Source organism: Gordionus sp. m RMFG-2023, chromosome 2, assembly GCF_954871325.1.
Source record: "Gordionus sp. m RMFG-2023 chromosome 2, tfGorSpeb1-WG-v2, whole genome shotgun sequence".
NCBI classification, from domain to species: domain Eukaryota; kingdom Metazoa; phylum Nematomorpha; class Gordioida; order Chordodea; family Parachordodidae; genus Gordionus; species Gordionus sp. m RMFG-2023.
In genome coordinates this window covers 38195148-38267236 of record NC_088776.1, presented here as the reverse complement: position 1 = coordinate 38267236, position 72089 = coordinate 38195148, and the positions used below count along the sequence as shown (strand labels likewise).

Below are 72089 nucleotides of genomic sequence, written 5' to 3'. Positions count from 1 at the left end.
TCCCTCAATGTTGTGAGAAAATTCTATGCAATTAAAAGCGAATGTTTTTGAAAAAATACTAATATTGAAAATGGATAAAATTTCAAAAACACTCATCAGAATATTTTAAGAAATATAATAACATGTGGTTTTATCAATTATTTATTGTAATTGGATTAAATAGAGTCATTCCATGCCAAATCGATCAAAAAAACACGATTCCCTACCTCTTTCAACTTTGATGAAAATTCGTATATATAAACTAAGATTCTTATAATATATATTTAGACAAAATTTTAGATTCCTAGCTTTTATACTTTTTAAAATATTTACAGTCAAATAAAATTAAAAAATTATTTTTAAAAATTTATAGACCTCTTTTCCAAAATAAATTTAAGATCCTGATAACGAAAATTGGATAAAATCAATTCATTACTATTACCATTCTATATGAGTATAAAAAAAATTAGATTGAAGCCGATACAACTTATAGGCAATCTCGATAAAAACCAGTAAAAAAAATGAAACATATTTCTATACTATAGATGGCGTTTAATTTTTATAAGCATAATATTTTTAAGATTATTTTTATATAATAAATTCTCTACAACCTTCCTATTTAAAAGAAGAACTACTTTTATACTATGTGTACTATAATTTATTTTGAATTTATAAATTTTTATTATAATTATATTTTTTATATACATGAACATTTATGTTTTTTTATAATATAAATTAGAGGTCTAGGCGGGTTTTTGGACCAAAAGCCCGCCCACCCAATGTTTTAGAAAAATTTAACCCGCCCGCCCAACCCGCCCATAGTTTTCAAAAAAATATATACCCCCGCCCCGCCCATTTGTCTAAAATTCCTTACCCGCCCACCCGCTTTCCCGCCCATTAGTCTAAAAGATTTTACCCGCCAGCCCATTATTTATAAAAAATTTTAACCCAAGTCCACTTAGGCCATTCTTTCAATTTTTTAAGCATCGAATAAAAATATTTCAGTATTACACCTCTACAAAAAGTTTATAATTTAGAAAATTAGTTTAAGCATAAATAAATATTCAATTTAAATTATGAACAATTTATTTGATCAAATAGAATATTTATGAAATCAATATAAAATTGATATTATATGTAATTATAATGCAAAAATAATAATGAATCGACATTTTCTGGATTCAAACACATTCTTCTTTGTTCTAAAAATTTTCCAGCAATGCTTATTCGTTCAGAAGAAGCACTAGTTGCAGGAATTGCCAATATTTTTCTTGCTAATCTTGATAGCTTTGGCAAATTTCTTGTCGTTTCCACCAAAGTAGGATATCCGTCTGAAGTATATCCTCTTCCTCAAGTGAGATCCGGATGTCCCGTATGCAATATATGTAATACTCTTTTTTGAATTGAGTACGAAGATTAATCTGCCATTCCAAAATAAAATACCGTGCTATTTTCGTATAATCGTTTCATGCTATTCGGAATAGTAACAGAACAAAATACTATACAGTTTTATCAGACCTCGAGTTAATATTAGAAACAGATGCATCTAACCAAGGATTTGGAGCTGTAATCTCGCAAAAATATGACAATGGTAACGAATTTTCAATAGATTACAGCTCAAGAATTTTACAGGACGCTGAAAAGAATTATTCTACAATAGACAAAGAAGCAAAAGCAATAATAAACAGCGTAGAAAAATCTCATAACTATTTGTAAGGACGAAAATTTAACATTTGAACAGACCACAAACCTTTAATAAAGATATATGGTAATAACAGAGATTTAAGCTCATTAACAAACCAAAGATTATTACGTTGGGCTTATAAATTATCTGCATATGATTATAATATAATGTACAAGAATGGCGCTAATAATATAATTGCAGATGCTTTATCGCTAAACCCAATAGAGAAAAATGATGATAAAATAACAAGTGAAAATAAAACAGTGAAATATATAAAAAATCTTATTTATGACACATTAACTCTATCAAGAAAAGAAATGGTACAAATATACAAAATCAAGCACCAGAATTACAAGCTTTTAGAACAAGAATAGATGAAATAGAAAATGATGACGGTATTTTATTTTGGAATGTCAGATTAATCATTCCGTACTCACTTCAAAAAAGAGTTTTGCATATATTGCATACGGGACATCCGGGTATTACAACAATGAAATCCATTACGAGACATTATATATGGTGGGAAAAATTAGATAAAGATGTCGAAAAACTAGTAAAGTGTTCTTCACTTAAAAAAATGATTGGTACAATAAAAAAAAAGAAATATTGTTATTGATCATTTAATTAATTATGATTTTTCTTTAGTTTGTCTCTGAATTAAAATTTTAAATTTTTTTATCCCGCCCGCTCATTGTTTAAATTTCTTAACCCGCCCGCCTGCTTGCCCATTCTCAAAATTTTTTACCCGCCCATCCGGCGGGCGGAAACCCCGCCCAATGCAGACCTCTAATATAAATATGGGTGTTAATAATTAATATTCATTTCTTGTTTCATAATATAACACTTGTTACACTGTCATACGTCGTCCTAAAAAATTGAATTAAAATTGGAAAACAGATATATCTAAATAATCAAATAATGCTTACTTATATAATCGAATCTTTCGGTTGCATGCAAACTTTTCTGCTAAGATAGTATGTAATTACGTCCAGTCGGCGTTAGTGGGGAAACGGTGGTTAAAATTTGCGACTTATGTAGGTACAGAATGGCATGTATTTCTGGAAATGTAAAAAACTTATTTCAAAATCACTTCCTCCGTTTTTCATTCTTTTCTATGACCAAAGCCAACCACCAATTTGAGTTGTATATGCTTGTCACATAACATGATATATTTTCAAATGTATTACTTTCGCCTCCGTACCCCAAATATTTATTGTAGTTTCTATCGCACTCGAATAAAAACAGTCCAATCCCAAAGGAATCGATGCATGTATCTTTTGTTTCCTGGGATTGGTCTTGACTTCAAAAATCGTTTTCTAAGGATAATTTTCTCTGCATCATATTCACATTGTGTCATGAATTTAAACTCGATACCGTTTGTATTATGTTGCATATTCGTATAGCTCCTTTAGGGAGGTTATTTGATCAATATACGGCCTCTATAAAATGGTTTATGCACTTTTTCCATGTACATTGGCTAAAAAGTGCCATTCTGCAGGAATGCCAAGTATTTTGTAATAAAAATAAAAATTGGGCGTATCGCATCGAATTTATTATTAAATTTACAAGGCAAGTCTAAAGAAAGTGCAATGCAACTGTATTATGTTGTAAGTAATCCGTTATCATAACAAATGATAGTGATATCTTTATTATATATAACAAACGATAGTGTGATATTATTATATATAACAAACAAATGAGTTGTTGCCTATTGTTGGTTTAGTGATAACTTTGCGCTGCATCCTAAATAACAAAGCTATAATTTTCTGCAAAATCACATACAATTAAAATTCACCGTCCCTTAAATATTTAATAAAATTTTTATGACTATTGTTTCCAATGTTGTCCTATCGACAAATAACCATTGCTTATAAGTTATAAAATCTACATCTTGTATTTCTTTAAGTCGCTTTATAATGCATTCCGGCCCTGGACAGTTCTCGCTCTAAAAATAGCAGATATGGTTAGGTTGATTGCATAAAATTTGGGTAAAAAGTGTATGTACGCTTTGAGAGGATATTTATGGTCCTTTATTAAAAGTGGAAATTTTGCACTAATTATAATTAATATAAAATATACCACAGCCTCTCACTAATATACAATGTTTCGGCTTCAGACTGGCTAATTTAGAAAATCCTAATGAAATATTAAAATTTGTTTCTATGAACAGAATATTTTTACCAAGAATTAATCTTTTCTGTATTTTCGTTTTTTTGCGTCTTTTCTAATGAAAATGCATCTTTTATGCCAGGCATTTCTCTGCTAATAGCCATAATAGAAAATTAATATTTCTTCCGAATCTCGGCTAAGGGTTAATAAAATACTCTTCTATATTTTAGCTGTTCTCACCATATGATATAATACTTGAAATTACTTTTGAATCTTTCGAATAGAGCTATCTGGCATCGAGGTTACACCATTTATAAGAATATGATAGTTGTTTATTTTTATCTAAGATGAACTAACATATCATCTATATTTTCTTTTGAATTCATTACTGTCCCCTCAATATATAGCTTGTTGCAATGGCTTTTGCTATTTTATCAAATTTTTTGTGGGGATATTGTTTTTCCAATACCCTTATTTTGTTGGAGATTCTCCAAGTTCATTAATTATTGTTTTGATTGATTCAACCATCGACATCTATGCCAATTGTTTTAATCTTTGCCACATTTATTCAGCTGCGATTGAAAGCTTTTCATTCATATTGACTTTTTTTAGCGATGGTTAGGAATATTGAATAGATTACAGGATTTAGTTCATTTATAAATAGTATGCATAATATTTTGTTTTATTTTTTGTAGGAAAAAAATAATTTAATTAATATTATTTTGTTGATTTCTTAACACATATGCAAGAATAAAAAAAGGTTAAAAATTTAATCTATATTATAATATAAAAAATGACGTTGCTTACATAATTTATTTAATAAAAATATATTTTGCGCAAAATATGGAAACATAAATGAAATATGCTATTATATAAAAATATAATTATATAAAAAATAATTACATGTATCAGGCTCAACATTCCCTTTTCCCATATAAATGCAGCAAATGTCATACTGTTGATGACAATATGGCACTTCATCCTTTACATTGCAATCGTTATCCAGGCCGGCAAACTCGACATTTGAAATGCAATCATATTTTATCTCTTGCACTTAGGTCAGCTGGTTTTCCTACCTCAATGTAGCCTCCTGGCTTATTTTCCGATAGTAGGCGCCCTGATGGGTCACACGTATTCCATGGTCTCAAGGAAAGTTTTTAATATGGGATTTCTCTTGACTGGACACTAACTCTCCTTCTAATTTTAACAAGGACGCTCTGAACAGAGCTCAAAATTTTAAGATAGCAAATACAGCGCTGATTCCTCAAATTACATATTCATACCCATCATTTGCTCCACCTTAACTACATATGGTAATTTGGCTAAAAACGTTTTTAAAGACGTTGGCCACTTAATCAGAAAAAAATCTGGGGAGCCTCGCGAAGGTTTTTACTTAAGACAGAGGGTCGCAATAGCCATTTTTTAAGGCTAATTATGTTTCTTTTATTAATTCGATCTCTCCTGGTGATTAGATGAACAAGATTTTGAATAATTTCTGCTGCTTTCGCTTATGCCTCAATATTGTCCTTTTGTTAATATGATTTTTTTTTTCGTAATTGTTTACTAATTATATATTTTTCGATGATGATTCTTTTATTTTTATAGTGCATATAGTATAAAAGCGTCTGTTGAATAGGAATGTTGTAGAGAAGTTACTAGAGGTAATCGTAAAAATATACTATTAAGATTATTATTGGGCTTATAAAAATTAAACGCCATCTTATAACGATTTTACTTACCAAGTTGTATTGGCTTCGCTCTAATTTTCTTTTAAACTCATATAGAATGATAATAATAATGTTTATCTGTTATTTTATTCAATTTTAGTTATCAAGATTTTAAATTTTATTCTGGGAATAAGAGGTCTAGAAATTTTTAAAAATAAGTTTTTATTTTTTTTACTTATACTTTCTAAAGATAAAAAGTATCTTCTACTAAATTTATTATATATAATTGCATAATTTTAAATTAATCATTAAATTAATGAATATGGACACTCGCCAAAAAAAGCAATCTTTCAAGCTTTGAAGATCTCCAAAAGTATAAAGGTTAGGGGTTAAAATTTTGTCCACCCATAGATTACAAGAAACAAATTTTATCAAAATTGAAAGGGGTCGGCCAACCATTATCGGTATGGTATGGAATAGCCCTATCAATAAATTTAGATTGTTTATAAAAAAATATTTGTACAGTGAAGTGTTACTTATTAGGAATGTTAAAAATATGGATAGAATATAGGTATATACAAAGAGGGGAAATGAACGTTCCGAAAATGTTTATATTTATTATTTCATACAAATACTCATGATGACCCTTAGCGAAAAGACTATATTATATATTTATACGCCGGTGTATGTATAATTTTGAGCTTGAAAGGATGCTTTATTATGCGCTCACTTGACTATAAGAAGAGGCTAATAAAATAAAAAGAATATTGTGTAAATTTTTAATTTTTAGCGTGATAGACTAAGTACTTATTAGAATAGACAATGGGTAGCTACTAAAAATACATGTATTTGTTTCTTTATCAATTTGTTTACATGGTGCTACTTCTAGCAGCGATGTTTATATTAACACCTCTGATCATTGTCGCAACTAAAATAACGGAGGTGCCCGGGAGCTAGCAAAGAAAAAAATTATTTTGGGCACCCCAAAATTTTGATTTTGGCTACTTGGGCACTCACTGATCAAAAAATGTTGAAGTTTTATTGGATGTCTTTAAGGCAACTTACTGCAGGCCTTTGGCTATGTTACATTTTAAAATTATTATGGTTTTCCATTTTTTTTTAAATTAAAATGTTTTTTCTGAAAATTTTGAATTATAGACATAATTTTAAAAAATCTACTAACTTTTACTTTATTTCTCTTTTAAATTATTGTTCATAATGGTATATTGTATACACAATTTTTGATGAGAAAGAGGTGAGGGTAACTATTTTATTAGCTTAAAATGTTATTCAAGAAAATAGGTAAATTTGTGAAGGACACCTATGATTGAGTACTAATTGCTCTTTAAAAATCAATAGCAGACCTAGGTTTTGAAGTAGGACACAAAAATCACTAATTTTAGTTTAGTAATGAAATAGGAGTGATAAAAATTTCCAAAATTTATGACTAAGATCTTACATTTTCATCTCAATTTAAAATAATACCTAAATAATATACAACCTTTTTTGAAATTATGCAGATTATTTTTAGATTTAGCTGGCATTCATAATTTGGATATTAATTATAAAATTTACTAAGTTATTGATAATATGTTGTGGGAATTAGACAACGATTTTGTGAGAATTGTATTATGTACAAAGCATTAGATGGGTTTCTTTTGTCATCCATGCAACAATATTGTATTTCCTTTAATAGACCAACACAAATTGCATTTCCCTAATAATGAATTCTTAATGCCAAAAATTTTGTTTTATTCTATAAAGATTTAGAGAAAAACTCTTAAAAACAAGGTATCTATATTGGGTGTTCAAAAAAACGTTTAAATATTTACTAAGGCTTTGTTTTCGCCTTGAAAAAAAATGCAATTTTTTTAATGCGCGTAAAAAAATGGTCGAATATTTTCTAAGACACTCACGTCTGTTTATATTGTTTTCAAATTTTGCAAATATTATATGCGCGAATATGTTAATTTTTAATTGCCTGTGAAAACATAGCCTTAATATATCAAACTTGTTTCATAGTAATTTAGGATTTGATCTAGTAGAGCGATAACCAGTGGAAACTTATAACGGATTTTTTAGCCCGTTCCTTAATAATTTTTAACCAACCGACCCGTAATCGTTTTTTAATAAAGAAAACGACCTAAATCCGCTTAAGTATTAAACTTAAAAAACAATTTCAAAATTTCGGTTTAGGCCTTAAAAATTTTTTGAACAATTTGTCTGGCCCGACAGAAAAATTATTTTCCATGTCCACGGGCGAGTTGTTTCCAAAGAGTTGCGCCTAATTGGACTATAACCGGAAAACAAAATAGGACTACTTAGGGCAATATCTAAGCTCAAGATTATATTTTTAATTAGCAAATTTTCCCATTTTGTTTTTGGAAAATAAATTTTTTTCCCCAGTGAATAATTATCCCAGTACAGCGTCATCACTAGAGGAAATTACTTTGAGGCAATGGCAGCATACCTGGATTTACCCTCTACCCTCCAAAATACTTTTTATCCTCTACTTCTACCCATCTCCCTAATATACAGGTAGACACACTCTGAGTCTTAATATATTAATAAGCAAAAGCATTTTTATCTATCGGCGTTGTATTTTTTTTTGTTTAGGTACTCATAAGTCAGAACCATCATAACTTTTTTAAAAAAATTTAATATTATTTTATCTACATAATAAAATAATATTAATATTTTTTTGATAATTAAATTAATTTTTTTATTTCTGTAAATCTTAAATATATTTAAGAAACATGTGATTTATTTTATAAAATTTTATATACAAAACTATACTAAGAACCAGGATAAAAAAATATATCAATGATGCTATTCTTGATTTTCTAGCAAGGCCTTAGTATAGTGGTGACACAGAAAATGTAATAACATAGCTTCTATAATGCTCCTATAAGCTTGTATATCATTTAAAACACTATAGAATTTTCATTCCCAAGCTGGGACTGTAATTGAATAAAACTTTAATCTTCTAAAAGCAATCAGTTATAGTAAATATCCCCCTAGTTATTCTTACTAAATGAAACACCTGGAAAAACTTGTGAACATTAAATAACAAGGATTACCATTAGAAAAAGGCGATGGTATAAAGTTTGTCTTAGCCAGACAAAATATGTCACACGTATAATCCATTTCAAATGGTCTAAGAAATAATAAATATATAAATATTGTATATAATAAATGTAATATCTCAATCATTTTTAAATTTTATATCGTATTTTAATTTATATATAAATTATCTTATTTTTTTTACTCTTACTGGTCAAAGTTGAATATATGCAACGGTTTATATATAAATTATCTTATTTTTTTTACTCTTACTGGTCAAAGTTGAATATATGCAACGGTTTATATATCTTATTTCGGATGTTTTTTTCTAGGAAGCTTTTTAGACTTTTTAGACAATGATAAATAATATATAAAAAAATTAGTTTCTTCAGCTGATGATTAGGTATCATAATATTATAGTCTAAGTAGAAAATTATTTTTAAAAAATAATATTTATATATTTGTTTTTTTGTCGCTCTCGAGTAACTTTATGGGAACAAAAGGTAGTATCGGTTAAAAAATTTTCTATTAGCTTGTAGATTTGATATTGTGATAAGTTGAGTATTAGAGTCTAGAAATAAAATAGAAATAAAATTAAACCATAATATAAATTATAATTATAAATTATAAATTAACATAAAAGGAAAAAGTAACAAAAAACAAATAGAAAAGTAAAATAAATAAAGATTAAAAAGTAAGAAAATTGTATGCGAAAAAATAAAAAGTGAATAACTCCAATTATTAAACCCTTAAAGTATGAAAAATCTACAATTATCACGCTTTTTCATCTTGTTTGCATAGTCTAGGATAGGGTTGGGCAGTATCGCGGATATTTGCATCTAAGATACAAGATACTTTTGCATCTTGTATCTTTTTTTAAATTTTGGAAAGTATCTTGTATCCAGTATCTAAGATACATATTATTTAAAAGTATTTGTATCACCAACTTTGTATTCATACAGATGCTTTAAAAAAAATTTATATTAGTTAATTAAATAGTATTAAAATTTAAAATGATATTGTTTAAAATTTAAATGAAAAATTTAATCTGAATTTAGATATTTTAAGATAATGTATGATATATGATTTGTCGTCATATAGCAATTTGCTAACAGAACTACCATATTTTATTTGATCGTTTTATATCCGTCTATTTTAAAATAATGGAAGAAGAAAATAGAATAATATGTTTATCTTCGTCTTCAGATGATACTCCAACAAAAAATAACTATAAATTTAATTAAGTATTTTAAATGGGAAATTTTTTCAAGTACTTCAACATGATCATAATAAAATTACTGCAGAATGTAAAGAATGCTTCAAATCTATAAGTGGTTCTGCGGACTCGTCATCAAATTTTGTCAAGCATCTAAAAGTATAATATATAATTATATAATAAATCATATTTATAATCATATTCATTATCATTTCATATTCCATATATCTGTTGCTAAATTTAGAAGTATTTTAAAATAAATTTTTATATTATTGATTGATAATGAAATTAAAATTGATATATAAAAATCATCTATGAAAAGAATAAGAAAACTAATGATAAAAAAGAGGTTGTTAATTTGAATACTAGGCCAAAATATAATCCAAATATTTGGGGCACCATTTTTATATGATAGATAGTATTTAGCAATATTTAATCCACCTTTCATATGTATTTTTTTTAATTTTTACATATATTCTTAAAATATAATTTTCTTTATAAAATTAATTGAAAGAAAAATTAAATATAACATAATATTACCCTCCTCTGCCCCCGTTGAACGATTATTTAGCTTTGCTAATATGGTTAATAGACTAAACAAATCGTCAAAGATTGAACGATAAATTATTTGAAAAATTAATAATATTAAAAAATAATGCTGATTTATGATGCTGATGTATTAATATTTACTAATTATACAATTATTAAAAAAAATATCGCATTATCTTATATAATAAATTTGTTATTTTCTACAATTAATTTTCAAATTTATTAAAAATTTATATTATAGATAAGAAAATAAAGCTTTATACATTTTGATTTTGACTATTTAAAGTTTTTTCAAAAAGTATCTTGTTTCTTAGATACTTTTTTTTAAAAAGATACAAGTATCTTGTATCTTATATCTTATTGAAATTTTTCTAAAATATCTAGCATCTTGTATCTTAAATACAAAATGTTATAAAATATCTGTATATGTATCCGAATACATCTGAAAATTTGCCCAACCCTGGTCTAGGACATAAATAATAAAGTAATAATTTTAATAAAACATTATTTTTGTTTGAATATTATCACAATTTGAATAATACTACAGCTTGAAATTCTTGAATTCTATCTTCTATTGCTTCTCAACCCCTAGTAAAAGATTAGCTCTTTATCTTTGTAGACGACTGATGAACTCAATTAACGCATACTTTCAACGATTCCCGATGGCTGGTTACCAATTATTGATTGATACTATTCTTTCTTTACAATCTTTGTCTCATCTAAAGCCCATTTTAAATCCTCTTGATAACTTATTCTAGTCTTTGCTTGTTTCTAACGTTCTCTTGTAACGAATAACTCTTTATCGCTGTAATTGACTATAACGGGTATGGTAAACGATTGACGATAATTTGCTTGCGATAAGATTGTTTCCGCGAATTCTTGTCCCGATGATCGTCAACTTCATCTTAGACTAAAGTTTCAGTAAACAATTGGCGATATTGGTAAGTGATTAACGATTGCAGCATGAACGTCTCGAAATTTGTTCTATCTAGTCTCTTGTTTCCAACGTTCTCTTGTAATTGATTAGTTCCTTTCATCTAATTCTTGTAACCTAATAGATGTCTTTTAGACTTCCGGGTCTTCTACAACAGTTTGCTTCTGCCGATATATCGACTTTGTTTTAAGGCCTTTTTATTCTCACTTGATCTTTGTCATAAGGTCTCAGGTAATCGCATCTAATCTACTTCTACCAAAAATAATCTATTTAACCCATTATAACTTCTGAAATATTTTATCACTTTTTCTTACATTTATTCTCAAATTTATAATACACAGTCCAATATACCAATAAAATATATAATATATCCACTTCGTCTTAATGTATAAGATTATCGCCTCTAATCTAATTCTTCCTTATATAATCTATTATATTGCCTAACTTCTCTCTTAATTCCTGAAATATTAACTCACTTTTTCTCTAAATTAAATCTTAAAATTATAATACATAATAAAAATATTATAAATAAATTATATAATTATATCAAATTCTACTACCCCTTTACCCTCAATGAAGCCCAAACCCATATCTTCATTAAGCCATATGCAGTTTATCATCAATTCTCAATACCCAACAATTATGATTCTCATAACTATCTCAAACTTGTTAAAAAAACAAATCAATTATGTCTATCATATCCAAAATTATGATTCTCATAACTCTCTCAGACTTGTTAAAAAACAAATCAATTATGTTTATCATCAATTTTCAGCATACCAATTTATGATTCTCATAAATTTCTCAGACTTGTTAAAAAACAAATCAATTATGTCTATCATCTACACTTAAAATTATGATTCTCAAAATTGTCACTTGTTCCTCAACAAATCGATTATGTTTATCATCAATTTTAAAACATAAATTTATGATTCTCATAACTCTAGCACAACTTGTTAAAATAATCTATCAATTATATTTCTAACGCACTTTTTATTTCACAATTATATATCACTATTTTACAGTCAATTCTTCTCTTTTAACACTTCTTAAATTCTCCTACTTATTTTTCCATTTTATACTCTTGTAAATAGTCTTATTTTAATTAAATATCAAAAAAATTTCATTTTCTTTTCCGTGTATTTCGTATCCATATCATTATTCAACAAAAAATTATTTCTTCATTCTTCACGATATTTTATTATATCTAAAACCCCATTAACACAATTTAAAATAGACTTTATCATTTCTTTAGTATTTCCCTATTTTCCTCTTGTTTTTCTTTTTACTATTATTAGAATAATGTTGCCTAATTGACCTCAAATCTTATTAATGATTCATTATAAAAATCAGATCTCTATTGCGGCATAAATTTCCTAATGATGAAAGCCGTTTCTCTTTATGAAGATTCTTGGTTATTCAACAACCTAATATTTTACTAAATATTATCAACTTATGCGTGTCTTATTCACATATCAGATCCTTGAGGCTGTATTATCTCTCGCAGCCCTTAAAATAAAAGTTAAACGTAAATCTTCAATAAGAATTTACAACATCATTTCTAACAATAAATGTATATTCGTCTTAGTCTTTAATCTTATTCACCGAATTTTTTAAATTATCATATCTTCTAAGCAAACTATTTGTATAATTTTAATCTTCGCATATTTTCAATTATAAAATATTTTTACAAATAAATTTATTTAATCTCCACAATTTATGTTCCTTTTTTTTGTCATAATTATCTCTAGTGATCAATTATTTAATAACTTATTATAATATAAAACATCAATTATATTCAGTTAAATTCAATTGGTTTCTAGTTTACCAGTAACTTCTAAATATAAAATTCATAAATTATCACCTTTAAATCAAACTTCCTTATATCTGAATGCTACCTTTATAATTCTTTGTTTTTCATTTTAGTTTATTATATTCCTACACAATTTTGTATCATAATCTTATCAATATTTACAAAAATTAGATCGAAATTTAAATGAGCTATCATAAAATATATTTTCTTTTTTAACCAACTTAAAAATAACTTTAAATCTCTTTCTCATCCAAATTTAATTTTAAACGATAAATTTTCTTCTTTTGTTTTTCCCAATACTTTAATATTTAATTATAATTCTCAAAATGTTTTTATTACAAACTATTTTTTCTTACTTCTTTATTTTTTCGAATTTTTGCCTTAGAATGCAGTTTGACAACCCTTCTTGTTCCCATGTTAACATTGCCTGAAATTAGGCTGAATGTTGAAGTTGCCCAGGAACACATCCACACTCCAGCACCACTGTAGTTGAGTATTAGAGACTAGAAATAAAATTAAGCCATAAATAAATTATAATTTCTTTATTAAACTCTATATTATAAATTGAACAATTATAAGTTAACATAAAAGGAAAAAGTAACATAAAATAAAATAGAAAAAGATTAAAAATTAAGAAAATTGTATGCGAAAAAATAAAAAGTGAATAACTCCAATTGTTAAACCCTTAAAGTATGAAAAATCTACAATTATCACGCGTTTTCATCTTATTTCCATAGTCTAAGACTTAAATAATAAAGTAATAATTTAGTAAATATTATTTATGTTTGAATATTATCACAATTTGAATAATACATTTTTTTGTTTAACTAATATTACAACAGATATTAGTTGAATATATTTTTTTTTCTTTAAATTCACTAGGGTTCTTCTTACGCGGTTAAGGTCTGATGTGAGCTATTATTAGTCTAAGTAAGAAGGTTTTTTTTAAATACTAAGTAACTTAGACCTTCGGTGCAGAAGATATTAAGCTATTTTGACTTGGGTTCTGTTGTGCTTAAAAACAAATTGTTTGTTTGTATATAAATTTAGTTTCACTTTTCCATTTATAATTGTTAATTTATTTCGTTTAGAATAAAACTAAAATATATTATTAATTGTTAATTGGGATTTAAATAAAAGGTTTATCATGACGCAGTACAATAAATTTGAATGTATTACAAGATCTATCATTGGGGGCGTCACACAGTTCCACGTCTTTATAAAGAAACCATTATAGAGAATGTATTTTATAGAGAAAAATTTATAGAGAAAACAATTATAGAGAATGCATTTGTAGAGAATTGTTTTATAGAGAATGTAGTTTATAGAGAAGGTTTTATAGAGAATGTTTAATATAGAGAATAATTTTTATAGAGAATTAATTTATAGAGAATGATTTTATAGAGAATGTCGATTATAGAGAATGATTTTAAAGAGAATTATTTTATAGAGAAGGCCCTTAATAGAGAATGACTTCAAAGATAATGATTTTATAGAGAATGTTGTTTATAGAGAATGATTTTAAAGAGAATTACTTTTATAGAGAATTATTTTGTAGAGAATTACATTGTAGAGAATTATTTTGTAGAGAATTATTTTGTAGAGAATTACATTGTAGAGAATTATTTTGTAGAGAATTATTTTGTAGAGAATTACATTGTAGAGAATTATTTTGTAGAGAATTATTTTCTAGATCTTGATTTTATAGAGAAATATTATATATGGGACAATTATAGAGTTCAAAAAATTTATGCGGGATTTGAAAAATATATCAAAATTAACATTTTAATAATACAATTCAGTTTATTTGTTGTATTTTTTCGATGACTTTATTTGTTTCAACAATGGTTTTTTTGTAAAATCTTTTTGCTTGATTATTAACTCAGCTAAACCAACCCTGAAACGATTTGTTAAATATATATTAACCGTTATTAAAGAAAATCTAAACTGAACCAACCATTTTTAAAATTTTTATATATTGCATTTATATGTCAGCTATCTAAATTAGCCTATAGAAGGATTCTTAACTTTACCCTTATGGATATATGACGGACGAGAATCTTATTCCAATTTTAATTAAGAAAAGGTTTTAACCAGTTGTTTGGGTAAAAAATATGTCACATTCCCGTTCGTTCTGCGTTTCGGAACACGTTTCTAAATATAATTTTCTTTCTATTTTATTATACAAATTTTATTCATAAATCTTTTTATAGATAACTAAGAATTCATTAATCTCTAATAATACACATTTAGATGTATGCGATGGCTTTAATATATTGAGTGTCGAAAAGTGCCGATCTCTACTTGGGGTTCCACATATTTATAGAGAAACCAATATTTTTGATTTGTCTTACCTAAAAAACCAAAACCGTCAATTGAAGGTTTCTATATAAGATATTATAGCGAATGCATCACCGCGAATGCATTACCGTGAATGCATTACCGTGAATGCATTACCGCGAATGCATTACCGCGAATGCATTATCGCGAATGTATTATAGCGAACGCATTACCGCGAATGCATTATAGCGAGTATAATATAGCGAAAATATTATAGCGAATGCATTATCGCGAATGTATTAGCTAGCGCGAATGCATTATCGCAAATGTATTATCGCGAATTCATTGTCGCGAATTCATTATCTAAAATGAAACAATTTTATATTTATCGGCCTTTAGACAGACTTAGTTGAACCTGGAAATTAAGTTAAAGTCGGGCTTGGGTCTAAAAATATTTTTTTTTTAAATCGGGTTAAGACTTTTGATTTTTTTGACTTAAAAAAATATAAAAAAGATTCTAAGCAATAAAATAGACTTCTCTAAAGATTAGGGAAAAGGAATTAAATTTTTATATTAATTTATTGTTTAAATATGCGTTTAGTTATATTTTTCAATTAAATTTGGGACAGGACAGGCTCAGGCCTTAAATTTAAAATTATGGCTAGGCTCCTAAAAATAAAGATTTTGGATGGAGCTTTGGCCGAAATAAATAAAATTTGCAAGGCACTAAGAAAAAAAGTCTTATTTAAAACATTGAGCCAAACAGATAATTAGACCTTGGATTAATATTATTCTTTGACAAATGCTTTAATTAGTGAGGGATTTAGTATGGACTTGATAAGCATTTTTTGATAATAAATTTGTATTAAGTTCTCTTATTGCTTAATCAAAATGACAAGGTCAAAGCATATCACAACAAGACATGAAACAATATTCAGCATCATAGGTAGATTGTCGAATTGAATTTCTATCCATCTCAGTACTTAATTCGTGTAATCTCTGATGATGAAATTGCCACTATTGTGACTCAGGAATTGGGAAAAAAATAGATTATTTATTTCCTTAATTGATTCTTGCTAAGTTTTTGCTTCCTGACGAGTCTTTTTTCTAATTATGTGATCAAAAACAAAATTGTATAAAAATGGATATAGAAATATAAAAAATATAAGTAAAGCTAAAATTGAATGAATTGAACATGCCTCATATATTATTAAAAATAAATTAGTTATTTTTAACACAAATTACAGTATATTTCCATTTCAGTTCAGTTGCTATATTTTATTAATCTGATGAATGTCATAAATTTTATAAATGTGGCGATAATAGTGATTGGACATTACTATCATCGCTGAAGATGAGAAAATTTAATGGAATAAAAAATTTACTTTGTGAGTTGTACTTCAAGGAGTAGATACAACCCTAAAAAATCGAAAGGTGGAAAATATCTCTTTTTTACATTTTCTTGCCTTTATATTTTTTTAAATGTGTATTCTTCAAGACTAAAAGAGGTTTAGAAAGATTTAAAATAAAAGTTTTAAAAGCAAGCATTTATGGATATTAAAATTAATTCAACAAGCTGAAGCGATCATTTATGATTCCTCTTTTTACAGTAGAAAGCAAGGCCCTATAAAAAATATATAAGAAAAGTAAGATATCTGTCTCAGGAAGCGTAGATAATGAAAATCCTTATGTTAAGCTGGAAAATAAAAATATTGCTTTAATCATGAAATTTTTTTTATTAAGAAACACCCCCCCCCCCAACAGAAAAGTTTGAATAAATAATTAGCCCTAATGATACGAAGTTAAATATTAATGATAATTTATAACCAGATATATAGACCGACTACCAATAATAAAAACGCTTAACCATTCAAGCAATGTTAAAGGACCTTTTACCACAGGAGAAGGGGTTATAGCTCAAGATTGGCATTGAAATTAAAATGGGTAGTTTGTATTTGGTCCGTTGTTCTAATTTTGATGTGGTATAGGAAATGAGTGGAGTGGGGGAAGAAGGTGGTAGTATTATTATATATGATGCAAAATCTTTTGATAATTAGGTATTTAAAATATTTTCTAAGTGTAAAAGAGTTAGTAAAATATTGTGCAATCTGCTGCAAATATCAAGCTTCGATATTTTCTAAAGAAAGACATTACAATGCGATGGAAATCAGTGTATATCATGATACAAAACTTCTTATAATCATATGATGAAATTCAAGTTTGTCTGTGAACCAACCATATTTAAACAAACTGGTATCAATAAATATAATCCCTATATGTAAATAAAAAATTTCTTATAAATATTAAAAGTCTGATCTTCGGAATGTTTAACAAGTGCAAAAAACCTATAAAAACATTTTAAAATCTTGATTCATCTTTCTCTACATTGCTAAGGATTTAGGCTTGTAATAAGAAATTTTCATTTTACTAAAATCAATTTAGAGAAAAAAGTGTATTATTTTAAATTTTATCGGTGTATAATTTTTAGGTAAAGGTTTGAACTATCATCTTGTAAATTTAGATACAATTATTTTCGGACCTTTGACGATTTTGACAGAAATAATCCAACCACCCCCTGGTCTTCCTTGCTTACCCTGTGAATATTAGGACAGCTCTAGTGAACTTTTAACTAAACTTAATTTTGGTAAGGCTATAGTGTGATGGGTATTGTTTTTTTTTGTTATTATTTGCATTTAAAATCATTAATTGAGTGTTTTATTAAATTTAAAAATCTGATTTTGTCAGAAATGCACCTGAATATGTGTAGATACCCACCCTTAATGTTGCGCAATCGGTTAATTCTAGGCAATTCAAAAGTTTTTACGTTAAAAAATCGGCTAAGCATAATTAGGCTTAGCATTAAAATAAGCGAAAACTAATTATTCAAAAATTAGGCATCGGCTAAGGAGCTCGGTTAATCGCCCGTCATATATCGTTACATAATAAATAATTTTAATAAAGGCTAGGCTTAGTGATGCGTAACGCTGACGAGCGATTTTTTTTTACTAATTGTATTTACGATAATAAGCTATCTCTTGGCCCAGATTCAACCCTGGCATTTTACATTTTACCGAAATAAAGCTCAGGGACCACTTTAGCTTTTAGTTAAGGTAGTGGAGAAATATCGATAGTGTTCATATAAGATTATGAAAACTATGTTGTTCAGACTAAGGGCTAGAATTAGTCTTTCATGAAATTTTTTAAAATAATAAAGTACTGAAAATAAATATATGATGTCCTGGGTTCAATCTTAGCTTCATAGAACCGCATCAGCAGTTAGCTTATGTAAAAAGATATCGGTTAATTTTTATATTAAATTATATTCGATAAAATCACAGATATTTTTAGCAATGAGAAACCAATGACACATTATGTCATTGTGCGAAACAGTCAATATATTTCAAAAAAGTTCAGGCCAGGCCTGAAAATATTTTTTAGAAAATTCGGGCTCAGCCGCGTTTGAAAATGCAAAACCCCGACAGAACCGGTAAAAAAAATTTTTTAAATTGCGGGCTGGGCTTTGTTATTGGTCGGCAGGTCTCTGAAGGTAACATTATTACTTTCTTATACAACCAATAATTAAATATTGTGAAAATAAAGTAATTTTAATCGATATAAACAAAACTACTTGATTGGGCTAAATAATACTTAAACTTAATTCTTAATAAAAAAATTTAATATGAAATTCAAGGGACCATTGCTTTTATTAAAATATATTATTTTTGAAAAATAGAAATCCGTCAATTTGATATCTGTGCCTATTACCTTGTCAAAAATCCGTGAAGTAATAAATTGTCAATCGTGCAATAAATTCTATAATTATGATATTCAAAGTGCTTTTATTAAAATCTTCTGCTTTTTAAAAAATACGCCTTAACCTATCAAAGTCACATTAAGTTGTCACTCGTGTAGTAAATTCTATAATTATGTTTTCAACTTTGAAACAGTATATCCAAATATAAATAAATTATAATTTTGAATATTTTTTGTTTAGGTTGCTAAATTTTTCATACGGATCAATACATATAAGAAAAATATTCGTGTCAGATTTATCCACATATGGATTTTATAATAATATTCAAAAATCAAATATTTTATCTTCAAATTTTGCAGCAAATCTTATTTTTAAAAGATGGAATATTAGAGTTGATAAAAGATACAGGCCCAATATTGTAAAAACAATTAGAAAACATGGTTTTCGGGCACGTTTAGCAACCAAAGGAGGGAGGGATATATTGAGACGAAGAATATTAAAGGGAAGATTTGTTTTAAGCCATTAGTTAATTTTTATATATTGGATTTTTATTCTATTAAACTTTATATTAATGAATATAGAGAGATACAAAAACTTTATATAAAAAAATTGAATGTATACTTGATATTTAATTGTAATATAAATTAAAACATCCAGTACTAGGGTCTAATACACAGGTCAAAAGCTGGGTGATCAGATAGACCTTATGATTCCCTTTTTATTAACCTTATTATGCTTTACATTTATAAAATCAGCTTTTATTTTGTATAGTACAAAATAACTTAAAGATATTTTTTGCATTTTAATACATTTGAAATGGTAGGTATTATGTTTGAAATTTTTTTTAAAATTTTATTATATTCAAAAAATCAAAAATAGTTTTTTTTAATATTATATCTTGACCACTTTTTAAAAAAATACTTCAATTTAAACAATCATGTATATTATAAAAAAAAACTCATTTTAAAAGCACTAGTAGTTGTTATTTTATTATATTTCTCAAAATGGTTATATTTTATTCTTAGAGTTTATATACATTTCTTTTTGTAATCAATTGGCTTTATTATGATTATTTTGCAAGACCAAATTGTATAAAATATTTTTTTAATATGTTGTTTCTTAGACATTAAAAATCAGCAATATTGAAGAGATGTCTTGTTTTCTATATAAAATTTAATACTTTTTATAAATTAGTAATTGAACCTTGAAGATCTCTATTTAAAGGATAGTGAATTTAAAATTATAAAAGGCAATTTTTTGCTTTACCCTTGAAAACAAAAAAAAAATGTCAAGGTTACGTGTCTTGTTATTGTTAAAAAAAAATACTTATCATTATAATTTAAAAAATTAAGCAATTAATGTTTTTAAAAATTATTATTTACCATTTAATCATGTTAAAGAGAGAAATTTTAAATGACTTGCACTAGTGTTCTGTGCATGATAAAGAAAAAATTGTAAAATTTACCACTGTGGGGGCTGGCAAGTGGCAACCATGTCTGTTAAAATATATAAATTAATTTTATATTTTTATAATGTGATTAGTGATTCAACCCCTATTACCAAAATTTTAAAAATGACAATATAATAATCTTATTCACTGGTATTTATTTGCTATAAGTAACAATAATATATATGATATAAATATTAATAATACAATTGTTAATAATGTAAAATAAAATTGCATAGTGTGTTTTCTTGAAAAGGTATGAGATATTTATATAATACACAAATATGCTCCAATTTCAATCAAATAAGTTTATTATATCATTATTATAGGGAAGGTATTGATTTGTATGTTATTCTAACTTGATTAATTTACCTAAGGTGGTAACAAGATTTGTTGGTAAAACAATAGATAAGCATCTGATTTGGGTATTTGTTCAAATTTAACTTTTCGTTTTACAAAAGAATCACTTATATAGCAATATGTATTTGTATTATTATTATCAGTGTCATTTTCATAAGTTTTATCTTGAACGTAACAGTAATAATGCCCACCTTTAAGTGAACCCGAGTGACAAACTACAGCATAAAGTGAATATGTATTTGGTTCATTTGATGTATTTTGATTTTCTAAGCTTTTGATTGTGTTTTTATTTTGAGCTGAGACACAATAAGGTGCTAGATCAAGTAATTGTGGAAAAGATATTTCTATGTTGTTCTTCGTAAAGTATTTCGTTTTTTTCTAATTTAATTTTAAAGAAATTTAATCACGATATTTTTTTATTAATAAAAGGATATTGTTTAAATAATTTTTTTAATAAATTGATAAAAGTATAAAACTTGCATGAATCTTTTTAAATGCAACATCAAAATTCGTGGACTGGGCAACAATATAGCCATATTTTTACAAATAGTTACATCTTGGGCTTTGCAATGTTCACAAAGGGGTAAATTAACTATTTCCGTCTTAACAAACTCATCAAATAGCTTGTAAAGCCCATGTTTATTGTATGTTTTATCTTCATTTTCGTTACATATAGAGATTTCATATAGTTTGACATCCTCGATTTTACTACAATCATTAATTTCTTTATTAATCTCGTACTGTGATTTTTCATATTCAGCATTATCTTTATCAATATTTAAGCACTGGTTCTCAACAGGTTGTCCATTACAAAGTTTACTATCTGCTGACATTTCTTTTTTAATCTCGCACTGTGTTTTCTCATTTTCAGCATTATCTTTATCAGTATTTAAATACTGATTCTCAACAGGTGGTCCATTATAAGCTATACTATCAACTGAGGTTTCTTTAACATTTCGATCAAGAATTTTAAAATTATTGTAATTTATTTCGGATTTTTTTATGACATCACTATCTTGGTTATCATTCTTATGAAGATCTTCATCAGAACTTCCACTATTTTCAACGTTTGATAAAAATTCTTGCTTATTAACATCATTTATTTTAGGATGATCGTTATCTTTAATGTTTAAGGAAGCTAAAACATCGCTAATTTGACTTTCTACATTGACCTGAATGGTATCTTTAATGATAACTATTTTGTCAAGAATATAATATTTTAATTGGAGATAACATAATATGAGTAAAAATATTTCCATTTGACCTAATTTTTAAAAGAATTTCTATTATAAAATGATAGGGTTGGCATGATTTTATTAATTCAAATCTATAATATTTTGAATAAAAATTAAGATTTAAATTAATTTACAGATAAAACTATTCTATTATACTTTATTTTACTATATTTTGCATAAAAGTTTTAATTTATTTTGATTTAATAAACCACCAAAATCATTAAATTTATACAGTGATTATTTAATATTTTTTGTAAAAGGTGTACTTATATTTTATTACTATTAATAAAACAATATTCATTTTATTAAAATCTTATATCATAATTATTTTTAATATATATCCTTTAAAAGTTAATTAATTTAAAGAGATATAAAAAAATCTAATTATCCCACTCTACATTGTTTAATAAGATAAAGTGCTATTTAGTCGATTCAAAATTGCTAATATAACAAGGGTTTATTAAATATATTCACCTGAAAATAGTTATTTAATATAATAAAATAATTGTTTTCAATTCATTATCTCTGGAATTATGTTTAAGCAAATATTTTAATTTAAATCGAAAATATGAATTGATTAAATCCATTTTTTAAATTTTTATACAACCCTATACTAGGTCAAAAAGTCTTTTCTTTACTAATCACTTTCACTAAATGTATGCTATGACTAAGTGTATAAATGTGTGCCTTATCTCTCAATTAATGAAGTTTCAACATTAAAAATATACCTATGAGTCAAATATTTGAAATATTCGTTTTCAATTCAATATTTTCGAGTGGAATAATTGTATTATCAGACGAATTGAATAATTTCATATTCGTATTCATACGAATAATAAAAAATATTATTAAATTTGATTGGCAAATATTCGATTCGAAAGTTAAATTAAATTCTTTAAAAATATTTTCAAAAATGAAAATATGGATTATTAAAATTTCTGGATAAAAAACGTAAAAAATAAAAATTCCGCAAGGAACATGTTAAATATTTAAGAATAATTTCGAATATTTAAATTATTTCGAATATGATAATTCAATCGAATAATAGATAAAGAAAGATTCGACGTATACTTTTATTATTCGATTCGAATCAAACACTGTATTAATAAGCTAAGAAAATTTATAAAAACCAAGTATACCATCATGGCGGTCGCTATTTTCGCCAATCAGATTTTCCTTCAAATTTTCACAGCTCATGATATAAGGTTTTGAATCGGGAGTTATTGATTCTTTATAGGCAATCGACGATTGAGGGGAAAGAAATTTATAAGCATCTAAAAAACATATTTTTTGATATGCATAGTATTATTAAGTTTAAATGTTTTTTCAAAATTACATTTAGAAAAGTCTAAAAAAATTTAATATAAACCTAAATCAAGTCCGTACCTACCCTTTTCAATAATGTTTAATTTTTGACGACTACCTTCAGATTTTAGACCTTAGAAAGTATCATTTTTTGAATGAATAAACCATTCAACGGAAAATATTTCTCACCATAGTTGAATTGTTTTGGAACCACTCAAATTAATAGGTTGCTTTCAAAAATATCCTTTTCCCCTTATTTTTTTAAATTTATAATGGACCCTTCAAAGATGACGATCTCGTTATCTTGACTAGTGTTGTTAAACGGCTCGTTTTGAGCCGATTTTTTAAAACGGCTAACTCAATATTTTAGTCAGAAAAATATTGTTTGCGCCTCGAGATTTCGATAATATATGTCTAGACCTTTGTCCCTTCTATGAGAAAAATTTTCAGGCTTGCATAATATTTTTCTGGGTGAAATATTGAATTAGCCATTTTTAAAAATAGGGCCAAACAAGCCGTTCAACACTAATTTTGAACCTGGTTCGTCTTTTCTTGCTAAAATATGTTTTGCTTATAAAAAAAAATGCTCTATATGTTCATCAAAAAATAATTAGTCATAATATAATCACCATTATTTAAATTGACATCGTCATTCAACATTTTTATTTCTTGTACTTCGGATTCATTAATCAGGAATTTCGTATCTGTGGAAATATCTTCATTTTCACTCTGTATAAAGAAAAATTAATAATTATCGTTACTCGATAAAGAAGTGAACGATCGATTCAATCAATTCTCACCACAAAAGTTTCGGGTGATAAGGCATTTTTTCGAACTCAAAAACCTTTAAGACTCAATCTAAACCTGGATCTAGAAAACAATATTTTAAATGATTATTTTATAAGTCATTATTTCATAAATATTAAAAAAAATATTGCCATTAATGCATTATCAAGAAGGCGATATACTATAAAAAAAACATTACCGCATGGAAGTTTGTATCATGAACTAGGTATAGGCTATAAAAGTCTGATGTGGGCTAGATACTCAACCTGTAACTCCCAAATAAATTAGATTTTTTTAATTTAAAAATTGCCCTCGGTAAATGATTTTAAATTTGAGCCCAAATCATATAAATTCTATATCTCATTACGACATTTATATTTTGATTGAATTTTATATTAAAAAAACCAAGGATATTTTTTTATAAGGCTATAAACCTTATGCTAAAAAAAATGCGCGTGAGATGATAAAATTATATTTGAGGTTAGGATATCGCAAATCTAATAGAAGTGACCGATAATGAAAAAAAAGAAAAGGGCTTTGGGGCCATATTAGTATTTATTTATTTTATATATTTAAAATATTTTCGCTCCTTTTCCCCTCTTGTTGAACTTTGTCGCCATATTCTTGCAGTATTTATTTATTTTATATATTTAAAATATTTTCGCTCCTTTTCCCCTCTTGTTGAACTTTGTCAGAATTTTACATCTCTAATAGGATGAGATATGAAAAATCCCCTGACATTCATATTTTTAAAAAAATGATTAAGGAAAGTCAAAAATAAATTTTTTTTAGGCTGTCCAAAGTAAATTTTATTGATGGTTATAAACCATTTTTTCTAATTATGAAATTTTCAAGTTTAATAAATTTATTAAATAACATTAAGGTTTTTACTCTCGAAAATAAGGAAATCTTATCAAATATACAAAATTTAGTTTGTCCACATAATGTTAAAATAAAATATTTTAATTTTTTACTTTGGACGTTCGATATTTAAAAAATCTGTACACCCTTACTTATTCATTGTTGAAGATATACAAAAAGAATTCATTCGTCAGTCAAAATCAGGGATCCAAACCGTAACGAATATCTGGGAAAAAATATTGGTTCAAGTTTGGTTCGTAAAAAATAACATAGGCTAGGTTTGAACTTATAAAAACAAGTTCGAACGTATACTATTATACAAGATTTGCTATAATTTATAAATAAGTATTGTAAATAATATATTAAAGTAGGTAGGTCATTGAATCTTGAGGAAATTTTATGTGTACGTGATTTTTTAAAATATTTTTATATAAAGATGTTTAAATTAAATTTTAAGGAGATTATAATATCATACAAGAACCATGGTATTACTGAAAGATTTTTAAAATTTTACCTATTTATTTTTTTATTATAAATCATATTCGTAGAATTATCTATCCAAATGACCAATCCATACATATAGTGTGTATGGAGGGATCTATAAGGTAACATTCCACGAGCAGGGGAAAATAAATAATGTCTATATTTTAGACATATTAGACACGTCTAATTTTAATTTTTAAGTGACATAAATTTATATATGACAATTTTTACATTTTCCTTTAAAGTATTTATTTATTGTAATTGTTTAAAATCATTATATCACATTTTTCAAATGACTAAAGTTACAATTTTTGGTTTTCCTTAAAATTATATGACAATTTTTAGTTTTCCTTATTTAAAATTATATTTGAATTTATTTATATTTATAATTGTTTAATATTTCATGTTTATTTCAAATAAATAAAAAAAACAAAAAATTTCCCCAGACTCAATGATTTAGCAAATAAATGTTAGTTGCTTTGATGTATTATTTAGGATAAAATTTAAACAAATATGCAAACCATAAATTTTATCTATAATGAGAATGAATAAATTTTATAGTTCAGAACAGGGACTAATATTTATCATTCAAAATTGTTTAATAACGTCTTTAAAATAACTACAACTAGGATATCAAAAGGTTCAACCCGGTTCATAGGCATTCTTTTAAGTTTATGTTATGGTGTAACGGTCAAGTTTGGTTTGGATCCATGGTCAAAATTAGATTATCTGATAAATGATAAACAATGGTATACCTTTCTGCGGTTTTTTCGCGAGTTATTGCATTTGACTTTCTTGAGTTTTCTCAATTTCTTTAATTGGTGTTTGCTAAGATTAGAGTCGCTAGTATCCAGATTTTGATCAGCTAACAATTTAGTTGAATCTCCTTTAGGACAGGTAACATTTGTTTTTTTCTGAACTTTGTTTTCATTTAAAAATTTCTTATTTCTTGTTTTAACATTATTATCGTGTTTGTCATCGTCCTTAAAAAAATTTTTTTTAATGTAAAATCATTTGAATATGTTTCGTTTAACAATTAAATAATTTGATAGTTATTAATCTATTACAATTTATATTATTGGCCAATAAAATAAAAGTTGCTATATAATACTTAGACATTTGCGTTAGGGGTATGTAATGGGCGGGGTTTTAGCTTTCCCGCCCATACTTCAGAAGGGCGTGGTCAGGATTTCTAAAATATTTTCAATGGGCGGGTGACAGGCTGGCTAAAAAAATTAAGTTGTGGGCGGGTGAATTTTTAATAGGCGAAATGAGCAGAATAGACTTCTAATTATTAAAAATAAATAAAGAGCCAAACCAGACATTAAAATAATTTTTAAACATTAGGCGGGCTGGTTAGACAAACTTTATAGATAAATTGGCGGGCGGGTAAATTTTTTTTAAAAATTGTAAGTGTGTGAACGGGTTAAAAAAATTTAAAACAACGAGTAGGTGGAATTTTTGGCTAAAACCTCACCATTGCAGACCTTTAATGTGCGCTATCATATCTTTTTGACTGCGCCATCTCCACTGAAAAAGCTGGTGCAAGATATTTTTATTTATTATTGGGAATTTGTATTTCCTATCCGGATATGGTTCGTTTGTATTATTATTTAATTCTGCATGTAAAATTCCAAGAAATATTGATGGGGATATCGGGAATTTTTGGAAACTTTATAAAATGTCCCAAATTGAATAAAAATTTGTCAATTTTTTTCAACCTAAAATCATGCATGATCCTAATGAATTAGATATGTATGCCAAATAAAGTAAAAACCAAAAAAGAAGTCTTAAACTGCAATATATTAATTTTTGATGCTTAATACTTGAATTTATAATGATCGAAATATATACATATGAAATTAATTAATCGGATAATGAGGAGTTTGAGGCATGCTTTTCTTCTACAATGATACCACTATCTGCTGATGATATTTCATTTTATAAAATTTCAGGAGTTAATGTAGTATTAATAATTTTATGTTGTAAAAATGAATTTTATGGAAATTAACTTTTCAATGCATTTATTTGTAAGACTATTACGATTTATAGAATGGGTTCTTCCAAAAAAAAACCAAAAGGCAGCATATGTCGGAGGAATAGATAAAAGTTTTATAGCTATCATATTTATAGGTTGTGGTAGACAAATTCCTTTTCATCATATCAGAGGTTGAACATGCTTTGCACTATCCCATATTCCCACGTTTTCCCCAAAACCACTCTTAGATCGATATTCTGCGAGATATTCTAAAACAACTCCGATATCAAGATTGAATTCTGCAATTAGGACAGTCATGCCAGGTGATATCTCAGCATTGAGTTCAAAATCATTGAAACGAGGATCAAATATATTTGCCGCGAAATAAACATTCTGACAACAAAACTCTTTCCTTTTTTGTGACTTTCTATAATGTATTTCTGATCATTTTCGCCATGAAAATTCATATTTGTTTTCAATGATGTTGGAATAATGGAAAATGAATTCGGTACTTCTGATATACTAGATTTCTCGATTTCTAATTTATAAATCTGGGTGTAAATAGGAAATAAAATGTTACAAATATTTTTGAGGGCTACCCAGAGATCATCATCTAGATTTTGTACTTTCTCTTTCAATTTTTAGAAGTTAATTAAATATTCCTGGGAATCTTAATGGAATTGAATTTCGTCCGAAAATATGCCCAAAATTTAATTATATATATATATATTAATTCTAAATATAATTTTATATATATATTTTAAAATTTAAATTCGTCTAATTCTAAATTTTTTATCTTATATATAGCCTAAATTTTCCCTGGGAATCTCTAATATTTATTTAGTAAAATTGAATAAAATAAGTAATAAATCTAAATTGTAATTTTTCTCTTAGATTTATTCTATTTGTAATGAAATTTCTTTAAAAAATCAAACTTTTAAGAATTAAAACGAACCAAAAACCCAATAAATTTTGAACAAACCCACATATATTTTTCTGAAATAACCCGGTGTAGCGTGATACATTAACTCCCCTTATCACATACCTCTGAATCAAGATATTACTATGATAGATTATCTCCCCCTTTGATAAATAGAGTTAAGAAAATTTGATTTTCGAAATTAAATTTTGAATAGAATTTTATTTTATTAATCTAGTTTGTATAAGGTTGGTATCCGAAAAAGGTTGAAAATAAAACTTAGATGCTATATTAAATATCAGAAATTATAATATTATGTGTCTCATAAATTTCAATATTAAAATTTTAATTATCTGTCGTCACTAATAAGCGTCAATATAGCTAAACATATAAACTTTAAGCATCACCTGTCAGTCATAAGTGTCAATATAGCTAAACATAAAAACTTTAAGCATCACCTGTTAGTCATAAGTGTCAATACTGCTATATATAAACTTTCAATTTTACATATTTATTAATGTCAGTATAACTAAATAATAGAAACTTTTAACATTATTTGTCATTCATTAATGTCAATATTACTAAATATTAGAAACTTTTAACAATACATGTCATTCATTAATATTAGTATTACTAAATAATAACTTTTAACATCATACGTCAGTATATATGTCAGTATTACTAAATTTTATAATGATATTTTATTAAAATATAATATAACGATAATCATAAATGTCAGTATGATTAAAGGGAGTTAATTTAAATTTTAGTTAAAATATCGCGTTACACCGGAACTGAATTATTATTCTTAATGGTCCGAAACCCTGGTTAGGAGAGGTGCTAAAATACATAGATACATAAATCTTAAAAATGAGCATACGGGATTGAAATGTTTTAAGAACGAAAAATAGGCAGGGTCGGTTTATATTTATTAAAAAATTAATTCTTTATTTTACAATAAGTTTAAGTATAAATATATTATTATGAGATGACCAAAAAAACCAATTACTAAAATCAAACGTCAGGCGGTCGGGCGATACTAATATTTTTAATCAAATGAGCAAGGGTCCTGATCAAGGTTGCCATGTCTCCCCCCATCAGCGGGAGACTCCCGCATTTTTTTATTTTACACGCAGACATCTCCCCCGCAAAACTACTACAAATGGAAATCTCCCGCAAAAATCTACGGCAATTTTTTAATTTCTCCCGCAATTTTTTTAAAAAGTATTTTATTGTTTTTAATATATAAATAATAATTTTGAGAGATAGTAATTAATTATTTTTATATTTTTAAAATAAATTTTAAATATTTCGAAAAACATATATAATTTGTAAATTTCTTTTTATCCTGTTTTATTTTTATACAATAATAAATCATCATCATTTCATTCATATAAGTCAGTACAGGGAAGTATATCGTATATCAACATCGATTGCAATACAAAAATATTCTCCAAAAATAATAAATAATACAGATGCAACTACAGCTGCGGAAATCGTATAAACCTATCATGTAGTTCGACATTCACAGAGCTATATCATCACAATGTTGGTCGAATCTTTTTCCCATGATATTTAATGACTCCAATATAAGTGCAAACCTTACTTGGTTTTATTACCTGAATCCTAGAGGTCAATTCTAGACTATTTGAAAGATGGGCATCCATATGCAATTCTAACAGATGCAACTAATAAGGGAGATATTAAAACATTTCCCTCGATTCTTCGCTATTTCAACAAGAATAAGAACATTTCAATAAAACTGTTAAATCCAACGATGTAGCTAGCCACATAATGGTAAATATAGCTGATTCAGGGTTATCAATGATTTGCATGTCAGCTTTCCGCGCTGATAATGCCTCTGTAAATTTTAGCAAAAACCAAAGTTACCGAATTGAGGCAGCATAATAATGAATTAATACCAATTGGCTGTATATGCCATATACTACATAATTCTTGCAAGAAGGCAATAAATGTACTATCTGTGGATGTCGAAATAATTGTGATGAAATGTTTTAACGAATTTAGTCATCAACTAAAAAAGTTAATGAATTAAAAGAGTTTTTAAAATTTTACAAACCCTTAAAAAAATACTTCTTAAATAAAGATTTTAAAAGCTGTCCTAAAATATTGAAAAATTTTTTCGAGTGTGAAATGGCAGAAGCATAATTGGGATTCGTTTCACATGTAGGAAATCTACTTCATGCAGTTAATATTCAGTTGCAATCAGAATATTCTTTATTAAAAAATATTCAGAAAATCATACTACAGCTCTGTTCATCTCTGCAGTTAAAAATTGATAATAAATTTTATGGCGCTATTGCTAAAAATATTATATTAAAATGTTTAAATAATACTCTAATTAATACCTTTAAATGAAGCAGATATTTTTATTAAGACAATTTTAGAATTTACAAATGTATAAATATTATGACCTTGGAACAGATACCATCAATTGATGGTTTTTGTAATATAATAAATATATTAAAAATACCGAAAGACATTGATATCTTGTTTGAGGAGATTGTAATTCTCTCTATATTTACGATTCGCCAGAATACTTAAAGTTAAATGATCTAAAAGCAGAGGAGAAATGGGTAGAATTTTTTCGTAATAACAATAAATCCCCATGTTTGGAAAAAATATGCCAGTATGTTTTCTCCTTATCTCATTCTAATGCCTTATCGGAGCGCATTTTTAGCCTGATGAGGACTACCTGGAGAGAAATCATATTGTTTTAACAACATTAGAGGCCGAGCTAATGGTTAAACAAATTTATAATATGTCATGCCAGGAATTTTATAAATATCTCAATAACGACGGCACATTTAGTTCCATTATTTAAATCTCAAATAAAATATAATTAACATTATAACTATTTAATTTTCCATATTTTTTTTATATTTTATAAAATCTTATTTATACATTCGCATAAAATAATATATTTTTTACATTGTAAATCAAAAATAGAGAGCATTACAATCTCCTCAAATAAGACATCAATGTCTATCGGTATTTTTAAAATAATAGAAGATTTTAATATAGTTTTAGCAATGGCGCCATAAAATTAATTGTCAATTTTTAACTGTAAAGATGAACACATCTGCAGCATAATTTTGTGAATCTTTGTTAAGATTCTTCTGACTGCAACTGCACATTGAGAGCATGTAGTAAATTTCCTACAGGTGAAATCATTCCTAAATATACCTCTGCTATTCATTATAGAAAAAAATTTTCAAAATGTTAGGACAGCTTTTATAATCTTTATTTAAGAAATATTTTTTTTAAAGGTTTATAAAATTTTAAAATTCATCGATGGCGGGTATTAGGAACATATCGCAACCAACATTATGCTGACTCAATTTTGTAAATAAACTCTGGTTTTTTCCAAATTCACTGATGCATTATCAGATAAGAAAGCTGACATGCAATTTATTGATAATCCTGAATCTGCTATATTTACCATTATATGGTTAGCTATGTCTTTGGATTTTTCACTATTTGAGAGGAAAAAATTAAATAGTTTTATTGAAAAGACCTTAATTTTGTTGAAATAGCGGAGGTTTATTAGATGCATCTGTTAGAATTGCATATGTATGCTAATCTTTCAAATCGTCAAGAATTGACCTCCAGGATTCAGGTCCTAAATTGATGATATCCTTGCTCATTTTTGTTCTACAAGTAAAGTTTTCACTTACCTTGGAATCGTTAAATATTATGAGGAAAAGATTCTACCCATATTGTAATGATAAGTAGCTCAGTGAATGTTGTACTACAAGATAAGTAATTACAATTGCCGCAACTGTAGTTTCATCTGTATTATTTCTTATTTTTGGATAATATTTTTGTTTTGCAATGGATATAGATACACTCCCCTGCACTGATTATAATAATGTAATTGAACAAATAAAATAATTATCATCGAAATGAGTACAATATTACCTTATTATGTATTTAAACGTGATAATTAAGCGCCTATCCCTATAATGTTATACACACACGGTAGATTTCCAATTGCGGTCGTTTTGCGGGACATTCGCATAAAATATATTTTTTACATTGTAAAATTAAAATCGTTAGTTTTTTTTTTATAAAATTTTATCTTGTTTACATTCTTTTATATTTAAAAAAGATCTTTGGTTTTTTTTAGAAAATAATATATTTTAATAAATCAAGATGTTATTTTATTTTGAAAAATAGTTACCGACTTGGCTTTGTATTTATATAAACTAATTATAAAAATAGGCGGATAATCAAATCAATTCAAAATCCCGGCCGAAGGCCGGCACTTTGCGGGCCATATTTTATATTTCTACCGCAATTTTCATAGTCTCTCGCAAAATACCAAATTTCTCCCGCAATTTGAAAATTTTGACCTGGCAACCCTGGTCCTGATGACTATTTATTTTAAACCATCAGTGGGTGAGCGAATTAAAAATCTTAAAATAATAGATGGGCGAGCTAGTGGGTTACTATTGGCAATTTTCGCTCCCAATTTTCAATTGTCAAAGGTGCGGTATGGAAATTTTTAAAAGGCCATCTTTAATTAATTGTGTTTTATATATTATACCGTATCATGTTAATACCGCGAAAAGCATTATCGCGAATGTTGATTACCGCGAAAAGATATTTTAGCGAATGCATCATAGCGAAAACAGTATCGCGAATGCATTATCGCAAAAATCGCGAATGCATTGGAGCGAATGTATTATCGCGAATGCATTACAGCAAAATTATTATCGCAAATGCATTACAGCGAAATTATTATCGCAAATGCATTACAGCGAATATATTATAGCGAATGTAACAATATATGCATTAACGCGAAAGCATTACTGCGAATTCATTATCGCTAATGTAATATCATGAATTAATTATCACGTATGTAATACTTATATTATTTGACAAATGATTGGTATAATTAATATAAAGTATTAAAATTCTTTACTACTTATCTACTAACTTCCTAATAAATAGTTCATCTTTATTATGTTTTTATATTTTAAATATATCGGGAACCATAAATTTGTCACCTTTAGGAAGTTCCTGTTTGATAATATTTTTACACCGATCTCTATTTTTCTAAAGAAATTCTTTGAACTCTCTAATTATATTGTAACTCATTTAGCAAGTTCAGACCTTTTTCAAAACACAAGAAAACCAGCCTAATTGACGTTTCTATATTTATTTAACGTAGCGTTTTTAAATTTTTATAACTCTAAAACACGTCACTTGCTATGAAGTTTCGTATCCACAATTTTTTTTTAATAATTAGATTAAATCGTTTTTTAGAAAATTTGAAATACTAATATTGGACAAAAAATAACTTAAGACTCTCATTTATTTTTATTTATTTAAAAATAGGCTAGACGTGTTCCCATTATATTGATCTATAGCCGGACGCTCGCCTTTTTTTCAAATTTTTTTCGTAATTAAAAATTATAATAAAACACAAAGAATATTTTGAGATCCGTAAAATTATAAAAATAATAAAAATTTATGTAATTAATCTATCCTTTTTTTTCTTGTATGAACCTAAGAATAAACGCGAATTTGATATTAAGGACCATATTTTACCAATTTTTTTTTCAAGTTTGTAAGATTCAAAAGGTTGTAGCCTATTACTTGATAGTTTTTCGATATATGGAACCCGTATTTTGAGGTATCTTTAAAGCTGTTGAACTGGACTAATATTCCACTTTCTCCTAGAAAATTCAGGAATTAAACTTCTTTCCAATTTTTCTTCTCTTGAGAATTTTAAGATACACAATAAAATAGATTTCATAAAAAGAACGATGACGCGTTTCAGAGATGTAAAGATTTAAAAACGCAACGTTTTTTAGTCAATCGGTAAATAATCTAAATTTTTGATCTCATGATCAACTTTCTTCCAATAGTAGGGACTATTCGGCGTTTTTGTCAAAATCATCATAAGCCTGAAAATAATTGTATTTGAATTTATAAAATACTATGTGATAGTCCAACAAAACAAACATTTACCTAAAGATATACATTAATAAATATTTTATTGATTCTAGTAAAAGTTAATTTTTTCCCCAACAAGGCCCAAACCTGGGGCTTGTAGATCCATTGGTTTATTAAGTCTCTTACATAGATGATTATAATTATTATTCTTCTATTTTTTATGGACTATGTTTTATTGATATAATACATCATTTGCATCTAAATTAAAAATTTCAAAATATGACATTTTATTAATTTTAAAAATTTTTTTATAATTATAATGATTATCATATAGAATTTTTTTTTTTTAATAAAATATTTTATTATTCATTCATAATCATAAAATTACAGATTAAAAAATATATATTAAAATGGATATATTATAAATTAAATATAAAAAAATAAATATATAATGTATATATAATCTATGAAGACATTAAAAAGGACTATAAAAAAATATATATTTTAAAAAAAGGGGGGTATATATCATCCAAGAGAAGAGTGAATACTTAAAAAATTAGACCGGAAAATTTCCAGGAAAATCTGCTGGCGAAGGTAAAATCTTTCATTGTGGTCCCCTGAGATCTGTCTCATTTTTTTCTTATAATTTTAATGAAATTGAGGGCCTCGTTTCCAAACATGCCAAGGGTATTGGTAACGATAGGAATGAACATAGTGTTTGATTTCTGCCTTTTCGATAGCAGAAAATGAGAGGTTAGACTTGGCTGCAAAATCAACGCAAGTGTAATCCCATGTTAGCGGAAGACCATTAGACCAGGGTATGAGAGAAATACAAACCGGGCGTATGGCGTATTCGTTTGAAAGACCCACTGGTTCGAGGATAGATGGGATATTAACTTTTTTGAGGGCGGCTAGTAAAATGTTATTGATAGATTTATGACGAGGTTGTCGTCCACGGGAGAACTTGCACTGCAAGGGATGGTAAGCCTTCGATTCAATGGGCTGACCACAGTCGATGCAGATGGGGGGAACTACGACATTACAGCCGAGGCGGAGGGCTATAGATATACGTAGCTGTTCGCCAGTCATGAGGAGGCCAAGATTGGCGCTGGGGATGGCTTCCAACCATTCGTAGCCAGAGTTTGCATTTAGTACCAAATTATTGGGATTTTCCTCAAAGGGCCTGTTCGAAATAAGATATTCAACAAAGCTATAATAGTAGACAATGAATACTTATTATATCATATTTTTAAGCATAATTTAATTGATTCAGCTAGCCCTGATTCTAATAGCCCCTAATTATTAATATGATTAACCCTTTCCAGCATGAAAAAAACATGTTGATAATTTTTCTTTTTATTATAGTAAAAAGTTTTATTTTTATCTATAAATATAATATAATTTTAATTTTTTTAAAAATATTTTAAAAAAAATAAATGATACATATAGATACAACCACCTCCCCCCCCCCCCCAGCCATATCTGGAGGCATAGAATCTAATATATATAATCTCCATAATCAAAACATGATCGTTTTCGTATCTTCCTAATGTATTTAAAATTTAAAGAGACTATATAGTGTAATGTTATTTTTTTGCTCTCTACGAGAGTCAACCACAGACCTCCCGTTTTAAAGTCGTATGTTTTAAGCATGCACCAACTTGAATATAATTAAGTTTAAAATATTAATTAATAGCTGATATTTTTAAAATTTTGCCGTTTATTACCATACTAGCTGACGGGCTTGAAGGGTAATTATTTAGTTTGTGTGTATGGTTAAATATACTTTATTAAAAATTTTATATAAATATTAATTAATAGCTGATATTTTTAAAATTTTGCCGTTTATTACCATACTAGCTGACGGGCTTGAAGGGTAATTATTTAGTTTGTGTGTATGGTTAAATATACTTTATTAAAAATTTTATATAAATATTAAAATTTAGGAGAAAGGAGGTAAAATTGTTATGTATACCGTGAGCATGTATTAAAAATATCAAAATTTAAATTTGTGATGGAAATCATATTGGATAAAATTTAAAATAGAGATACTTTAAGATTTTGGAATTTTAAATATAGGTTATACATTGGCCTGAAAATTTTTTTTTGCAGACATAGCCAGGCCTGATCAAAAAACCAAATCCCATGCAACTTTCATAAAATTTTGTCATTTATTTTTATTGTAAATTAATAAAAATGTCTTAAATTTAATTTTATATTTAGAATAAAATTTAGATTTTCGATAATCATATTGTGTAAAATATAAAATAGAAATGCTTGAAAATTTTTTAGTTTTAAATATGGGCTTAGACAATGGCCTGAAATTTTTTTTTGCAGAAATCGCCAGGCCTGATTAAAAAACCAAGCCCATGCAACTTTCATATTCTGATTTTATTTTTAAATGAATTATGATTTTATATATTTTATTTCAGTTCTCAACTAACAAAATTATTATGGTCTTTGGCGGGCTTGATAAAAATTTCCCAACAATATGGTTTTCAGAGATTTACCTATCTCCAGGCTTGGGAAAAAATTACAAAATTATTATGGGTTGGCCAGGTTTGAGAAAAAAAATTTCAGCCAATGTCGGGTCCATATTTAAAATTAAAAAATTTTTAAGCATATCTATTTTAAATTTTACCCAATATGATTTCTATCACAAATTTAAATTTTATTCTTAACATAAAATTAAATTTAAGATATTGTTATTAACCCTTCACTACATAGGTGAAAAAAACTCCCGCGGTTACATAGGTGGGGTCTATTTTACCCCAAATTTTAAATAGCTATATCTCAGAAAATAATATAATTTAAGAACTAAAATTTTATATACTTATTGTAAAAATATTAGAGATAATAAATACAAAATTTCTAGATTTACATTTATTTCTAAATAAAGTTATGATATATTTACTAAAGCTGCTCAAAAAAAAATCTTTTTTTTGGAACTTTCCTTAATCATATGATATGACCAAAAATAAATGAATGGAAGCAAATTTGATTATATATTTTATTAATTCAATATTTTATAGTAATAATTAAATAAATTTTATAATAAAACATCAGATATTAAAAAAAATATTTGATATTAAAGTTCATACATTTTTTTTAAAAAAACATTCACGACATGTTACATACATATGATCTTTGCATATAAATTTTGAACAATTTGGACAAATAAATGAGGATTTCTTGTCCTTAACCCTTGGACAAGAGGAGCACCTTCCTTTTTGTTTGGTTGAAATAGGTTTTAATTCCTCTATATTTAGCATGTTCCCAATATTATCCCTTAGTAGTTTATTAACATGTGGGTTTTCATATCTATTACTCATTAATAGAGTTATTAACTTCATTGCTAATAATTTTATAAACTTTGATCTATTAATCTCCTTTAAATTATTGGATTTATAAATTATTAAAGAATTTATGCAAGATATATTCAACAAATTATAAAAAATTGTCATAGGCCATCTATTTGTTATTCTGGATATTGAATAATTTGAACATAGCTGATCCACAACATCAACACCAGCTTTGGTAAGATTGTAAAATGTGATAATTTCTGGTTTTTTCAAATCCCCAGTTGATGTATCAATATTGTTATCATAGTGAAGGGTAGAAAGCATCATGCTTATACTTTTTTGGTACATATGATACTAATGTCATATTATCTTAGCAGGCAAATAAACTTGAACAAATATCTCTCTTTTTAAAATTAAATGATGTTGGAAACTGCTATTTATTTTTTCTTAAAGTTCCTACTATTGTTAATGAATGGGAATTTAATAAATGTATAGCAAGTTCTTAACTGGTAAACCAGTTATCTGTGGTGACATTCCTATTACTCTTAGAAATGGGCTGAATTAACCTTTCAACCACATCAAAAGGCTTATTTCTCAATTTATAAGGTCCTTCAGGCTGATTGCCAGCATATAATTCTATTTTCAAAGTATAAAATGTCACTAGAATAATTGAAATTAAAAATCATATGTTAAATTTATGATTTTTAACTACACCGAAAAAATAAATAATATAAAATTTTCAAATTTAAAGTCATATATATCAATCAAAAAATAGATATAATTATATTTTTTACAATTATATTTATTAACCTGACATACATAAATATAATTAGTAACAAAAAAAAAATTGGATTTTAAAAAAAAATTACATCATTACATAGGTGGGGTATATTTTACCCCAAGCTCAACAAATAGCATATATCTCAAAAACTATCAAATCAATAATCATGAAATTTGGAAGTTGTATTCCTTTTTACAAAATATTAAACTACTGAAAAAATCAGGTCGGAATATCTTCTAGCTTTTGTATTACAAAGATTATAAAAGTTGTGGGGTCCTATTTACCCCACCTTTGTAGTGAAGGGTTAAATTACAATAGAAATAAATGGCAAAATTTTATGAAAGTTGCATGGGACGTGGTTTCTTGATCAGGCCTAGTTGTGTCTGCAAAACAAAATTTTGATGCCAATGTCTAGCCCATATTTAAAATTCAAAAATTTTGAAGAATCTCTTTTTTTAATTTTACCCAATATGATTCCTATCACAAATTTAAATTTTGATATTTCTAATACCCTTAATGCTCACGGGTTACATTGCAACAATTTTACCTCTTTTTCTCCTAAATTTTAATATAAAGCATATTTAGTAACATATACACAAACTAACTAATTACCCCTCAACCCCGTCATTCTTGACGGGTTATTAGCTAGTAAATAATATTAGATGAAGGGGAACATTGCATTGATTAGATTTCCATCTTATTAAATCTATTGTAATCGTCAAAATCATTAATTTTATAGCTTTAAGTTTAAAACAAATAACAAGCCAGGTGCCGTCATATAAATTCTCGGAACACCCTTGAATAAAAAAATGGATAAAGTAATCTTAAAAAAAATTATTCAACGCTGTGCGATAAAATAATATGATAAAATTTTAAAAATAAAATAAGATTTTTTCTTATCTATGATAGATAATTTTTAGCTAATCTTGGACAACTTTCATGGATAAATTATATCTTAAAAGTTTCGCGAATTTAAAGTGATTTATAGCAGGGGGACCTGGAGAGCACTTTTTTTAAAATATATTTTTTAAACAAAATTTTTATGAACCTAGTCATCAAATTCTAATTTTCTCGGCCGAGGTGTTTATGAATAATTATGATAACATTTTTGAGTTTCCGGTTATTTTTTTAAAATATTCTGAACAATTAATAAGAGGTAGTAATGTTAAAATTATGAAAATGTTTCTTTCTTTATGAGTTCCTATTAGTGCTTTGCTTTAACTAGTAGAGTAGCCAGTTCAAAAAAACTATCAGCAACTAAGCCTGTCTTACGTAAATTTTTAGAAAATTTTATCAATATTTAATACTTTGTGAGTTATTTTAATCTGCACGGCCCGGATTTATTTAAAATATATTATATATTAATTACATAGATAATAATGGTAATTTAAAATATGTGGTTTTAAAATATATAGCCCGGCCAGTGTATTTAAAAAATTTTAAATTTAACTACAGGCCCAGCATTAAACCCGGGCCGGGTTTAAAGCTGGGCCTGTAGTTCTCTGATCTAATTTATTGCACGTTTTTAATTTCCCTGATAAATGTGATTTTACCAAATCTATTCCGAAGATAATCTACTGTGAGAATTTCATATGATTCTGCTAAAAAAAATTTTGTATTTAACAATTTATAATGAAAATCCATATATAAAAAGGTAATCAAAATTAAGGTAAGGCGATAGTTTGATAGGTATTTTGTTGTATTATTTTTAGCATTTTATATCATTAATTATTGCGTTAAATTTTAAATCTAATTTTGCGGGAAATGCATTCCAATATGTGTAGAACCCACCCTATAAATTTCAGAAGATTTTATATTGAACTTCTGAAGAAATTTTAATTTACATTAAAATTATTTAGAAAAATTATGAAAAAATTAATATAAATTAAAGTTTCTTCATATTGTTATAAGATTGCCAGAGAAATCTACTTTATTGCTTAGAATTTTTTTTATATATTTTGAGTTAAAAAAATTAAAAGCCTTAGTCCTATTTTCAAAAAAAAAATGTTTAACTTAATTTCCAGGTTCAACCAAGTCTGTCTAAAGGCCGATAAATATAAAATTGTAATTTTCATTAAACTCCATTCTCGATTGCAACTAAAGTAATTCATTTAAAATAATGCATTCGCGATCATACACTTGCGATAAAGAATTCGCGTTAATGCATTCGCTATAAAAAATACGCTTTCACATTTTCGCGATAATGCATTCGCGATAATTCATTCGCTATAATGCATTTGCGGTAAAGCTTTTGCTGCAATGCATTCGCGATAATGCTTTCGCGGTAATACATTTGCGATAATGCATTCGCTATAATACAATCGCGATAACACTTTCGCGGTATTACATTAGCGCTAATGCATTCGCTTTAAGATTTTCGCTGTATTATTCGCGGTAATGCATTAGCAATATTATATTCGTGATAATGCATTCGCTATAATAATATTTCGCGTTAATCGACATTCGCTGTAATGCATTCGCGATAATACATTCTAAAATTTTCGCGGTATTGGCATGTAACCGTTTTATACATATATAAGTTTAAGATCTTGCATTCTTTAATTTATATTAAATTATAAAATGTATTAATCATTTATTCATATATATAATATTATTTTCATCTATTTTAATGGAGTATTTATTACACTAAACCACCTTATACAATAAATACACTCTCTAATAAAATTAGTTATATCAAGAGTTACTTCAGTAATCTAATTCTGAAGAATGAAAATAAAAGAACTATAATGAATACTCATCGCATTATTAAATACATCCAATGAATCTGCAGAATTCCATAGGCACAAAAGTGTTTTTTTTTGTTAAATTTTATTAAAACACGAGTACTTCATTCGATATTACCACAAACTCGATCCGATAACTGATATTTAGATCGATTTTTATTTGTTAACTATCTCAGACCAATTATATAAAAAAAATTTTTCAAAAAGAATTGGCTAACTTTCATGAATAATTTAAGTGTATCTTGGTTTTTTTTAAAAAAAATATGGGAAATATTTATTGATGAAATGGGACCTTCCTCAAAATGCTTATAATTGCTATGGGATAAACTTTATACTTTTTTTATTTTCAAAAATCAAAGCACACTTAGTATTACTATACTAAAGAAAATATATTGTAATCATTTTGAATTTCATGGTATAGCCATTGGTATTGTTAAACGGCTCGTTTTGAGCCGATTTTTAAAAACGGGTAACTCAATATTTTTAAATATTGCCCTAAGCCTCGAGATTTTCTTCAATAGATGTCCAAACCATTGTTCCATCTATGAGAAAATCTTCAGGCTTGTGTAATATTTTCCTGATGAAATATTGAGTTAGCCATTTTTAAAAATCGGCTCAAAACGAGCTGTTTAACAACATTAATAGCTATCCATCTTATTTTGATGACATATTTCCCAAAGATGCTAGTCTGTTTGGCTACTTTTATACTACCACAATTTTATATAAGTATCAAAGCTATAACTGGAGACACAAAGTCTCAGCACTCTGGGTTTGTGTTCATGCTCAGAACAGGCCTGAGCACCAAATCGGGTCATAATTTTTATGACCAAACATCTTAAAACAATTTTTAATTAAACAAGGTAATAAAATTATATATAAATTGTTATTCTAACATTAATATATTTGAAAAAATAATGAAATCAAGGTTTGCACAATTTTAAACTTTTAAGGTGCAAATTTAATTCTGGTTAAGCTGGCACTCTAAAATTTTAATTTTATAAAATGTAGGTCATAAATAACAATCAGGCCAAATTTATTTTATTTTTTAAAAAATTGTCCATTTTTTTGGCTGATTTGTCATGGAATGGCCAAAATAGGATAATAATTTTCTATGTTATTGGCCACTCTTTTAGTAGTGGATATTTTTTTTACTATGTTTGGGATGGAGAGAGATACATCTAAAAATGGTTCAATCACATTATTTATTTTGTGGCAATTTTCGCATTTCAATGTAGATAAAAATTTTCCACCAAATATATGATTAACTGAGGAATATACAATGTTAGAAGCACCTAATAGTTGATTGATTTTTTCTTTATCTATGTTATTTGTAAAGCATTTTAGAAAATTTAATTTATTTATACCTAATTTTAATTTATTGAGAATCATTTTAAATAGCAAAATCTCTTCTTCTCTAATAGAATCGAGAAATAAGAGAAGAAACTCGTGACTATCTTGCTGGGCTCCTCTTTCGAAAAATGGATATCTAAGTATATATGCTTAATTTTATTTATCAATGTTAATAACTTTCTATAAAAGGCATTGATAAGTTCATTTGGATTAATAGTTTTTAACTGTGATTGAGCCTTATCTATTGTTATTGATGACATATTTTTAAGAAATTTATTGGTTGAAGATATCAATGGGATTTCACATTCACTAACTTTTATATGTTATATAAAATTTTTTTATTGAAATCATAATTTAACCTGAATTTGCCAATTTTAATATATTTTTAGCTTCCCCATTTACTATTTGTTCCTTTTTAAGTAAATATTCTACTAAATTGTGTTTTCCATTTGAAATATTATTTTTGTGTATATTGTTTATAATATTTTCTTGTTCCTCATTTAAATTTTTATTGTCATAAAATTTGAGAGCTTCACAAAACAAAACTGTGTGTGTCATTGTTTGCATAATTGAATTAAAAAAACAAGTATTGCCTAAATTCTGCAATCCCCTTAGATGTGTAGTGGTACCAACTTTATTTATATTGTTCCTATGCATTAATAAAATTCCAGAATTGTTTTCCTGTACAATTTTATTGTGATCAAAATTGACAATTTCTGTGATGGCCAAATAAAATGCATCAGAGTTTCTAGAAGCTAAATATTTCTTACATTTAATACAATAAACTTGATAAGATATTATTGATTTATTATTATCTTTATTCTTTATAATATGCAAGAACAAATAATGCAGAAATGTTTTTATTTCTAGATGATTGGAAGAATGTTGATATAAATGATCAAAACAAACCTATATATTAAATATAATTATGTTTATTCAAATCAATTTTACACAACTACCACATGACATACAATAATTTATGTTGGAGTCTAATTTGCAATGCTAAAAAATTGTAATTATAAAATCAAATATAGTAAGAATTACCTCACATAAAATACTGTTATAATCAAATTTTTTTAAATGATTAGTAAAATTTTCTAAATTTATAGATTTAAGATAATGACAACAATTTATATTCTTATTGACATTGATATTATATTTTTTGTATTTTTTTGTCATATTCAAAAAACCATGTGAGAAATAAAATAATTTTGGACGAATTTTATCGTATGTGTGCTACAAAATAGCCATATTATTTGGTTTATACCAATGGTATAAAATAACGGATCTTTAAAAAAAACAGCTCAACCCTATGCTATATTTGTTTATTTAGTAATATTAAGAATATTAGATGTATTTTTTTTACTGAAACAAATTTGATATTAAAAAGGCCTGTACCAAAATCGGCAATTTAAGAGGGAGATGGGTTCAAAATATAATATCCCTACACTTTATTTCCACAGTTATTTACAGCTCTCATTTCATTTATCTCTTTATTCAGAAATATAATTTTTTATTCTAAATATATTATGGTATTCTACCAAGCTTTCTAAACATTTATTCAGAAAGCCGTTGTCGTCAATAACACTTTGTAAAGATTTCAATTTGGAAATTCTACAACTAATGGATATCAATGTTTTCCTTTGTACCGAATCGATATATATTTATAATATAAATCATCACTTTTTAATAATATTGTGGGGAATAAATATGCCACAACTAGAATTACAATATAGTCTTATTTTTACCAAATCCAGAATAAAATTAAATATTCATTTTGCCAATTGTTTATGTTTAAGAAACAAGCATAATTTCTCCAAATAATATTAATATATTAAAAGAATGAAAAAAAATTATTCTTCACCAAGAATGAATTTACAATTTAACACACAAAAAACGACTTGACTGAAAACTAAACGTTGAACTTCAACCTCGCATCCGGCCTCTTTCCATAATTATTGCCTTTTATGATATTTTCAAGGACTCGAATTGTAACATTCTTATCATTGGTTCTTTAGACCCTTGAGTCTCCTCTCATTGTTCGACTGTATTGTTGATTCTCTATCGAAATCACGTTTTGGTTCGACTAGGATCCATTAATCATTTCTATATCCATTTATCATTTTTTCTGATACCCCGTTATTGTTGATTCCTCTTTTCATATTATTATTAAGCGCTTACAAAGATGGGCACGGGTCTAATTTTTTATTCACAGCCCGTCCGTTCACGGTGGCAATAAAAAAATTCACGCCCATTCATGCTAACCAATAAAAAATTTTCGACCCGACCCGTCAGCTCATGAAGGGCAATATTTTGATTCACGCCCGAAAATTCATGGTGTTTTTAAATTTTTAAAACTATTGTTATTATTTTACACTTTTTTTAATTTATTCTATTTATTTCATTAATTCCAGAATCCATATTAATAACAAAATATAAATTAAAAATCGAAATTTTTATTTAGAAAACGAAGAATGTCCATTTTTTTAATTTCAATTGTGTAAGTCTTTCCTCTAATAAGAGATAGACTACAGAATATAACCTTTCACTAGAAGCCGAACTTGCCGGGCTGACAAAATATTGATCGCTAATTTTCTCAAAAAAGGAAATGTATATTCCTACTTCCAAAACTTCAAAATATTGTCTTGTTGTTTGACTTATGGGCGATGAATCTTTTAAGTTCAACCTCACAGCTTTCATCGGTAGATGAATTTATCACTTTTGTGAATAACATTTTTAGCTAATAAAAAATATCCACCTTAGTTCTTCCCACTCCCTGACCGGGGTTGCCATGTCTCCCCCTATCAGCAGGAGACTCCCGCAATTTTTTAGTTTACACGCAGACATCTCTCTTCCGCAAAACTACTACAATTGGAAATCTCCCGCAAAAATCTACCGCAATTTTTTAATTTCTCTCGCAATTTTTTTAAAAAGTATTTTAATGTTTTTAATATATAAATAATAATTTTGAGAGATAGTAATTAATTATTTTTATATTTTTAAAATAAATTTTAAATATTTCGAAAAATATATATAATTTGTAAATTTCTTTTTATCCTGTTTTAATTTTTATACAATAATAAATCATCATTTCATTCATATAAGTCAGTACAGGGAAGTATATCGTATATAAACATCGATTGCAATACAAAAATATTCTCCAAAAATAATAAATAATACAGATGCAACTACAGCTGCGGAAATCGTATAAACCTATCATGTAGTTCGACATTCACAGAGCTATATCATCACAATGTTGGTCGAATCTTTTTCCCATGATATTTAATGACTCCAATATAAGTGCAAACCTTACTTGGTTTTATTACCTGAATCCTAGAGGTCAATTCTAGACTATTTGAAAGATGGGCATCCATATGCAATTCTAACAGATGCAACTAATAAGGGAGATATTAAAACATTTCCCTCGATTCTTCGCTATTTCAACAAGAATAAGAACATTTCAATAAAACTGTTAAATCCAACGATGTAGCTAGCCACATAATGGTAAATATAGCTGATTCAGGGTTATCAATGATTTGCATGTCAGCTTTCCGCGCTGATAATGCCTCTGTAAATTTTAGCAAAAACCAAAGTTACCGAATTGAGGCAGCATAATAATGAATTAATACCAATTGGCTGTATATGCCATATACTACATAATTCTTGCAAGAAGGCAATAAATGTACTATCTGTGGATGTCGAAATAATTGTGATGAAATGTTTTAACGAATTTAGTCATCAACTAAAAAAGTTAATGAATTAAAAGAGTTTTTAAAATTTTACAAACCCTTAAAAAAATACTTCTTAAATAAAGATTTTAAAAGCTGTCCTAAAATATTGAAAAATTTTTTCGAGTGTGAAATGGCAGAAGCATAATTGGGATTCGTTTCACATGTAGGAAATCTACTTCATGCAGTTAATATTCAGTTGCAATCAGAATATTCTTTATAAAAAATATTCAGAAAATCACGCTACAGCTCTGTTCACTCTATTGATAGTTTTTGTAATTTAATAAGAAAAACATTGATGTCTTGTTTGAGGAGATTGTAATTCTCTCTATTTTTTATGATTAGCCAGAATACTTAAAGTTAGATGGTCTAAAAGTATCATTATAGAAATGATTGATTTTCCGAATGAGCAGATATCCCTCACGTCAAGAGAGTTAAATCTGAGTAAGGCTCACAAATATTATCTAACTTTCGTTTATTGTATTCGAAATATAAATATTTAGTATTCAATTCCAATTATGAACAATCCATAAAAAATAATAATTTGTGGAAATAAAACTAAGTATTTCAACCGAATTTCTAATATTCTTTTAATAAATAAAAATTACATATTAGTTAATAAAATTTAAAAATATTTAATGCTGAATATAGAAATTTCAGTTCCACTCCTTTTTTTAGGTTCTTTTATAAATAAAAAGATATTACTCGAAATACGAATTTCGTTTATCTTGAATTAAGGTTTCTGAAGATAATTTTGACGTTTAAGAGGAATCACAGGGGAATTCAAGACCCCCTGGAACATTTGGACAATCCACTGAAACATTTTAAAATTTATTTTAGATAGATTTATTGTAGTTTTTCCCCTTTTTTTTGATAGATTTTATTATTTTTTTAAACTAATTTTGAATACTTTTAAAAATTTATTAACTTTTTATAAGCGTGACATATTCCTGGTGGCAAGATAGCAAGTGATAAGAACGATTACTAAAATTATTTTGATTCTTTATAAATAGATTAAATTCATGAATGTGTCATTCATGGTAACTGACGTTCAATTGTAGAATCCCTAACGCCATCTTCACATAATTATTTTATCCTTAAAAGAGAGTAATCCATAAAATAGGAGGACGGGAGTGAAGGAAATTTGATTTCAAAATAATAATTTTTTTTTTTACTGACCCTAAAAATTGGTAAGTAAGAAAGAAAGAAAAAGAAAGAAAGAAAGAAAGAAAGAAAGAAAGAAAGAAAGAAAGAAAGAAAGAAAGAAAGAAAGAAAGAAAGAAAGAAAAGAAAGAAAGAAAGAAAGAAAGAATTTTAAAGAGAAATGAGTTGAATTTTTTCGTAATAACAATAAATCCCCATGCTCGGAAAAAATATGCGAGTATGTTTTATCCACTCATTCTAATGCCTCATACGAGCGCATTTTTAGCCTGATGAGGACTGCCTGGAAAAAGGAGAGAAATCGGATTGATTTAACAACATTAGAGAGCGAGCTAATGATTAAACAAATTTATAATATGTCATGCCAGGAATTTTATAAATATCTCAATAACGACGGCAACATTTAGTTCCATTATTTAAATCTCAAATAAAATATAATTAACATTATAACTATTTAATTTTCCATATTTTTTTTATATTTTATAAAATCTTATTTATACATTCGCATAAAATAATATATTTTTTACATTGTAAATCAAAAATAGAGAGCATTACAATCTCCTCAAATAAGACATCAATGTCTATCGGTATTTTTAAAATAATAGAAGATTTTAATATAGTTTTAGCAATGGCGCCATAAAATTAATTGTCAATTTTTAACTGTAATAATGAACACATCTGCAGCATAATTTTGTGAATCTTTCTTAAGATTCTTCTGATTGCAACTGTAAACAGCATGTAGTAGATTTCCTACATGTGAAATCAATCCTAAATATACCTCTGCCATTTATTATTGAAAAAAATTTTCAAAATGTTAGGACAGCTTTTATATTCTTTATTTAAAAAATTTATTTTTAAAGGTTTATAAAATTTTAAGATTCTATCGATGGCGGGTATTAGGAACATATCGCAAATTGTGCTGACTCAATTCTGTAAATACACTCAGGTTTTTTCCAAATTCACTGAGGCATTGTCAGATCAGAAAGCTAACATGCAATTTATTGATAATCCCGAATCTGCTATATTTACCATTATATGGTTAACTATGTCTTTGGATTTTTCACTATTTAAGGGGAAAAAGTTTAACCGTTTTCTTGAAACGTCCTTAATTTTGTTGAAAAATATTTCCCTTATTAGATGCATCTGTTTGAATTGCATATGTATGCCCATCTTTCAAATCGTCAAGAATTGACCACCTGAATTCAGGTTCTAAAACATTGATGATATCCTTGCTCATTTTTGTTATAAAAGTAAAGTTTTCATCTATCTTGGAGTCGTTAAATATTATGGGGAAAGATTCTACGCACATTGTAATGATAAGTAGCTCTGTGGTTGTACTGTTAGATAAGTGATTACAATTGCATAACTGTAGTTGCATCTGTATTATTTCTTATTTTTGGAGAATATTTTTGTTTTGCAATGGATGTAGATACACTCTCCTGCATTGATTATAATAATGTGATTGAACAATAATAAATAAAATAATTATCATTGAAATGAGTACAATATTACCTTATTATGTATTTAAACGTGATATGTGAATCCCTATAATGTTATACACACACAACGTAGATTTCCAATTGCGTATGTTTTGCGGGAGACATTCGCATAAAATATATTTTTTACATTGTAAAATTAAAATCGTTTGTTTTTTTATAAAATTTTATCTTGTTTACATTCTTTTATATTTAAAAAGGATCGTTGGTTTTTTTTATAAATTAATATATTCTAATAAAACAACATGTTATTTTTTTGAAAAATGGTAGTTACCGACATTGTATTTATATAAACTAATTATAAAAAATAATAAGCGGATAATTAAGTCAATTCAAAATCCTGGCCGAAGGCCGGCACTTTGCGGGCCATATTTTATATTTCTACCGCAATTTTCATATGTCTCTCGCAAAATACCAAATTTCTCCCGCAATTTGAAAATTTTGACCTATTATTTTATATATAAATTCATAACTGAGTTAATTCAATAAATTTAATATCTCTAGGCTTGGGAAAATTTTTTCAAAATTATTATGGGTTGGACTGGGCTTAAAAAATATTTCTCAAAATTAAACTTATATTGGCATTTTTTAATGTTAAATGTTAGTCTTATGTTATTATTTTTATAAAATAATATATTTTACCCGTAGACTAATTAGTAAATCAGAGATTTCCCCTACATTAATTATAAATTAAATATCTCTGGGCTTGGTTTCAAAATTATTAGGGATTGAGATGGGCTTGAGAAAATCTTTTTAAATATTAAGATCTTGGATGCTTGGATATTTTTTTCAGATATTGTAGGCTTGAACCTATATTGAGATTTTTTAATGTTAAATGTTAGTCTTATGTTAATATTTTTAAAAAGATATATATTTTAAACTCAAAGAATAGTTTTCAGTAACATACAAAATGTATACTGACTATGCTATGCCGACAACATATGTATCCCTATTAAAAATATCACTAACATTCATTATTTTAACAACAGTCTCAAATAATATGGAAAAAATCAAAATTTAAGAAATACTAAAATTCTCTTTTCCTTTCTTTCCCTTTTAATTTCTTTTATTATCTTCCCTTTTCTCATCATTTCCCTTTCCTATCTTCACTTTTTAATTTTCTTTTTCTTTATCTTTAACTTCCTTTCCCTTTTAATTTCCTTATTTTCTTTCCATTTAATTTTCTCTTATTTCCCTACCTCCACACTCCAGCCGAAATCTGGGCATATCAAAAAATAAATATAATTCAATTCTTAATTCAACTCATATTCAAGCAAAAAATTTATACTGGGTCATATGACGTGAAGTCCAATAAAATCTACCAAATGAAAAATAAAGTTATTCATCTATATATACTAAAAATGCTTATACTTTTCATTTTAGAATACATCTATTTTAGCATCTGATGGATGATATTCTCACTATTTCTAGAGAGGTTAACCTAATATTGATTCAATAAAACAAATCCATAAAACAATCCACATTTATTCATATTTCTCTATCCGTTAAAAAAAAATATAAATATTATAAATCATATTTATATCGCTTCACATGTTCTTCATTCCCACAGGTCCATTCTTTGTTCCTCCCAACTGACATCTTCTCCCATTAATCCAATATCTTCACTCCAAAATAGCTAACAATGGAATCCTTAAAAACCAAACATGTGATGATCACGTTTTCCCACTATCCACCAGGAAAACTTAATTCCCCTGTCAGAAGATAACTGACATTTGATGTATTAAATTAAATTTATTTCTTCTTTTTTTCAACAGAGACAACACGCCCACCCTTCACAAGCCCAGCCTCCCTCTCTCTGTGGTGGTGTTGTATCGAATCACCTTTTTGAATTGTATCGAATCATCCCTTTGAATTGTATCGAATCACCTTTTTGGATTGTATCGAATCACCTTTTTGAATTGTATCGAGACGCCTTTAAGACGTTCAGGGAATTTATCGAATTATCTTCCCTTATGATGGTTTATAATATAATATCTCCGATGCATTTCAATATATAATCGCGGAAACATATATTATCAATAATGACATGTACATTGGGGTATCTGCATTTATAATCTAAGGAACCTTAATATGGACAATGTAATATCCGCAAAACATAATAATTCATTCATTTTAAGACATTTGAGAAAAAAGATCTATTATCTACATCATTTGGGTATGATTAATGGTAATTAAGAAATAATGATTTTACATATAATAATATAATGTGAACACATGGTCTATGTGTGAAATGCAATTTCAACACATGTAATTGTCCTTCTGTCATGTAAACAAAATCAAAGCTACATTTTTATAAATATCTCCTAAAATAGATATAAAAATCCATTTTTAGGTATTAAAAATAGTTGCGAAACTTTGCCGAACAAAGATTTTAAATAAAATTACAAAACATATGTATAGAAATACATTTAATATTTTATAAGGAGGAAAAATATATAACATGTAGAAAATACAATATTTTCCATCTAGGAATTACTCAGTATCCTAAGAAAAATATACCATTTCTAACTCTGCCATCACAATTAGCACAAATTCACAAAAATGTAGAATGCAAAGTAACAAAAATTGAGAATATAATGTGCTATATGGTATATATGTAAAGAATTTTTAATATACCTTCACAATATAAAATAATTTGAGTCTTTTCTTTAAAAAAAAATGTTCATAAATAAATAGTAAATAATGATGTGCTATAAAATTATTACAAAGATAAAAAAAAATGTAATATGCAGCATAAATTTACAAAAAAAAATTTACACCAAAAAAAAAACTTTCTCCAGTATGCAAACTAAACAATATTTTCACCTCAAGGCATACCCATCAACAAGGCTGACCTTATCTGTAAAATATTTTCCCTTCACATCATTGCATACCATCAAAATAATATAATAATTGCAAATAAAACTTTTATAAAATTTTATAATTTAAAAAAAAATATATATATATGATTTCATAATTTTGAAAAAAATATTATACATCATCTAATATATCATATAAATTCCTACCCAATTTATATATATACCAAATGCAGACACTAAATCAAAATAACTATCCACATCTAACATTATAGATATTATTCTGACTTAATCATACTTCAATTCCTTTAAATTATCATTCATAATTAAACATATCATATATGTAATTCACATTACATTCTATTTCATAAAAATGGTTAATTACTTCAAAATAAACCACATTAACTCACCCTCAATGGATCACTTAATGATATATCAACTTTAATTGAAACAAAATTACAAATACAATATATTAACCTTAATTAATAATAAATGATATCCCTTAATAACATATCAACCTTAATTGGAACTAAATTACAAATACAATATATTAACCTTAATTAATAATAAATGATATCCCTTAATAACATATCAACCTTAATTGAAACTAAATTACAAATACAATATAAACATTAATTAATAATAAATGATCCCACACATTTCCATCCCTTTAAAACCCCAAAATGCATAATTATATAATACACACCTTATTACAAAAGTCTATTTCCATATATATTTTCCTAAATTTCAAATATTTAAATATTTAGCAATCCTTTCTGTCCTGCTGATCATGAGGTCTTTTATCTTCCTATGACCGAATATCTATAACACCATTCAATGAGTCTTAAGGCATATCAAATAATAATCAAAATTGGATGTACCATATACATCTAGACATATAATATACCAAATATTACTGTCTTAAATTCCTGATCTTATTTTCATATTCCTGCCTAATACCCATTACATACTTTCTATCGTTACCTTTGTAAGCTAAATATATAAGTATAGAAACCCTTAACTCACCCCTTAATCTCACTTACCCCTGTATAGTTTCTAGTACTGGTGTTGTGGTTTCCCGGTAAAATTCAAAATTATATGAAAAAAATGGTTCTTACCTTTTTATAACAAATAGCTCTTGAATTTCCAGGTTCTGTACATGCATCACTTTCTTATCCCCTACATTGCATTGTGGCCGCATTAATATCTAAGTCTATCCTGAGGTCATCGTGCACCAATAAAACAAATCCATAAAATAATCCACATTTATTCATATTTCTCTATCCGTTAAAAAAAATATAAATATTATAAATCATATTTATCCCGCTTCACATGTTCTTCATTCCCACAGGTCCATTCTTTGTTCCTCCCAACTGACATCTTCTCCCATTAATCCAATATCTTCACTCCAAAATAGCTAACAAAGGAATTCTTAAAAACCAAACATGTGATGATCACGTTTTCCCTCTATCCACCAGGAAAACTTAATTCCCCTGTCAGAAGATAACTGACATTTGATGTATTAAATTAAATTTATTTCATCTTTTTTTCAACATCTACAACACTCTTCAGGTTTAATACATTAATATGTTTTTTATTTATTCTAATGTTTTTATTTTAGATAACAAGCCATGTCCTAACCTCACTTAATGATTGTACAGGTGGTATAATGACTCCTCGTCAGGTTCAATGCATTTATTTTTTTTATTTATTCTTTTGTTTTTATTTTAGATAACAAGCCAAGTCCTAACCTCAGTTAATGATTGTACAGGTGGTGATTTATCCGTCATTAATAAAAGAAAAAGATGGCAGGTCAATCAAAAAAAGAAACGCTATAGGGATCGTGAGACCCAACAAAATCAACTAAGAACGCAAAATAAAGTTAGCCTTATATATATATTTTTTTTATACTCTTTTAAATTATAGAATACATCTTTTTTAGCGTCTGATAATGTTCCCACTATTTCTAGGGAGTTGAACCTAATATTGGCTCCTCTTCAGGTTCATTGCTTTATATTTTTTAAATTATTCTTTTGTTTTTATTTTAGATAACAAACCCTGTCTTAACCTGATTTAATGATTGTACAGATGGTGATTTATCCGTCATTAATGAAAGAAAAAGATAGCATGTCAATCAACAAAAGAATAGCTATAGGGATTTCAATCCCAGCAATATATACTAACAACACATAATAAAGTTAGTGTATATATATGTTAGCGGCAATGTGAGGTAGTGTAGGCAGGGTAATTTTGTTATTTCGGCAAAGTATACATTGCCGGGTTAAATCAGGCAATGTGTAATTTTTGTAATATTATATTATTAATAATTTTTTCGTTATTATTAATAATTTTTTAAGATTAATTATATTTTAATTTGTTTTATTTTTTACATAAGTTTTATATTTTTTTCAATATATTTTTTTGATTGATATTTTTTTAAAATATATATTTTTTTTCTTGATATATCTTTTGATCGCTAATTGTTTTTATTTTTTGTGTTATATGATTTTATATTTTTTTTCCAATATATTTTTTTGATTGATATATTTTTTTAAATATATTTTTTTTACTTGCCAATCTGGACGAGATGAAAACACTAATTGATAAGGCTATGGGTGATCGTAACCCTAAGCCTCCTTTATTACAGGGGACAGTGGCTTGATGCCACGAATTGGAGTTAAATTTGAGGTTAGTTATTTTTTCCATGATGTTTCTAATTATGGATCATATGCTCTTAAGAGTTTGGGATGTTTAAAAACAGCAGTAGACCGTAGAGCATATAGGATCTTTGGTATATTGAAGAAATTTTTTATTAAGAAGAAAGATTTATGCGTGGGAAGTTGCATAAGTAGACCCTCCATATTGTTTAAATTATTCGAAGTAGCCTGGAAAAAGGCTTCAACTGCTAAGCAACCCCCAACTGGTGAGCCAAGATGTGTTAGTTCTTCGGCCATAACCTCTTTAAAGGCGTGACAGTTGGGAGATTGAGAGGTGAGCTGACAGAATTCTGTTTTGTCGATTTAAGAGAAGGCATATGTCTGGCCCATCCTTTTGCAAAATTTCTAGGGCTTTGTCTATCTCTTCTGGGTTTCCGCTTATAATCCCGTCATCTATATACCAGATATGAAGATCTAACAGGCAACTGCTTTTAATTTTTTTTAACTAGATTGTCTATTCCTAGACAAAATAATACCAACCCTAGGGGATCACCCTGTTGAATTCCTTCTGAAAAAGAAAGCCTATATTCACCATATTGTAAGATGGAGGGATTCGCATAGCAGCTTAAAATGTAGCTGGAGTAGCATGGGAAGCTATTGATAAAGGATTTTAGGAAGACAGATAGTTTTATTGTGTTGTATGCATTGTAAAAATCAATTTTAATTAGGTGTTTATTTTGAGGATTATTTTGAAGATATATTCGGGTTATATGAGCGGCAGACTCGCAGCCGCCCTTGACACCAACCCCTAGTTGGGTTGAAGTGAGAATTGTGGAGACTTTCTCATTGATTCGAGCCGAAATCAATTTTGATACTAGTCTCCTAAAGAGGGTGCCTATGGCAATTGGGGGTAAGTCTATGTTGGGTTTTGTAAGAGCTATTAGTTTTGCTCCAAACATAATTGGCTGGGCGAAGATAGGAACGTCACCATGTAAGATCCTGTTACAAAGGAGAGTTATACAGTTGAGTAGGGTAGTTTGAGAATTTAGAAGAGGGATTGTTAGGTCTTGAAGATATATCGGTTGTGCAGAATCTTTTTGGAAGGTTGAGATTGCTTTTCTCACTTCCTCTGGGCCGAATAATCTAGATTTTCTTCTTCTTCCCTAAATCATTTAAAATTACCCTCCCCCCCCCCTTCTTCCTCGTATTATCATTTGCACTAATTATATTCCCATTATTATACTTTGTATTATGAAGTCGTTGGTTGTTAAATTTCTTAAAATTTCTAGAATTGTTAAATTATATATTTTTCTTAAATTCCGTTATATAAAAATTACTTATATTGTATTGTAATTATATATATTTATCATTTTTATAAATACAGTATTTTTTTTAAAATGTATATTTCGCGAAATTAAATATTTTAATATACTAGATTTAATATATTTAAGTTGTACATGTAAACTATTTGTATATATTGGATAAGTATTCTGTATTATTTACTTTTATATTTGTATGCCTAATAAAAATATAATTAATAAAAAAAAAGAAAAATTTTTTTTACTTGATATATCTTTTGATCGCTAATTTTTTTTATTTTTTTGTGTTATATGATTTTTTTAATATTTTTTTTAAATATATATTTTTTTTAAATATATATTTTTTTTAAATATATATTTTTTTTAAATATATATTTTTTTTAAATATATATTTTTTTATATATATTTTTTTTTCAATATATTTTTTTTCCAATATATTTTTTTGATTGATATTTTTTTTTAAATATATTTTTTTTACTTGATATATCTTTTGATCGCTACTTTTTTTTATTTTTTTGTGTTATATGATTTTTTAAATATTTTTTTTAAATATATTTTTTTGATATTATTTACTTTAAATTTTATTAGGTATACAAATATAAAAGTAATAATACAGAATACTTATCCAATTTATACAAATAGTTTACATGTACAACTTAAAAATATATTAAATCTAGTATATTAAAATATTTAATTTCGCGTAAATATACATTTTAAAAAATACTGTATTTATGAAAATAATAAATAAATATAATTACAATATAATATACATTGCTAAAAATGCATTGGAGGCAATGACGACTGTCATAAATGATACCCATTTTAGTAGAAATATCAATCAATTTTATAAATATATAAATATATTAGTTTTTAATTAACCAAATGTCAGTCATTTCTGACAAAGATTTTTGTTGATATTTTTTTTGAACAAAGAAAGATTTTTTTTCATTTTTATGACTTTTCGATTTTTATATTTTTTTGTGACTTTTAAATTTGTGATAACCTTTTTTTTATGGTAATAAAACCTTTTTAAATTATGATAATATTTTGCGCCTTTAATTTTTGACCCTTGTAATTTGATATAGTTTTATTTAATAAAGATATAGATCCGAAAATTAGTTTGCCTAGCATTTAATTTGATAGTTTGCATTCTGAGTTTAGCCTTATAGTAGAATTTAGTCTTAGTAATTTTTCTGATATAATTAATATTTGAACATCTTGTTTCCTTTTTTTTGGGTTTTTTGTCATTGGTGACCGAGACCACCAGGATTGTTTCGATTCCAGGGTTATTCGGTATTTCAAGGTAAAGAAAAAATATTTTATTTTATATTTTGTATCTCACCTCAGAACACAACGCAATCACATTTTTGTTTAAATTTTTTAAAAATTGAACAAGGCCGTTTTAAGGTAATATAAATTTTTCATATAATGAAATGGGCTTTATATTTAATTTTGATATTGAGCCTAGCGTATTTGATAAAATTTCGGAGTATCCGAGTATTACTTATCAAAGTTTGTATCAAATGGTTGATAAATTTGATGTAAATAATGCTGTAGTGACAATTTTATTGTTGGTTCTACTGTACGTGTTATATATTACAATAAAATTTTTGTTTGGAAAATGTACTCTGGTCGCGACTAGAGTATATGGTAATTGGAAAATAGACACTCCGGTGTCGGCTGATTGTTGGAAAAAGATTTCGGTCTTGGAAAGTAGTTTAAATGGAATTTTAAATGAAATCAAGAACGGCAGACCTGAAAAGGTGGAAATGATGAAAGATAATAACGATGATCGTTTGGATAGTGTGGAGAGATCTATAGTTATCCTCCAGGAATTGAAAGAATTAAAAGACATGATTAAGATTATATATCAGGATATGAATACGTTGGTTATGGCTAATAGTAATAGTAATAAAGGCCAAGTGCGTGGTCCGACATGGACAGATGGAAAAAATATTTCCATTGAAAAAAATGGCTTGTCAGGTCATAAGAAAATTTTTGAAGATTTGAAATGTACCCGTTGTGGGTATGTGGGTCACAAGGTAGAGACCTGCGTAGTCAAAGAACAAAATTTTCGTGAAGGTTTTCCGTTAAAGAGATTGGCATTAGAAAATTTTAATGTTAGAAAAATTTCTGGTACTAACACGAATAAATTTGATGTTTTACGACCGAATTATGGCAAATCCCGTTTGTGTTTTAAATGTAACAAACCGGGACATGTAGCCATAAACTGTATCAAATATTGACTATATGATTGCAAATGTAATCATATAGTAGGTAGGAGATCGGGATGGAAAAATGATAATAAAGTAAATAACCATGATAATAACCGAAATTTTTTAATTTATGATGATAAAAATAATAAAGATTCTAATGAATTTAAATGGGAGAAATATCCTAAGGGTATTGTTAAATATTCCGATGAAAGGAATATGAATATTTTCAGATGGGAAAAATATCCCAGTTATATAAAAAAAAACAATATGAATATTGTTAAGGAACCACTAAATTCCGAGTTGAATTTATGTTCAAATGAGAATTCTCATGAAACTGATGTTTCAAATGAGATTAATATTGATCCGTCAATTAAAACATATGATATTTTAATGACTGAAAGATTAGTCGAACCTCGTCCTTGTCCAAGAGTTATCGTAAGAGTTGACTCTAGGGATATTGACATGTTGTTCGACACAGGGGCTAGCATTTCTATAATGTCTCGAAGAAATTATTTTAAGTATTGGCCTAAAGGTAAGCTTGAGAAAGAATCTATGTGCGTCAGACAATTTGATGGGTCTGAGATAATAGTTTTGGGAAAAACTAAATTGGGCGTAATTCTTCATGATACCACATTTTTCCTAGATTTATGGGTAGTAAAGAAAGATGTGGAAACCATCATGGGGTGGGATTGGATTGTTCAGTTAGGTCCTTTCAGTAATTATTGGAATATTTTTGCCCTACATAATGGTTCGGTCATAATTAACCCGAAGGACCAAAATATTGCTTATAACGCTCGAAAAAATATCCGTGAAATAGAAGGGAAGGATTTAACCATAAAACAAAATGATTCAACCCGTAATTCTGATAGGTATGTAAAGTCCACGGAATTAATGGTTGAAAACAACATTAGCATTGATAAAACCCCAGTGGTGGCTATTGGTATTTCTGAATTACATAAGATGAGTGAAAATATATCTCGTTTAGTGAAGAAGTATGAAATAATTTTCGAAGACAAATTAGGTTGTCTTAATGATTATCAAGTAGATATAAAATTAAGGGAAGGATTTGCACCTATTTTCCTAGCTTGTCGTCGAGTCCCTTTTGAATGGAAAAAGGAGATTGACGAAGAATTGGATCAATGGGTTAAAGATGGTATCATTGTTCCAGTGGAATATAGTGTATGGGCAACCCCGTTGGTACCGGTTAAGAAATCAAATGGTAAATTGAGACTCTGTGCTGATTTCAGAGTAACTGTTAATCGATGGGTAGTAGAGGTTAAATATCCTTTACCCCGAATTGAGGAAATTTTGGCCCAGTTGAAGGGAGCGAAATATTTTTCAAAGGTTGATTTTTCGTCAGCCTATTTACAATTACCTTTGAGGGAGGAGATTCGTAAATTATTGACAATCACGACTCCCAAAGGGTTGTTCGCTTTTTGTAGATTACCATTTGGGTTGAGTGTGTCAGCGCCTATTTTTCAGCGCACCATGGCGTCCGTTTTTCAAGGATTAGAGGGTGTATTTTATTACATGGATGATGTGCTAATTACAGGGGTAACGCCTGAGCAGCATAACCATCGTCTGGAGGAAGTTTTTAAAAGAATTCATGGTAAAGGCTTGAGAGCCAGCAAAGAAAAAAGCATTTTGGGTGTAATGGAGGTCGAATATTTAGGCCATCAAATAAATGGGATTGAGGTGAAGCCATTGCAAAAAAATTTAAAAAATATATTAAATTTGAAGCAGCCCAATAATAAGGCTGAAGTGCAGTCCTTTTTGGGTATGGTAAATTACTATCATCGTTTTATAGAGGATTTTGCGAAGGTAGCTGCCCCGTTATATGATTTATTAAAAAAGGGTGTTCATTTCGATTGGAAAGTAGAGCAACAAGAAGCATTTGAAATTTTAAAGGGCAAAATTGGGGAAGAGCCAATTTTAGTCTGTTTCAACAATGATTTAGAAATTATTTTAGCGGTTGATGCCTCCAACAAGGGTGTTGGAGGAGCCCTATTACATGTAATTGATGGTGTGGAAAGACCCATCCTTTTTTTTCCCGAGTTTTTAGGGATGTTGAAACGAGATATTCGGTGATTGAACAGGAGGCCTTGGCCGTGATTTTCGGTTTGACGAAATGCCGTGAATATTTGATTGGTAAAAAATTTGAAATTTTTACTGACCACAAGCCATTAATCCACCTATTCCGAAAGGATAATAGGGAGTTAATGCTATCTCCCCGGTTACAACGTTGGTTGTTATTAGTGGGAAGTTTTAACGTGGAAGTTAGATATCGTCGGGGCAAAGAGAATCATTTGCCAGATATTTTGTCCAGGTTAGGTTTTGACTGTGCAGACCCGGAAATAAATATTAGTATAAGTGATAGAGAGAGGGCCTTAGTGCGTTCTTTGTCTTATATTTTAAAAGGGGGTCCTACCAATTGGGAGGATTTGAAAGCCAATACTGTGAATGACAAAGTGCTAGGTCAGATAAAATTAAGTCTAACAGGAGAGAAACCTTGGAAAAACAAATATGATGCATATAAAAAAATACAGAAAGAATTATCAATTGTTGATGATTGTATTATGAGAGGAAACAGGGCCGTAATTCCTTATAAATTACGGAGTAAAATTATGAAATTATTGCACGCCGGTCATCAAGGTCGAGACAAGATGAAGTCTTGGGCTCGAGAATATGTATGGTGGCCTGGTATGGGCAAAGATATTGAACGGATTACCAGGAAATGCGTTCCTTGTAATGCCTGTGCTCCTATGCCCCGTAAAGAGGTAGGGCAGGTTTGGCCTAAATCAAAGAAACCTTGGGAACGTATCCACATCGATTTCTTTGATCTTGATAAAAGGACATATTTTTTAGTGGTTGACTCGTATTCTAAATGGATAGAATATGCATTAGTACATGGATACACCACAAAAATTGTTGTGAAAAAATTAAGAGAATTATATGCTCGGTTCGGTTTTCCGGACAAGATAGTGTCTGACGGGGGTCCCGCCTTTGTCAGCGAAGATTTTAAACAGTTTTGTGTTGAGTCACAGACAAAACACATTCTAGCTCCACCATATCATCCCAGCTCGAATGGACAGGCTGAGAGGATGGTAGCCATTGTTAAAAATTGGATCAAAAAGGCTGGAGCCCATAAAGAGGAGGCTTACATGTCTCAATTATATTACCTCAATTCTCGTAATCGAGAGGGAGTTACGCCTGTCGAGTTATTTTTAGGTAGGCGAACACGGGGTCCTTTGGATTTCTTAAAACCAAAGAAGAAGACTATTACCTCAATGGAAGTAAAATTAGGGGTAAGGTTTGCCGTGGGACAAAAGGTTTGGGCCCGATTGTTCGACAATCGGGCAACCAAATGGGAAAAGGGTCGGGTCATATTGAACCGGGGTTCAAAATTAAGTGAAATTTTGTTAATAACAGGGGTGACCGTGGTTCGGCATCACGATCATATGAGATTGGGATAAATAAGAAGCGTCTTATTTGTTTGGGGTTCATATGGGTTCGGTTTCCGAATATATTTAGTCATATTGAAAATAGTTCAATATAGACCGGTTGTTGGTCATTTTCAGTTAAAAGCATATTTCAATTTAGATGAGTTTAATAAAATCGGGTTCTTAATATATTTGGTCATATTAAAAATAGGTCAATATAGACAAGTTTAATAAATTTGTCAACATGGTAAAGATATACATATTTGGTCATATTAAAAATAGGTCAATATAGACGGGTTTAATAAATTTATCAACATGGTAATGATATGGAAAGTTTTCTTCGGTTTGGTTCGTTAAGAAATGTCTTTGTCTGTTTTGTCAAATGAAGATTTGTGTTAATGTTGTCTTGTATTAAATAAAGTTTGGTTTTCAAAGTAATAAAAACATGTTTGTATATTGTGGTGATGGAAAAGACAAGTTTTGTCTTTGTCTTTCATTAAATGAATAGAAAGTTTTTTTTTGAAAAATGTTATAGAAAAGAAATGGTGTGTCGTCTATTATCTGTTTTTACAGTCAGATGACTGTTTTAAAGGATAAGAAGATTTTTATGATATTGGTAAGGTTGGTGGATGTTTTTGTTTTAAAAGAAAATTTGTTATGATATTGGTAAGGTGGGGGAATATTTTTGTTTAAAAGAAAATTTGTTTTGTCTGGCCAGTTGCCAGGGTAAGTGACAGTTTGGTTTAAAAAAAAAAAATAATAATAAGAAAAGTTTATGAATAAACATGTGTGTGCCTCATCTAGTTTACATCCTATAAGTAGGAGTGAGAATAAATTATTTTGAAATTGTCGTTTTTGTTTTGGTTATTAAGTATTTTGTTTATGGGCAACAATGTACACACTATATATATGCCTTTATTTTGGTATATCCTCATTAAATTTTGTTTTAAAATAAAATACTAATTTATATTAAAAATTTAAAATTTTTAAATTAATTTTATATTAAAAATAAAAATTTTTTTAAAAAAAAAAAATAAGTTAAAGCGAATTAATTTATATTAAAAATTAAAATTTTTCAAAGAAAATTTAAAATAAATCTCCTGTTGCAGCTGATCTCCACATATTCCAGACGACAATACCCATGGAAACTACCAGTCGATTAGTAGATCTAGGGTCCTGCTACATTCAAATTACCCTGATCCCCAAGAATACCGGTATGACGATACCAGCCACGATGGTACTAGATAATTCGATGATGTCTGGAGGTCCCCGTATCAAGAAATGTTTCCATTGTCGAAGCAATGATCATATTCGAAGCCAGTGCCCAAGCTTAGGAAGAGACGGGCGATCGCCTCTAGCCCCTATCAATGACAACACCATTGGGCAATCAACCAGGCAATATCGAAGGAGAGGGGAGGACTCCACGCGGGGGACAGCTCCATGCGCTCCCATACGACAAGCGCCGTCAGCCAACAGGGGTGCCCTGAATGGTACCTCCAGCGGAAGTTCCAGCAGCACGTCAAACCCCCCCATTGACAACCTTTTCCAGCGAACGGTCGATAACATTCAAGGACCTACGCCGACGACGTCAGCTTTTTCTGCGGAAGCTACACGTATAGATGACATGGACTTGTGGGAGAATCAGTTACTCTCCTGAAGGCTCCACAAAAGGTCCGCTGCACCCAGACACCTTTTATATTTATATTTTTTTTTGTTATTTGGCGTGCCACAGCCCATAAAGGGGTGGCATGTCATAAATGATACCCATTTTAGTAGAAATATCAATCAATTTTATAAATATATAAATATATTAGTTTTTAATTAACCAAATGTCAGTCATTTCTGACAAAGATTTTTGTTGATATTTTTTTTGAACAAAGAAAGATTTTTTTTCATTTTTATGACTTTTCGATTTTTATATTTTTTTGTGACTTTTAAATTTGTGATAACCTTTTTTTTATGGTAATAAAACCTTTTTAAATTATGATAATATTTTGCGCCTTTAATTTTTGACCCTTGTAATTTGATATAGTTTTATTTAATAAAGATATAGATCCGAAAATTAGTTTGCCTAGCATTTAATTTGATAGTTTGCATTCTGAGTTTAGCCTTATAGTAGAATTTAGTCTTAGTAATTTTTCTGATATAATTAATATTTGAACATCTTGTTTCCTTTTTTTTGGGTTTTTTGTCACAGTTTGACTAACTGGCCTTTTGCACTTGGCGCACTTATATGAAACTGAGGTTGTTACATTTAATCGAATGGCTACAGCAAAACTGAATTCTTGATTTGAAAGTTCGAGATCAAGATTTTTAGAGGGGATGGCATCCAAGTATTCATGTCCTGAACCTTGGTTGAGAGAAGCTAATAGGGCATGATCTTCAGATTGCAATGTCGAAAAGTGGTAATCAACGGACCTTGCAATCATCGGATTATCCCAATAGTTTTGTTTATGGGAGTTTTTTTTTAATATATAATTTTAAAATAATTTTTATATATTTATATTTTACGTAATTTTATCTATTGTATATCTTTTGATAGATAATTTTTTAGGTAAAAGTAACAATTGCCATAATCTTTATTTTTAAACTTTTTTGAATTTTTTTAAAGCAAATAGATAAAAATATGTTTTATGTTATATTAATATTTCAGTGAAAATGTACTATAGAAAAGTGATAATTGTCATAATCGTTATTTTTAAACTTTTTTGAGTTTTTTTAAAGTAAATGGGTAAAAATATGTTTTGTAAACATGTTAAATTAATATTTCATTGAAAGTGTACTATAGAATTGTGACAATTGTTATAATCGTTATTTTAGAACTTTTTTGAGTTTTTTCAAAGTAAATAGGTAAAAATATGTTTTGTAAACATGATTAATATTTCAGTGAAAGTGTAGTATAGAAAAGTGACAATTGTCATAATCGTTATTTTTAAACTTTTTTGAGTTTTTTTAAAGCAAATAAAATAAAATATGTTTTGTAAATATGTTAAATTAATATTTCAGTGAAAGTTTACTATAGAAAAGTGACAATTGTCATAATCGTTATTTTTAAACTTTTTTGAGATTTTTTAAATTAAATGGGTAAAAATATGTTTTGTAAACATGTTAAATTAATATTTCAGTGAAAGTGTATTATAGAAAAGTGACAATTGTCATAATCGTTATTTTTGAACTTTTTTAAGTTTTTATAAAGTAAATGTGTAAAAATATGTTTTGTAAACATGTTAAATTAATATTTCAGTGAAATTGTACTATGGGAAAGTGACAATTGTCATAATATATTTTTGAACTTTTTTGAGATTTTTTAAAGTAAATGGATAAAAATATGTTTTGTAAACATGTTAAATTAATATTTCAGGGAAAGTGTACTATAGAAAAGTGACAATTGTCATAATCGTTATTTTTAAACTTTTTTGTGTTTTTTAAAGCAAATGGATAAAAATATGTTTTGTAAATATGTTAAATTAATATTTCAGTGAGTGTACTATAGAAAAGTGACAATTGTCATAATCGTTATTTTTGAACTTTTTTAAGTATTTTTAAAGTAAATGGGTAAAAATATATTTTGTAAACCTGTTAAATCAATGAAAGTGTACTATGATAAAGTGACAATTGTCATAATCGTTATTTTTGAACTTTTTTAAGTTTTTTTAAAGTAAATGGGTAAAAATATGTTTTGCAAACATGTTAAATTAGTATTTCAGTGAAAGTGTACTATGGGAAAGTGACAATTGTCATAATCGTTATTTTTAAACTTTTTTGAGATTTTTTAAAGTAAATGGGTAAAAATATGTTTTGTAAACATGTCAAACTAATATTTTAGTGATACTGTATTATAGAAAAGTGACAATTGTCATAATCGTTATTTTTAAACTTTTTTGTGTTTTTTTAAAAGCAAATAGATAAAAATATGTTTTGTAAATATGTGTAATTATTATTTCAATGAAAGTGTACTATAGAAAAAAAATATAAAATATATCTAAACTGAAATTTTAATTTAACGTTTACAAAACATATTTTTACCTATTTACCTTAAAAAACTCGAAAAAGTTCAAAAATAAGGATTATGACAATTGTCACTTTTCCATAGTACACTTTCACTGAAACATTAATTTAACATGTTTATTTTTACCCATTTACTTTAAAAAAACTCAAAAAAGTTTAAAAATAACGATTATGACAATTGTCACTTTTCCATAGTACACTTTCACTTAAATATTAATTTAACATGTTTACAAAACATATTTTTACCCATTTACTTTAAAAAATCTCAAAAAAGTTTTAAAATAACGATTATGACAATTGTCACTTTTCCATAGTACACTTTCACTGAAATATTAATTTAACATGTTTACACAACATATTTTTACCCATTTACTTTAAAAACTCAAAAAGTTTAAAAATAACGATTATGACAATTGTCACTTTTCTATAATACACTTTCACTGAAATATTACTTTAACATGTTTACAAAATATTTTTACCCTTTTACTTTAAAAAATCTCAAAAAAGTTTAAAAATAACGATTATGACAATTGTCACTTTTCCATAGTACACTTTCACTGAAATATTAATTTAACATGTTTACAAAACATATTTTTACCCATTTACTTTAAAAATCTTAAAAAAGTTCAAAAATAAGGATTATGACAATTGTCACTTTTCCATAGTACACTTTCACTGAAATATTAATTTAGCATGTTTACAAAACATATTTTTACCCATTACTTAAAAACTCAAAAAAGTTTAAAAATAACGATTACACTTTTCAATAGTACACTTTCACTGTAATATTAATTTAACATATTTACAAAACGTATTTTTATATTTGCTTTAAACAAACTCAAAAAAGTTCAAAAATAACGATTATGACATTTGTTACTATTACCTAAAAAATTATCTATCAAAAGATATAAAATAGAAATTACGTAAAATATAAATATATAATAATCATTTTAAAAATTTATTTTAAAAAATATCAATCAAAAAAATATATTTAAAAAGATTTATTAAAAAAATATATTAAAAAATATCAATCAAAAAAATTTATTAAAAAAATCATATAACACAAAAATTAAAAAAATTAGCGTTCAAAAGATATATCAAATATAAATTTAAAAAAATAAATATATTATAAAAAAATATCAATCAAAAAAAATATATTTAAAAAAATTTATTAAAAAAAATCATATAAACACAAAAAATAAAAAATATAAAAAAAAATATCAATCAAAAAAATTTATTAAAAAAATCATATAACACAAAAATTAAAAAAATTAGCGTTCAAAAGATATCAAATGTAAATTTTAAAAAAAATATATATTAAAAAAAAATATCAATCAAAAAAATATAATTAAAAAAATTTATTAAATAAAATCATATAAACACAAAAAATAAAAAATATAAAAAAAATATCAATCAAAAAAATATATTTAAAAAAAAAATATATTTTAAAAAATTTATTAAAAAAACATATAACACAAAAAACAAAAAATTTAGCTATCAAAAGATATATCAAGAAAAAAAATATATATTTTAAAAAAAATATCAATCAAAAAAATATATTTAAAAAAATTTGTTAAAGAAATTATATAACACAAAAAATAAAAAATATTAGCGATTGTCGTAAACGATACTTATTTTAATAGAAATGTCAATCAATTTTTATAAATATATATATATTAGTTTTTAATTAATGAAATGTCAGTCATTTCTGAAAAATAGGTTGTTAATTTTTTGTGAAAAAGAAATCATTATTTTTTTTTACTTGGTAATTTTTTCATGATATTTTTTGTAATGATAAAAACTATGAAATTTAATAAAAAAGTGTTTCCTTATTTTATAATTCCGAATATAACTCTTTAATTCAGTAGTGTTTCTTTTTGAGTTTATTTTTATATTAGAATTTAGTCTCTTTTTTTTATATAATTAATATTAAGTATTTTTTTAATCAAAACCTTCGTTTAATAAGATAATTGTTTTTGTCATTGGTGACCGAGACTACCAGGATTGTTTCGATTCCAGGGTTATTCGGTATTTCAAGGTAAAAGAAAATATTTTATTTTATATTTTGTATCTCGCCTCAGAACACAACGCAATCACCTTTTTGTGTAAATTTTTAGAAATTTAACACGGCCGTTTTAAAGTAATATAAATTTTTCATATAATGAGATGGGCTTTATGTTTAATTTTGATATTGAGCCTAGCGTATTTGATAAAATTTCGGAGTATCCGAGTATTAATCAAAGTTTGTATCAAATGGTTGATAAATTTGATGTAAATAATGCCGTAGTGACAATTTTATTGTTGGTCCTACTGTATGTGTTATATATTATGATAAAATTTGTGTTTGGAAAATGTACGCTGGTTGCGACCAAAGTATATGGTAATTGGAAAATAGACACTCCGGTGTCGGCTGATTGTTGGAAAAAGATTTCGGTCTTGGAAAGTAGTTTAAATGGAATTTTAAATGAAATCAAGAACGGCAGACCTGAAAAGGTGGAAACGATGAAAGATAATAACGATGATCGTTTGGATAGTGTGGAGAGATCTATAGTTATCCTCCAGGAATTGAAAGAATTAAAAGAAGTGATTAAGATTATCTATCAAGATATAAATACGTTGGTTATGGCGAATAGTAATATTAATAAAGGCCAAATACGTGGTCCGACATGGACAAATGGAAAAAATATTTCCATTGAAAAAAATGGTTTTTCAGGTCATAAGAAATTTTTAGAAGATTTGAAATGTACCCGCTGTGGGTATGTGGGTCACAAGGTAGAGACCTGCGTAGTCAAAGAACAAAATTTTCGTGAAGGTTTTTCGTTAAGGAAACTGGCATTAGAAAATTCTAATGTTAGAAAAATTTCTGGTACTAACACGAATAAATTTGATGTTTTACGACCGAATTATGGCAAATCCCGTTTGTGTTTTAAATGTAACAAACCGGGACATGTAGCCATAAACTGTATAAAAAATTGACTATATGATTGCAAATGTAATCATATAGTAGGTAGGAGATCGGGATGGAAAAATGATAATAAAGTAAATAACCATGCTGAAATGAGATATAATTCTCGTAAAAGCCGGGTTTATAACCGAAATTTTTTTATTCACGATGATAAAAATAATAAAGATTCTAATGATTTTAAATGGGAGGAATATCCTAAGGGTATTGTTAAATATTCCGATGAAAGGAATATTAATACTTTCAGATGGGAAAAATATCCCAGTTATTTGGCAAAAAGAAAAATGAATATGGTTACGGAACCATTAAATTCCGAGTTGAATTTATGTTCAAATGAGAATTCTCATGAAACTGAGGTTTCAAATGAGATTAATATTGATCAGTCAATTAAAACATATGATATTTTAATGACTGAGAGATTAGTCGAACCTCGTCCTTGTCCAAGAGTTATCGTAAGAGTTGACTCGAGGGATATTGACATGTTGTTCGACACAGGGGCTAGCATTTCTATAATGTCTCGAAGAAATTATTTTAAGTATTGGCCTAAGGGTAAGCTCGAGAAAGAATCTATGTGTGTCAGACAATTTGATGGGTCTGAGATAATAGTTTTGGGAAAAACTAAATTGGGCGTAATTCTTCATGATACCACATTTTTCCTAGATTTATGGGTAGTAAAGAAAGATGTGGAAACCATCATGGGGTGGGATTGGATTGTTCAGTTAGGTCCTTTCAGTAATTATTGGAATATTTTTGCCCTACATAATGGTTCGGCCATAATTAACCCGAAGGACCAAAATATTGCTTATAACGCTCGAAAAAATATCCGTGAAATAGAAGGGAAGGATTTAACCATAAAACAAAATGATTTAACCCGTAATTCTGATAGGTATGTAAAGTCCACGGAATTAATGGTTGAAAACAACATTAGCATTGATAAAACCCCAGTGGTGGCTATTGGTATTCCTGAATTACATAAAATGAGTGAAAATAAATCTCGTTTAATGAAGAAGTATGAAATAATTTTCGAAGACAAATTAGGTTGTCTTAATGATTATCAAGTAGATATAAAATTAAGGGAAGGATTTGCACCTATTTTCCTAGCGTGTCGTCGAGTCCCTTTTGAATGGAAAAAGGAAATTGACGAAGAATTGGATCAATGGGTTAAAGATGGTATCATTGTTCCAGTGGAATATAGTGTATGGGCAACCCCGTTGGTACCGGTTAAGAAATCTAATGGTAAATTGAGACTATGTGCTGATTTCAGAGTAACCGTTAATCGATGGGTAGTAGAGGTTAAATATCCTTTACCCAGAATTGAGGAAATTTTGGCCCATTTGAAGGGAGCGAAATATTTTTCGAAGGTTGATTTTTCGTCAGCCTATTTACAATTACCTTTGAGGGAGGAGATTCGTAAATTATTGACGATCACGACTCCCAAAGGGTTGTTCGCTTTTTGTAGATTACCATTTGGGTTGAGTGTGTCAGCGCCTATTTTTCAGCGCACCATGGCGTCCGTTTTCCAGGGAATAGAGGGTGTATTTTATTACATGGATGATGTGCTAATTACAGGGATAACGCCTGAGCAGCATAACCATCGTCTGGAGGAAGTTTTTAAAAGAATTCATGGTAAAGGCTTGAGAGCCAGCCAAAAAAAAAGCATTTTGGGTGTAATGGAGGTCGAATATTTAGGCCATCAAATAAATGGGATTGAGGTGAAGCCATTGCAAAAAAATTTGAAAAATATATTAAATTTGAAGCAGCCCAATAATAAGGCTGAAGTGCAGTCCTTTTTGGGTATGGTAAATTACTATCATCGTTTTATAGAGGATTTTGCGAAGGTGGCTGCCCCGTTATATGAGTTATTAAAAAAAGGCGTTCATTTCGATTGGAAAGTAGAGCAACAAGAAGCATTTGAAATTTTAAAGGGAAAAATTGGGGAAGAGCCCATTTTAGTCTGTTTCAACAATGATTTAGAAATTATTTTAGCGGTTGATGCCTCCAACAAAGGTGTTGGAGGAGCCTTATTACATGTAATTGATGGTGTGGAAAGACCCATCCTTTTTTTTCCCGAGTTTTTAGGGATGTCGAAACGAGATATTCGGTGATTGAACAGGAGGCCTTGGCTGTGATTTTCGGTTTGACGAAATGCCGTGAATATTTGATTGGTAAAAAATTTGAAATTTTTACTGACCACAAGCCATTAATCCACCTATTCCGAAAGGATAATAGGGAGTTAATGCTATCTCCCCGGTTACAACGTTGGTTGTTATTAGTGGGAAGTTTTAACGTGGAAGTTAGATATCGTCGGGGCAAAGAGAATCATTTGCCGGATATTTTGTCCAGGTTGGGTTCTGACTTTGCAGACCCGGAAATAAATATTAGTATAAGTGATAGAGAGAAGGCCTTAGTGCGTTCTCTGTCGTATATTTTAAAAGGAGGTCCTACCAATTGGGAGGATTTGAAAGCCAATACTGTGAATGACAAAGTGCTAGGTCAGATAAAATTAAGTCTAACAGGAGATAAACCTTGGAAAAACAAATATGATGCATATAAAAAAATACAGAAAGAATTATCAATTGTTGATGATTGTATTATGAGGGGAAACAGGGATGTAATTCCTTATAAATTACAGAGTAAAATTATGAAATTATTGCACGCCGGTCATCAAGGTCGAGACAAAAGGAAGTCTTGGGCTCGAGAATATGTATGGTGGCCTGGTATGGGCAAGGATATTGAACGGATTACCAGGAAATGCGTTCCTTGTAATGCCTGTGCTCCTATGCCCCGTAAAGAGGTAGGGCAGGTTTGGCCTAAATCAAAGAAACCTTGGGAACGTATCCACATCGATTTCTTTGATCTTGATAAAAAGACATAATTTTGTAGTGGTAGACTCGTATTCTAAATGGATAGAATATGCAGAAGTACATGGATATACCACAAAAATTGTTGTGAAAAAATTAAGAGAACTATATGCTCGGTTCGGTTTTCATGACAAGATAGTGTCTGACGGGGGTCCCGCCTTTGTCAGTGAAGATTTTAAACAATTTTGTGTTGAGTCACAGACAAAACACATTCTAGCTCCACCATATCATCCCAGCTCGAATGGACAAGCTGAGAGGATGGTAGCCATTGTTAAAAATTGGATCAAAAAGGCTGGAACCCATAAAGAGGAGGCTTACATGTCTCAATTATATTACCTCAATTCTCGTAATCGAGAGGGAGTTACGCCTGTCGAGTTATTTTTAGGTAGGCGAACACGGGGTCCTTTGGATTTCTTAAAACCAAAGAAGAAAACTATTATCTCAATGGAAGTAAAATTAGGGGCACGGTTTGCCGTGGGACAAAAGGTTTGGGCCCGATTGTTTGACAATCGGGCAACCAAATGGGAAAAGGGTCGGGTCATATTGAACCGGGGTTCGAAATTAAGTGAAATTTTGTTAATAACAGGGGTGACCGTGATTCGGCATCACGATCATATGAGATTGGGATAAATAAGAAGCGTCTTAATTTTTTTTTTGGGGTTCATATGAGTTCGGTTTCAGAATATATTTAGTCGTATTGAAAATAGGTCAATATAGACGGATTGTTGGTCAATTTCAGTTAAAATCATAGTTCAATTTAGACGAGTTTAATAAAATCGGGTTCTGAATATATTTGGTCATATTAAAAATAGGTCAATATAAACGGGTTTAATAAATTTAGCAACATGGTAATGGTATGGAAAGTTTTCTTCAGTTTGGTTCGTTAAGGAATGTCTTTGTC

General features: G+C 27.7%; 2 protein-coding genes across 2 annotated transcripts in view; one reads left to right on the top strand and one right to left on the bottom strand.

The window, feature by feature from the left end:
* LOC135924685 (uncharacterized) overlaps window positions 1-137 on the top strand; it is a 6008-nt gene extending 5871 nt beyond the window's left edge. Inside the window, exon 3 of the mRNA XM_065459782.1 lies at window positions 1-137. This exon is cut by the window's left edge and continues 65 nt beyond it. Coding sequence (XP_065315854.1) covers window positions 1-35 — 35 coding nt within the window. The 3' untranslated portion in view covers window positions 36-137.
* Window positions 138-20369: 20232 nt separating this feature from the next.
* Window positions 20370-43708, bottom strand: LOC135923550 (ubiquitin carboxyl-terminal hydrolase 45-like). Its single transcript, XM_065458355.1, has 11 exons — window positions 43569-43708; window positions 43476-43526; window positions 42884-43433; window positions 42702-42837; window positions 42539-42660; window positions 42327-42493; window positions 26281-26508; window positions 24025-24124; window positions 23230-23364; window positions 21332-22050; window positions 20370-21233 (listed from the first exon to the last, which is right to left on the bottom strand). The coding sequence occupies exons 1-11, from the start codon at window positions 43701-43703 to the stop codon at window positions 20868-20870; spliced, it is 2709 nt and encodes a 902-aa protein (XP_065314427.1). The 5' UTR covers window positions 43704-43708; the 3' UTR covers window positions 20370-20867.
* Window positions 43709-72089: the final 28381 nt, after the last annotated feature.

Coding starts and splice junctions, on each gene's coding strand:
- LOC135923550 (XM_065458355.1), bottom strand. CDS start 43,703: ATGACAAAAAAATACAAAAAATATAATATCAATGTCAATAAGAATATA. Junction 42,494..42,538: donor TCTCAATAAATTAAAATTAG/GTATAAATAAAT, acceptor CAAATAACATAG/ATAAAGAAAAAATCAATCAA. Junction 24,125..26,280: donor CGCGAAAAAACCGCAGAAAG/GTATACCATTGT, acceptor TTCTTTATACAG/AGTGAAAATGAAGATATTTC.